This window comes from Terrapene carolina, unplaced genomic scaffold (assembly GCF_002925995.2).
Source record: "Terrapene carolina triunguis isolate 2854851 unplaced genomic scaffold, T_m_triunguis-2.0 Scaffold85, whole genome shotgun sequence".
Classification (NCBI taxonomy): domain Eukaryota; kingdom Metazoa; phylum Chordata; order Testudines; family Emydidae; genus Terrapene; species Terrapene triunguis.
The window spans coordinates 53,745,634-53,817,722 of NW_020664436.1; the positions used below are offsets into that span (position 1 = coordinate 53,745,634).

Genomic DNA, 72,089 nt, shown 5'->3' on the forward strand with positions numbered 1-72,089 from the left:
GATATTTAGGGAACTAACTGAAACTGCGTGTGACATACCTACAGCAGTGGACACCATGCAGCAATGCTCAGGTTTGGCCCACTCACCGCCCTCTCCACAGGTTTTCAATATCACATGACACACAGCCTGGTACCTTTGTGTGACCCACAGTTTGGGAATCCCTGGATTAGACAACACGTGTCAAGGATGGTCTGGGTATACCTGGTCCTGCCTCAGTGCAGGGAGATAGACTAGATGACCTGTCACAGAGTAGCTGCTCCCTGTGGATGGATTAAGCCCAGATCCCCTGGACCAGAGCAAGTGAGCCTGATACAGCCAATTAAAGAGGGCTGGGCTGCATGTGAGCCTATAAAGGGGCATTTGGGGATGGACTGAGACTGGCTGTGCTGTGGGGTGGAAAGGCCCATGCTGGAGTGGAGTCAGCTCCTGAACAAGGGGCCAGGGCTCAGGAAAGCAGCAGGAAGGGAACAGAGCTCACTAGAACTGGGAAACTGCCAGGAGCAGGAATGCTAGAGACCCCTGGAGGACTGGTCCTGAAGCCTGAGTCTAAGGAATGAGTTAAGACTGTTTTCCTGTTTGTTTGCTAACCTCCTTGTGAAAGAGTGGGCGTGGCAGTGCATGCTTTGGAGTGGGGGAGAAGACCTGCCCAGTAACATGACCTCTCAAGTTCCCTCGCAGCTCTACATTTCTATGGTTCTATGCTTTTCACGTAATTCTCAATGTGTTTTTATTGTACTAGTAGCAAAACAAGGAGGCCTAAAATACCTCTCCATTTAGAGAAGGAACTTAGAGTTCCATAGACTGAAGTCTCGTACCTTATGCATGTGCTTTGTATTTCCAAGGTCCTGAGTTCAAATTCAGTTACAGTCATATCATAACTTCATTTTATAAATCTATAATTGAACTGATGAAAAAACTGTGTTAATGATTGTGATGCACTGTACCTCAAAATAGCATCCCCAACCCCCCATATTCACCACTTGTATATGGTTATGATATATTTTGTACAAAGTAGGCCTTGTGAGGTATCATTGGAAAAGTCATAGTCTGTTGACCATTCCTGTCCTGTTGAAATGTATGTATCATCATTGTATGTATGAGATTTTGCTATATGTTTGTTACCAAAATATATTGTGAGTCTGGGAAACGCCCACAGACTAGCCCCTCAGAAATGACAAAAAAACTGCAAACACAGAAGCCTTACATGCCAAGCCTCATGTAGACAAAAGGTGTGAACAAGAATTTGCAATTCACATGAAAGACAGTTGCTGGAGCATGTTCACCAAGGAGCTGCCTAACTCCCATGACACAGCACCTGGATGAGAGTATAAAATAAGGGAAAATGACATCACCTCTTCATCTCTCCTCCCACACCTATACTGACGGCAGCAAGACCATTTGGAAGACAAAGAAGCATTTCAAGTGGGAGGAGTGGTCCTAACTGGAAAAGCTTTACAGACTGCTGTAGGTTTTGGATAGGAGAAACTTTATTACTTCAAATTTGAATTAGCTTGAAAAAGTTTAGGAATTAGACTGTGACTTTTATCTTTAATTTCTTTTTGTAACTAATTCTAAGCTCCTATGCCAATACTACTTATACATCACTTAAAAGCTATCTTTCTATAGTTAATAAATCTGTTTTATGTTTAGTCTAAGCCAATGTGATTTTGGCTGAAGTATTTGGGAAATTTACTCAGGTTACCAAGGATGCTACATGTCCATTGGCCTTTGATGGAGTGGCAAACTAATTAATGAGCTTGAACTGATCAAGAAGGTCTTGAGCAGTGTAAGATGCACATTTCTGGGGTGCAAGGCTGGGGCTGGGGCTGGAGGGGATTTTCTGGTGTCTTCCTGTATACAGTTCATAAGTGGCTGAGGAGAGTATTCATGTACTTTGCTGGATATGCCTCTGCATGATGATGGCTGAGTGAACAGAGCCTGGAGGGGTTTGCTGTTCACTAGCATAACAGTGTAGGAGACAGCCTGGGCAGGACAGTTAAAGAGGTCACAATTGTTCCACAGTCCAGATTCCACTCTGAGGAATGTCACAATCATATCTTACCACTCTTTAAAACAGTATCAGACAAATGGGATGACCTGGATAATTATGCGTCTTCTCAGCCTGACATCAATCATGGGGAAAATAATGGAATGGCTGGTACAGGACTTAATTAATAAAGAATTAAAGGAGGGTAATGCAACTAATGCCAGTCCATATGGATTTATGGAAATAGTAAACTTATTTGGTATCTTTTTTGATGAGATTACAGATTTAGTTGATAAAGATAATAGTGTTGATGTAATATATTTAGACTTCTGTAAGGCTTTTGACTTGGCACTGCATGACATTTTGATTAAGAAATTAAAATGATACAAAATCAACATAGCACACATTAATGGATTAAAAGCTGGGTAACTGACATGTCTCAAAATGTAATTATAAATAGAGAATTATCACTGAGTGGGTGTATTTCGACTGGGGTCCTACAGGAATGAGCTCTTGGCCCTATGTTGTTTAGCATTTGTTTCAGTGACCTGAAAGAAAATATAAAACCATTACTGATACATTTTGCAGGTGACAAGATTGGGGGAGTGGTAAATAAAGAAGAGGACAGGTCACTGATACAGAGCACTCTGGATCACTTGGTAACATGGACACAAGCAAACAACATGCATTTCAATATGGCCAAATGTAAAGTCATACACCTAGGAACAAAGATAAACTTACAGGTGTCATGCTGGCTGGAGTGGCTCACAATTGTGAATGCCTACCTAAGGGCAGACTGACAGAAAACAGGGGAGACACCCCAAAATGGTGGTGTGGTCTATACTTAGATTTCACCACACCTGTAACAAATGTGAACTTCTGGATCACTATCCCAATCTTACCATGGAGACACCTTAGATGCTCCAGTCTATCTTGCCACCCAGACTAACTGGATTTAGTGATAAATGGTCACTTAAACCAAAAATCACACCATATCAGGTTGCTCCCAGTCCCAAGAGACCAGTCACTTGGTATTCTGAATCTTACACCAAAGACAATGCTGATAGTCAATTCTATAATAAACTAACTAAAGGTTTATTAGCTAAGAAAAGGAAATGGGAGTTATTGAGAGGTTAAAGCAGGTAAAATATATGCACAAGTGAGTTACAGTTTGTAATTCAAAATGGTGGCAGTGATGTAATAAACTGCCAGCTTCCCAAAAGTCTTTTAAGGGTACCCAGATTGTCTCTGGGGCTCTCTGCTTTGCATCTGGTACACTTTCCTTTAAGAGTCCAAACAGTCCAGAGATGCAGGATCTTTCCTTGAATCCATAATATAACTTTTTCTGAGAGAAAACAACCTGACAGTGTCTCTACCCACATGAACTTTTCCTTTGATGATGGTGAGTGAGGAATGCACTTTGAATCTTTGACCTCCAATCATCACACCTAATGGCCACTTGCTTTGAAATTAGCACTTTTCTGTTAAAGTCCTTTATTAGCATTCCACAAGACTTCTTTGATGGGTTATTTAATTACAGAGGTATATATACTGTAAATGTTTGCTGTTGCATTATAACAGGATATAGATAAGTGAAAACAATGCAAGTAATGTCCCATTAGTTTTATGAAGTCTAAACACCAAATACCCTCTTCTACCTTCGACAATCACTTTGATCTGTACTAATACACAAGTTAATTGGCCTGAACACACTCTGCTGTGACCTGGGTCTGCCAGTGTCACAACAGGATGGGGGACTCTACCCTGGGAAGCATTGACTCTGAAAAAGACTTGGGGGTTACGGTGGATAATTAGCTGAATATGAGTTCCCAGTGCAATGCCGTGGCCAAAAGAGTTAATGTGATCTGTTGATGTATAAATAGGAGAATCTCCAGTAGGAGTAGAGAGATTATATTACCTCTATATTAGACACTAGTGTGACCGCTAGCACAATACTGAGTCCAGTTCCATTGTCCATACTTCAAGAAGGATGTTTAAAAATTGGAGAGGGTTCAGAGAAGAGCCACAAGAATGATTAAAGGATTGGAAAATATGCCTTATAGTGAGAGACTCAAGGAGCTCAATCTATTTACCTTATCAAAGAGAGTTTGAGAGGTGATTTGATCACAATCTCTAAGCACCTACATGGGGAATAGAAATTTGATAATAGAGGGATCTTCAATCTAACAGACAAAGGTATAACAATATCCAATGTCTGGAAGTTGAAGCTAGACATATTTAGACTAGAAACAAGGCACAGTTTTTAAACAGTGAGGGTAATTAACCATTGGAACAATTTACCAAGAGTTGAGCTGGATTCTTTGTCAGTGAAACTTTTAAATCAAAATTGGAAGTTTTTTCTAAAAGATATGTTCTTGTTCAAACAGGAATTAATTCAAGGAACTCCTATGACTTGTGTGGCGTATTGAAAACTGTGTTAAAATTGTGATATATCACTTTAAATTCTCAAGAGGTTTTCCAGGTCGCGCTTGCAGGCCAGTGATTCTGTAGGGAAATGTGCGATCTTGGCCTATAAGCAGTCAGTCTGCAGCCAGCCTAGAGGAAGGTAGGGTGAGTTGTGCCTCCCTATTTTAGGAAGCAATCTGCTTTGTCTCTTTCTGTTTTGGGGATCTTGTGTGCAGGGCCATAGCAACAAAGAACGTGGCCCCCTCCGAACAGTGGCCCCCTCCGAACATATGTCCGGGCGGGGCCCCTTACAATGCAGAAACTGGAATGCGGTATTTATTTTGCCACTTTTAGGGGCCCCCTTCCTTGCGGGGTCCCCTCCGGTCGGAGGGTACGGAGGGCGCTCGCCACGCCTCTGCTTGTGTGTTATGATTCTGAACGCTAAAAAATAAAGTAATGTTACATTGCAAGAGTATTTACCTAACTTCTCTGTTTGTATGCAGTGAACTTAACAGCTGGTTATTCAGGAAGTCAGACTAGATTATCATAATAGTCCAATCTGGCCTTAAAATCTATGAAATGTTATTGATCCAAAACTCTTCAGCTATTTTAAAAAAAAATAGAAATATGACAGTTTAGCCATGTCCAAATGCAGCATATCTACAGAAATAGCCATGTTAGAAGAGATGGCAATTTAAATGGTTCAGTCCAGTTAAACAAGCAGCAATTAGGATTAAAGTTGTTCCCTTTCACCTCCCCCCCAGAATCCAGAGTTTCTATGTGTGGTTTTACATGCCATAGGCAGGTGGACAAGTGATCCTCCCCACCTGTGTTTTGTTTTAACCCAATCATTTTACGTAGAAATCACATTTTCACAGAATTAAACTGTTTCCTCCCCTTAACTTGTGTTGTTTGTTCTCATGTGTGAAATGTGGTAGAGGAGATCTTAACCAACACATGTGCCATAATAAGTAGGCACCACAGCTTTTGATAATCATGGAGCTCAGGTTTACTCGAAATACCCTTACCTCTGTGAGTAAGTCAAGCCTGTGATTTTAACTTAGTATTTGAATGATACCAACTATTTTTTTTCAGATAAGAGCTTGGTGAATAGAGGCCCCTATACTGGAGCTGTCATGTGCATAGGAGATGGTCCTTATTTTAGCTCATATGGGTGCCTGGTGTGGTAGTGCAGATCACGAACATTAGAAAAGCAAGCTCTGCAGCAGCACTGCAGCATACATTGAAAATGTCTGAAATCCTTTCCTTTCAAGAAGACATGAGTCCAGCCAAATGGTGAATTTCAGATAACTCCCAACATATGCCATGTGCTGGATGTTCAGGAGATTCTATTGTTGCTCCTTTGGCTGAGAAGTAGCTGAAACGTGGGGCCTTGCAGGATGGCTTCTGTTTGTATGAGATATGGTGACACAGAGATATGTTAGCTCCTTAGTTAATTCATTAATTTGTGCATCCTGTTTCCTTGAACAATAGTAGAAATACAACAATGTGCAGACAGCTCTCTTTTAGCAGAAGCTTTGGTCAAGGTTCCTCTGTCCTGTCCCAAGAAACGATTCTCTGCGTCTGTTTCTCTCCAGGGACCCCCCCGCCCCCACAGAAATGCAGACTCTCTCTGCTGACTGCCTACATGGCAGTTTTGTCCCAGCCTCTGAAACCTCGGAAACCCCCATTAACTGTATGCTTCTCTATGGGATTTATAGTCTTGCTGGGTGGCTCTACATGTCAGCACCCTCCTTTGTCTACCGCTGTTTTTATCATGCAAAGTATAGGCTGTGGAGCTCAGGGAGCCACCCGGGCCATATAGCCCGACCACTTTTAACAGGAGCCACTCACTCCAATTTGCAGTGGCCACCCCTCTGTCATGACGGAGGGGCGGCCAGGCCAAACCTGAGGGGCGCTGTGACAAGGTGCGCCAGCTCTTAATGCCACTCTCTCAGATATGGCCCCATCATGACAGGGGGTGGCTGGGCCAAAGCTGAAGTGACTGCACATGTCACAGCTGGGGGCATGCCACAGTAACGGGGTCCTGCTCTGTGCAGCACCTGCCAGCTCCTGAAACTGCAGCGACTCCTCTCAACACTAGTGGACAGCCAGGAAGTGGGACAGACCTGTAACCCAAGGGTGAGTCTCTTCAGCAGCGAAGGGTTAGGTAAGCACCAAGGCGAGGAAGGCAGGGGCTGCTGGGAAGAGACAGTAGGGGGCTCCCTCGAGGGCTGAGGCCCCTGAGAGGGGGTGCCTGTAGGGGCTCATGAGCCGGGGGGTCAGGCTGCTGGTGGAGGGAAGACGAATGCCTCAGAGGTGGCGGAGGGTCAGGCGGGAAGGGTAGCGGTATGGCCCACCACCACCACCACCACCACTTTAAATGGTGCTCCACAGCCCCTGATGCAAAGGAATGTATCACATCCATTTACTTTAAGAAGGTCTGGGATCACCTTTGGTCCCAAGACCCCTAATAGTGGGCTGTTAACATCTCTTCTATAACTGTACATAAGACGTGCCAGTGTTGAGTCATGTCCTTTGGCCCTTGTCTGGACTAGGATTGAAGTGTAGGCAAGGCACACTGCCTTTCACATTTGCTAACCTGGCCATGCTGCAGCCTAGCTGAGACTTTAACTCAGCTTAGTGCATGTTGAAGACATGCTTAGACAGCTTAGACACTTAGCTAACCACGCACCTTCTCAACCCTAGTCTAGGAAAAGCCTTGGATTACTTTCTAAACCTAGTCATACGCTTTAAATTCCTGAGGCTGAAAGCTGCTGAGTGTGGTACTTCCTGTGAGGAGTTGACTGTCTTTAGTTGAATATGAACTCCAAACCCCATTTGTGCTACAGGATTCAATACCTCACACTAATTCCTCTCACACAGTCCTGCCTTCAGCTCTTTCTCTCACCTTGCCCTTCTTTTCTCTGTCATCTGCCATCCTTGTTTCCCCAACCTCCATGTTTCTTTTCTGTTCCCTCTCCTGTCTCCACTGTTTGTCTTCCCTTTTCTGGCTTGCCCCCTCCCACTTCCACAGGATATTATAACTGTACTTTTACAATGCAAGTGATAGGTTGAAAAAAGCTAAAGCAAATATAACAGTTATTAATTGACCATAGGCTTGGCCACAGACTCTCACCCCTTTGAAACTCAAGTGTTCTCGCTTCAGAACAGCAATCCTAGGTAAATGTTCTTGTGAAAAGTGTAAAAGAGCAAAGGGCATTCTCGTGCTCCCATTAAAGTCAAGGTGGGCTTTGTTATTGACTTCAGTGGGAGCAGGAGAAGGCGTAAAATGCCTTCACTGTAAGCCAGAAAGTCAGAAGGAGGCTATGTCTTGCTTTGAAAACATTAATCCTGCCCTGTAAAAAGGTCAAAAAAGCACTTTCTTATCTGCTTCAAGAGGCCTGTTTCAGCAAGGGCATGGAAGCCAGGAACTCCTGGGCTCTTTTGCTGACTCTGCGATTGAATCACCGTGTGACTTTGTGAAAATCTCTTTGCTTTTCTGCGCCTCAGTTTACTCGCGTATAAAATGGGGCTTAAAGGGGCTTTGGGGACTTAATTAGTTAATGCTTAAATTGAAAAGTATGATACAGTATAAATTATCCTATTAAGTAAAGCTGATCACCATCCAAGTTTTCTCTGCAATTGTAACTGGAGCCAAAATTGATAGGAGAAACATAATTAACAAAAATTACAAAGAAATCCTCATCATCCACAGACTGCTTTGAAAGGACCTAACTTGCAAAAATCACACATAATCATTCATTTCACCATCTTCTTTCTGAAGGAGAAGAAAAGTGCTATTTTTTTTTAACGAGATTCACTATGGAAATAAAGCCCACTTAGCATGAATCTTAAATCACATTGATGCAAATGTGCAGAAGAGCCTGTAATTCCTTTTTAATGAAATGCTAAGATGAATGCTATGCATTTACTTCTGTTAGACACCAATAAACCATGAGTCAATCACAGTTTGAATATGCATTTGGAGTTCCTTATATATATTTTTGCTTGACGCAGTTTGCGTATAAAATCAGTGTGTGTGTGTGTGTGTGTGTGTGTGTGTGTGTGTGTGAAAGTCCAGGGGTACCTGTGGCTGTGATTTGAGTATGAGTTACATATAAACAATGACTTTATACCATTAAAGTTTTTGCAAACTGATAGCAAATGTAAGGGAATTCTGAGTTACATTTGCCACTAACTGTAACTAGCATAATATTCCTGTCTGACAGTTTCCATTATTAGTGTTTTTCTGCATCATTTCCTTTGGGTTTTTTTTTCATGTTAACGATGTACAATATTAAAAACAAACAGCCGTCCATTGGTATCTTATTAGGTCACAGTGGGCTCAGGTCTGAGCCCTGCTGCACGAAGAGTGCACAAGATGTGTCATGTGCTGCCTTGGTCCTCTCTGTTGGTTACCTCCATTGCCAGATTCTGTGCAGGTTGGGTGAGGAGACCAACTACTGCTGAGCTGCTACTTCCCCCACCTTGCAGGTGGATGCAGAGTGGTTGGAGTTTTGGCTCCAATCCCTAGTGCACTGGAGCCAGAACTGGCACCACTTGCTTTCCACTTAAAGGAAGGGGAGAAGCACTGACCAGTTAGTAACTATGAAAGCCAGAGTCTGGTTCCTACCCTGCTCCTGGACTAGGACTGCTACATTCTGCCCCCTTTTCCAGGCTGGACTGTAAGGTTGAAATCTAGACCAGTCTATCCCGGTTACAGTGCCTGTGCTGACACTGTCATGACTCTGATCGACTCCACAAATCCTTACTGTCCAGTATGATGGATTAGAATTTAGACAGCTCTTCCCGGTACATTATAACAACTTCTAAACTATTTGCAAAGTAGTGGGTGGGGAGAAGGTGTGCCTGTGCTTCTCAGTGACTTCATCTGCCCATGTAAGATTGCTCCTTATCTATCTTGTAGCTGAACTTTTAGGCATTAACGTACACAAATATGTACAATACATAATAACTCTTAAAAATGGAGCCTTGGCAAGTGTGGGAGGAGGAAAGTCATTCCGTACAAATCATTTTTGTCTTATTGCTTTTTTCCCCAACTCTGAGAGTAATACCGCAAATACCATCCTTAAAATAGACTGATTAACCGGAGTCTGTAAATTCCATTGTTACACATCATCTTGACAAATCGGTAGTACATAAATAATATAAGCCTTCTGGAACTCAAGACATATGGATAAACAAACAGATTTACTACCAAACAAGGACTTAGAAGGTTTGTGTGTACATTATATAATGTACATTGATTTTTCTCCGTGTGTGTGTGTATATATATATATGTATATATTAGCATTTTTGTTATGTTTGCAAAACTGTATTGTTAAAACTCCCTCCCTCAAGTTTCTACACTTGGTCTTTACCCAAAGATGATGTTTTTGAAGGCCTGAGCTGTTTAGATTATGAGAATGTGAAAAACAAAATTCCTGCTTTTTGGAACAAGGATATTGCAGAAGCTTGAAACTTTAAACTTGCCATTGACATGGTCTTCAATAACCATCACTGACGTCTGGTTCCTTTTGTTTAGGGGAGAAAACACAACTTAAAATAAAGTTGTGAAGCAATTGAAATATCACTTCTGGCCCTCATGCTCGGTGGTCCTTTGCTATTCCTCTGATTCCTTTGTACCATCAATGCACAGTCAGGGAAGTTCAGTTCAAGGGGCTTACACATGCATTGGCTTACTGATGGGTCAATTTGTATGAGGTGGGTTGTGAATATCACGTTGAAAGACACACAGCAGAAACTCTTCATTTAACATCAGAAACAGAAATAAAAATTGGGTGCATAAATAAAATTGTGGATTCCATGATTTTAGTGTCACTCCATTGAAGCCACTCTGCCAACAGTTAGGAACGGGACTCTAACGGGCCAGAGCATCTGTGGAGATACAAGGGCTCCATGAGGATGATCTAGGTTTCCCATGGATTTTCTGGGGTCTGCAGGTTTTGGGGAAGGGTCCTGTGGCTCATGGTGTGGGGGACAAACCCCACCCTTAGTGGAACAATGCAGGGGAACCTCTGCAAGGGATCTTTGTGGTTGTTTCCTCTTCCAGAACTACCTGCATCTGGCCCGTGCCAGTTGACCTGGACTCGCAGGGCTCGGGCTAAGGGGTTATTTAATTGTGGTGTAGACATTGGGGCTCAGGCTGTACCCCAAGCTCTGGAACCCTCCCACCTCACAGGGTCCTAGAGCCCAGGCACCAGCATCTGCACTGCTATTAAACAGCCCTTTAGCCTGAGCTCTGCAAGCCCAAGTCAGCTGGCACGAGCCAGCCGCAGGTTTTTAATTCCAGTGTAGACATACCTTTAGTATGTTTTACTGTTTTTGTGGTTTAATGCATATCTTAATATATTACTGTTTATACCATAAAGTGCATAACGTGCCATGGCTTAGTTAATGTTACTATTGGAAGCTTGGGTGTAATCATGGCCCTATTAAAGGTCGATGGGAATACTCCCATTGATTTCAATAGGGCCAGGATTTCAACTTTTGCATTTCCTAGCATTGAGATTTTAACTGGGAAACCTCAAAGTTGCATCAATTCTATTTTTCTGCATTGAATATAAAAGCATTCCAGACCAATAACCTCCTCCTAAATGGCATCAAGCAATGAATTTCTCCTAAAAAATTATCTGTGAAAAGCAATATTACCTGGGAAGCAGTATGTACTGTGCCTTCTGGGGTATCTGCCATCTTGGCTTCTCTTTCTTGTGCTTCTCAAACAGAACCGAACATGAAGAAACTGGTTGAAAAGCAGGAAGTAAGAGGGGGAGAAGAAAAAAAGAAAAATCATGGTGTAGGGAGTTCAGAATGGCCTCTAGTGATCTGCACTGCAGTTCTGAGAGAATTTCCTCTTTAGTTTGTGGCAGTTACAGTATATAGCCTAGATAATTCCTCATGCTAGCTGAGATTTTTAAATCCTGCTGAATAGAAGCAGTTTATTTTTGGACTGTAAGCATTATCTACTTCAGCTGAAAGGAGTTAATTCAGTTTTTCTAGACAGGACCATAAGATGCTTCAATGGTTTCTATTATGAATAGGGAAAGGCCGGGAAAAAGACATTTATTTTTTCAAATCTGACACCGTGACTAAAGATTGTAAAAGCCATGAAAGTTGACAACATTTTTTTAAAAATCTCCCACTCATTTAACTCTCTTGGATCAGCTGAGAGACTCATGTATGTGGATATTCTTTCCTGGCCCATGGAGAAAATGAGATGTACGAATCAAGCATTTAACCCTGAGGAAGGGCCCACTATAATCAGGTAATGATGTCCTCTGAATTTGCATAAATCTGCAGCTAGTCTCTTTCCAGATCTGTCTTGCTGAGGTGTTTGTGCACTGTATGGTTCAGCATTGTCTCTTGAGTTTGTTTTTACTGGATCCCTGTTCAAAAATCTAATATTATCAAATATTTCACTGAGTTTGTCTGCCTTTCTCACTAGGCCCATCATGGGTGCCATGTGGCAGTTGAGATGGTTACTGGTCTTTTTAATACTTTGATCACAAGCACGCTGAATGCAAAGCTTTTGTCTTTGTAAGTTGTTTCTGTGGTAGATTGGACCATGCCGCTCAGAATACCTCCAGGGCTAGTCAGAGCTATGTCAGGTGATTTCAGTTCTTGGAGGAGTGAAAGGTGATTGTAAGTCCCTTCTGAGATGACTGTGACATCTGCTTCTGAGTCAATTTTAAAGTCAATAGCCTTTCCATGAATATTCAGTTTCATTCTCCAGGCAGGCTCTGTGTAATCACATGTGATAGATCCCAGAAACAATGGCTCTTGATTGTCTGTCTGTAATATTAGCCAACTCCCTGACTGCTTTGGTACAGAAAACAGCTGCAAAATATCCATATTTTGTGCATTTGTTATACCTCGTGCCTTTCGCTGGACACGCATCATCTCTTGGGTTATGAATTTTTCCACATCTTGTGCATTTAGGCTGAAAGGCTTTGGTATTGGCCTGGAATTTCCTCATAGTCTCATTATGGTAATGACTTTTAGCATTCTTGTCTGTTTACAGCTTCTAAGCTCATTTCACATTTTTTCCAAGTTTAGCCAGTTGCTCTAGGTTTTGCTGGTTTACTAGTTTGGACTGCTTTGTTATCTGAATAGCTGTTGGTAGGATTAAGTCTTTTTTTAAATTGCACCTGCTGTGAAAGGTTCTGTTAACCCAATAAACAGCCTGTCTCTGATATTTTCATGTTTTGCAATCCCCAAATCACAATTTTCAGCCAGTGCATACAGAGCTTTTTGAAAACAATCAACATTTTCCCCATGTTCTTGAATTCTCTGGTGAAAACATGCTCTGTCATTAACCACATTTCTCTGAGATATAAAGTATGCATCAAACATAGTCAGACCCTTTTATAGCATCTTTGTGAATGTCTTCAATAAAAAATTTAAGACATATGCTCTGCCTGATTCCCCATAGAATGAATTAAAAAGCATAACTGGATGGGTCCAGTTTCCTTGTGGAGTTTGGATGCAATGCAAAATGTTGCAAAATACTGCTTCCATTCTGTCCAGTCTGAAGGTTTGTCAAAATTGAAGTTCTCTGGATCATTGAAGAGTGGCGTGTTAATGAGATTGAGCCTACAATCTGTTGTTTTGTTCTTTCAGTTTGCAGCCTTTGTTCCTTTCCTTCTGTTTCCTTCTGACACCATATTATATACACCTTGTATATGGTAGGTTGCAGGGCTGCTATTAGCAGATGTCTGTACCAGATATGGATTGGCTTCAATGCTTCCTTCCCATCAAGGATGTGTTCACCTTAAGAAACTTTAATGTACCACCAGGAAAGGCTGTTATGAGTTTAAGATATGTTACACATGGTGCCACCTCATGGCTGAACAGTATAAACCAGTTTAGCATACCATTACACCTATTGTGGTTCTTTGAGCCCTATTGGTTTCATTTCTATTAAATTCCATCTGATTTTTTCCATAAGGGAAAACATTTTACCTTATGAAGCATTTCATTCTCTTCCTTTCCCCAGACTCTGCATGCTCTCCTGTGATTTCTCTCCTTTTCAGTACATCCTTGTTTAGATACCTGCCTCTACATCCATTTGCTATAAATTGATTTTTTGCAGAAGGATCTTCCAGGCCTCATAAGAGTAATGTAAAAGACTGAAATATGAACAAAACAATATGTGTGCCAGACTATCATAAGTGTGGTCCACAGACTGCCAGTTATGGTGCACTTTTGCTCCTTGCTGTTGAAACCATTGACTGGATAAAGTGTCAGATGAGTGCCTTCTATTTTAGGAATTGGTTTTCAATGCCATTTGGTTGATCTTTGGCCAATACATTGGGTAACAACAAGGCCCTGGAGTTAATATAGTTGCAGTACCTATCATTGATGTGGAGAGACAATTGACAGAAATGCACAGGACCTCTGAGAGCTCAGAATACAGCATGTTTTAGATAAACTGGAGATTCTGATGGGGTCAGAAGAGAACTTCAGATATTGTATCAAAACAAATCAATGAAAACATTGAAATGAAAAATAAAGGATTATTTTCCAATATCTATATCGTATAAACCAATCTTCATCCCAGTGTACAGTGCAATTCACTGAAGAGCCATTCTGCAATACCTGAAAGAGTGCTCTGATAACTATTGAGAAATGGTATATTATTCCTTTTAAAAATTATTCCTTCAAACACTATGCACAAATGAATATAGAAGATGTTTTAGAAATCCACTGCCCAGGGCACCAGCATCTATCTATCCATCCATCCACCTATCTCGCAGTACCACAATCACTACACGAAGCAACAAATGTTGAGGTTTTTAATTATTTCCATGTTCTGCCATTAAAAGGTGTCAGTTTGATTCACATCTAGTTAGTTTATTTATTCTAATATAGTTTGACTTTAGAATTCAAATGAGAAATATTTTATTTTTTCCCCTTTACAATCCTTTAAAACTGTAAAAATCTACTCCTATGATTTTTTGCATGGGATATTATCATGGTCACTGAAAATTTGCAACCCTGTAGGCTTTTTAGTTTGATAGAACACAAGAAAAAGTCACTTTTTTCCTAATTTTGTTTCATTCATATTTTCTTTTCCCCAGAGAGATGGCAAAGCGAGGACAGCCCCCGAACCTGCTTACAGACAGCCCCCGAACCTGAAGCAGATACTCACTAACAACTACACACCACACCATGGAAAAACTAACCCAGGAACCAATCCCTGTAACAAACCTCGTTGCCTACTCTGTCCCCATATCTACTCTAGCGACACCATCAGAGGATCCAACCACATCAGCCACACCACCAGGGACTCATTCACCTGCATACCTACTAATGTTATATATGCCATCATGTGCCAGCAATGTCCCTCTGCCATGTACATTGGCCAAACCAGACAGCCTCTACGTAAAAGAATAAATGGACACAAATTGGACATCAGGAATGGTAACATACAAAAGCCAGTAGGAGAACACTTCAATCTCCCTGGACATTCTATAACAGATTTAAAAGTAGCCATACTTGTACAAAAAAACTTCCAAAACAGACTTCAAAGAGAAACTGCAGAACTAAAATTCATTTGCAAATTTAACAGCATTAATTTGGGCTTGAATAGGGACTGGGAGTGGCTGTCCCACTACAAAAGCAACTTTCCCGCTCCTGGTATTGACACCTTCTCATCAATTATTGGGAGTGGACTACATCCACCCTGATTGAATTGGCCCTGTTAAGATAAGGTAAGGTAAGGTAACTCCCTTCTCTTCATGTGTCAGTATAATAATGCCTGCATATGTAATTTTCACTCCATGCATCTGAAGAAGTGGGTTTTCTACCCACGAAAGCTTATGCCCAAATAAATCTGTTAGTCTTTAAGGTGCCAGCAGACTCCTCTTTGTTTTAATGCCTATGTTGGCTGTTGGGGAGGCCAGGAAATATTTTGCGGGATGCATGAAGGGTGCTCCTGCTTTGATCTTTGGAAACGATGTTGAGGTCTGGGTTGTAGTTGCGTTGCCAGGAAGAGGAGGAGGACACTGGAACCTCAGCAGTGAAATTTCTTGTGTACACGGGATGCAGAGCTTTCTGAGCAACTGGCCCTCTGATTTGGAATTCTCCTGGAAGCAAACCGGGTGACCATGAAACTCAGTATCTTCAAAATAAAATGCAAAACCTACATTTTACTTGAACCCAACCTTCAAAGAACAAAACCACAACACTCCTAGGTGCCTTCCACACTCTAGTTCCTGGCTGACTGGAGTGGGGGGGGAATACATATGTCTTGTGTACATTTCATAATTATGTGAGATTCTCAAATATGATGGTGTTAGGTACCATATAAGAACCAAGAAATACAATAAAATTTTAGGTCTGTGACAAAATCCAAAATCAGATAAAACTGGGCTACTCTAGGGTTTTGTTTCAAAAGTTTCACAGACCTAGATCCCTAACCTCTCCAGATATCAGAAAGCTACATGTGCCTCTAGTCTTTAGTCTCCCCAGAAGTAGCCATAATATCTCTGTGCCAACCTAACAGATGGGCATGAACATAGACAGCCACAAGCCTGTGTACTGTACATGCACTAATGGAGTGTGTAAGATTCCCAGTTGGAAAGATTGAGACAGTTATCTCTGATGTGGAGTATGAGAATATGCATTGCAAATCAAGCCCTGCACTGAATTAACGTTCACAATCCAAACTTACTCCCCAAGCCTCAAAATAATAATAATGTTTCTCTTTTACCAGAGAGATGGGAAAAGTTGGAGACATTACACACAATTCTGGTTCTTAATACAAGGCCTCTGGAAATGTGTATGGCACTAGGCATGAATTTGCTGCTACCCAAAGTGAAGCCAGAGGCTCTGTAAACCAGCCAAGTAGAATAGAATTAGGTCAGCTGTCTGAGGAGTACTTCTGATGTGGAAGTTACACATTAAAAGATTAAAAGAACTTAATCGCGATTAATCGCACTGTTAAACAATAATATTTATTTAAAGATTTTGGATGTTTTCTACATTTTCAAATATATTGATTTCAATTACAACACAGAATACAAAGTGTATGTGCTGGCTGCCGCTTCCCGCAGCCCCCATTGGCCGGGAACGGCGAACCGCGGCCACTGGGAGCTGCGGGCAGCTGTGCCAATGTAAACAAACTGTCTCACAGCCCGCCAGCGGATTATCCTGACGGACCGTGTGTGGCCCATGGACTGCAGGTTGCCCACCACTGGTCTAAAGACATCTTATTGACCTTTCTGAAGGGGTTTTTATTGGCTTATCCATTTGTTTTGTTAAATGTCAAGCTTTAGAGCGGCATGATGCAATAGTTGGTTCCTTGTCTGTGTAATTGCTGATCACCTTGAAGTATCCAGAACTAATTGAAATCACAGGAGGAAAAGAGATGCTAAAATAATACTACATCCAGTGGCATTTCACATAGCAAATGCAGTGGAGTTTGCCAAGACACTTTATTAGTCACTGCAGAGTAAAAGAGGCTCTGTGAAGTAAGGTTCTTCTTCGACTTTATGCCCAAGACAGGACTGTCATGCTTGCAAACAAATGGGTTTGCCCACATTGTGAATAATGTCAATAAATGGCTCTTCTATGGCACTTTTCATCCAGGGATTTCAAAGTGTTTTATAAACAGTATATTCCTCCATTAGTTCATACAATACCCCTGTGAGATAGGTACGTTTTACTATACCCTTTTAAAGATGGGTAAACTGAGGCACTGAAAGGGGTAATGAATGACCAAGTCCCACATCAAAGCCAAGAACTGTTACTAGTGGTGGCTCTCAGACCTCTACTCTAACTTCTAGATCATGCACCTGGCATCACGCTGTGCTTGACTGTGATGTCACGGGACTGTACTTTGAAAGGAGTGGGGCAGAGGGGGCTGCAACTTTTTCTAAAAAGTATTTTTAAAAATCTAAAGCTATGTTTTGAAAAATGCATTTTGCATTTCAGTGTTGTGCACATTGAGATAGTAAATGCACATGGTGCATTTTGCAGATCTGCTCCTCAGATTTGTGCCCACATTGTTTGGTTTCTTTGACGTTATGGGGTATCAGAGCAGACACCTTGTGGACAACGGGCATCAGAAATCTCTCTGCTCTTCTGTTCTGCTGTAGCACTTCAAAGGAATAGGATGGCATGGATGAAATTTTGTAATTTCCTCCCTGAACCTTTTGCACCCCATACAAGGCCATGTCCCACCATGGGCATCCAGGAGGGAGCTGTCCTTGTTTGTAAAGGAGGAGGAGCCATATCCCTTTCCCGCCTCTGCACCAACCCATATCCCTTTGCCTGAGGGAGCTTTTGGAGGGATCAGGACTTCCAGAAGGGCAGTGAAGTTTGGCACTGCGCCTTACTCCTATGCAAGGCTGTGCCTGAATCTACCCTACAGAATAATCACTGCAAAATATTCAATATGCTGCGTTTGTCAAGTCCTCAGCTGCTGTATTGTTTTAGCTCCCCTGAAGTCAATGGAGTTATGACAATTTGTACCACCTCCCTGTACTGCACTCACCACCGCTTTATCCTCTTCTGCCACAGTCCCTCCATTTCCTTGGTCTTACTCAAGCCTCCCCTGGATGGGGTCAGAATCTCCCCAGGGAAACCAGCCTTACAGCATGAGAGACACTGACACAGCAGGGCTTTGGGCTGCTGCTGCTTCAAATTTTACAATGCACTGAAGCTTCCACCATCATGGTATTAATAAAATATAATGAGCAATGTCAGTTAACAAGGAACCTGCTGGCACAGTGGCGCTCAAGCTGAAGAAATAAATAAAAGCTTTGTGTGTCTGCCCACCCTGCAAGTACAGTCACTTTTTGGTATTATATATGGCATCTCTTTTAAAAAATAACCTACAGAGAGTTCATTTCTTTTGTAAGAGTCGGGAGCTAGATGTACTCAAAGACCTCCAATCACAGCAGTCAAACTGAGTGCTGAAAGGGATGCTGTGCTATTATTGTGTTAATTCACCTACGCTCAGCAGTGTTTTAATCACGAGATTCTTAGATCTATTGCTATTTTATTCAATGAGCAGTTGTTCTCCCACCAAACAAGCTACAATATATTTATTACTGCAGCTGTCAAGTGCTTCCTTTACCAGCGATACATACCAATGTTTCTAATGAGGGGCTACTTCTTGTAACTGGAGTCTCATTGACTGCCAGCCTAGCCATAACTGTGATGGCCAATTCAGATTTACCAACACTGAACTCACCTCTCTTGTGATTGGGAAATGTAGTGTCTAATAAGGGAAATAATTGGATCATGTTGTTAGGAGACACAAAAACTTCATGTGGATTTCCCAAATGCTGGGAAAACATTCAATAATCCCAATAATCCATTTGCACTAAGGTCATTTATACCCCTATTCAGGGTTCTCCTACATCCCTTGAATCTGCTAGTATAAAGGGGATGGTTCATCCACCTAGGAATTACAGGAGCATGGCAGAGGGAACCTGGCCAGACAGCCTCAGTGCTCCAGCTAGTCTCAGCTCCTTGACATCCACTGCAGCCAACCATGGCTATAAACTTAGATTCAGAGTGAGAAGGAAGGATGGAGACCAGTCAGGATGGTGCTTTGTCTTAAAAGTAATTCTGCTGCCAAGGACAGGAGCCAAGCATGCTGGGGGATGCGGGGGGGGGGGGGGGAGACAGGTCCAGCAGGAGAAGGGAGTCCTTCTCCTGCCCCCACCCCTGCCCTGGCAGGCCACGCAGAAATCTGTAGGGGGCACTTGACCCCGCATGCTCCCCTACACGTCACCTATGCCCTTGAGCCTCCTCTGGCCAAGGACACCAACATCATCCACCCATGAAGAGAAGAACTCTGATCCTGCAGACTGCTACACACATGCCTAACTTTATTCACATGAGTATTGCATTGAAGTCAGTGGGACTACTCATGTGGGTAAAGTTAAGCACATTCATTGGTGTTTGCAGGATCAGGACAAAGACAAAGCAGAAAAAGTGAACTGCAGAGGAGAGGAGCTGCAGAACAAACACTCTAAGAGTGCAATTTCCTCTTATTTTCAATGGGAGTTGTGCAGTACTGAATTTCTGCCACTATGTGGGGCTGTGTGCAGCTATAAATTAGAATCACTGCTGGGTTTATTCATGTGAGTCAAGATGGCAGATCTCCCACCAGTAAGGAGGCATGACTGTGTTCTTCTGTATCTTTAGACACCGAGGGGACCCAGAAAGCTGAGGTGGTTCCTTCCTTCAGAGAGCACTTTTAAGGTAAGACAGCACCCAATTTTTTTCTTTCCATGGCACTGGAAAAGAGAGTGAAGAGCACCTGCTCCGCTTTATGTGGCTTAGATCTGACTTCTCCTCTGGGTCTCTGCAGTAGGTTTCAAAGAAAGGGGCTGATGAAGGTAGGATACTTGTTTGAGTTAACCCTCATGTGTTCATGCCTCATGAAGCTTTGTGTTCCTCATTAACAGACTGCTTTTTCACACCAAATTCTAGACAAGCAGCATCTAGAAGGAGCAGATGAGATCCTTTGATTGTAGCCAAATTAGACAAAATGGAGTAATTCCACACAACACTCATAGACTCTGAGGTCAGAAGGGACCATCATGATCATCTAGTCTGACCTCCTGCACAACGCAGGCTACAGAACCTCACCCACCCACTCCTGTAATAGACCCCTAACCTCTGGCTCAGTTACTGAAGTCCTCAAATCATGATTTAAGGACTTCAAGTTACAGATATTCCCCCATTTACACTAGTTTAAACCTGCAAGTGACCCCAGGCTGCAGAGGAAGGTGAACCTCCCCCAGGTCTCTGCCAATCTGACTTTGGGGAAAATTCCTTCCCGACCCCAAGTGTGGCGATTATTTGGACTTTGAGCATGTCACACACCATCACTGTTGCTTCATTATCTAGTCAAGAAAGTCACCTTGCTGACTTGTTAGATAGGGATTTGACTGGCCGACACTGATTTAAGAGATGGCTTAGAAAGACTTCACACTACGAATTAGCTACTGTGCTCATTTCCTTCTATGTAAATTTTAAATATTTATTTTAATATTATTCTGAATATTTTCTCAATGAAAAATGCCTCTTTATTTAAATACAGTGTCTAGTGTTAATATTTTAGGTTAAGTGAATGTGAATTACTACTATGACAGGTAAATAGCAAATTGGTAGTACTGTCAATAGTTTGTTTGGAAAGGATTTGCTCAGAGGGAATAAGGAGAACTTTTCTGACTCCAGCGAAGAGAGAGATAGGAACTGTTGGTTCAAATTTCTACCATTGGCTAGCTTGTCACTTAAAAAAATTGTGACTTGTTTTTGTGGAACAAGTTTTCATTGTAAGCTACTCAGACCTATTTGTAGCTTAATGGGGAGTTTGCAGTACAGTGACACAACTGGCTTTTGTTGAATTCCTGATGTAATTTTTGTTTGTTTGTTTCATTATCTGCCAGTTATGAGGTTAGTTGACTTTGTGGGTCTTACTCTTCTGCATCCACTCCTCTCTTTTGAACATCCATTATTTTTTAAATGCCTATTTTTGATTGGGTACTTTAACATTTTTCTAATGCCCATATTGGTCTTCACTGCTGGAATACAATGTCGAACTCTGGTATCCACAATTCAAGAAGGTTGTTGATAAATTGGAGAGGGTTCAGAGATTAGCTAAAGAATAACTAAAGGGTTAGAAAACATGCCTTATACTGTAGTGATAGACTCAAAGAACTCAATCTATTTAGCTTAACAAAGAGAAGGGGTGACTTGATTAGTCTATAAGTATCTGCACAGGGAACAAATATTTGATAATGGGCTCTTCAATCTAGCAGAGAAAGATATAGCATGGTCCAATGGCTGGAAGTTGAAGCTAGACAAATTCAGACTGGAAATAAGGTGTAAATTTTCAACAGAGAGGATAATTAACCATTGCACCAATTTACCAAGGGTCATGATGGATTCTCCATCACTGGCAATTTTTAAATCAAGATTAGATGCTGTAGGAATTATTTTGGGGAAGTTCTATGGCCAGTGTTATACAGGAGGTCAGACTAGATAATCACAATGGACCCTTCTGGCCTTAGAATCTGTTAATCTATGAAGAGATGAGCCCATGTGGATCTGATTGTAAGTATGAGGCCTGAGATCATAAACAAGTCCAGGCAGGGACAATTCCCTTATTCTGTGTCTCTACCTAGCACAACGGAACCTGGATCCTTATTGGGGACTCGATACTACAGTAATTCAAATAATAAACAGCAATTTATGTAGCTGTTTTTGAGATATGTACATGTGAAAAGTGTCTTCACCATTTAAGACTTTTTAGAGATTTATTTTGCACTCAACTCAAATACACTTTGAGTTAAACATTTCTGATTTGATGTGTATATGGTAATATTCAACAAGAGACAGCTTCTCTGACTTGCTTTCAAGATGTATAAAACATTTTCTTTCTTGTCCTACTGCATTTTAACTAGTTTAATACTTGAGCTATGATTCCTTTCTTCACCTGTTTTCTGAGTGGCTATAGGATATATTAACTGATGTGGGTTTCTTTTAAAAACAAGCAGCCTGAATACTGGCTCTTCTGTTTAATAGCACTTTCTATATAATAGGCACAATAGGATCCAGGAGTAACTGTTAGTATTAGTGAAGTTACAGGGATGAATTCAGCCAATTGTGTAACATACTTCTATATTAATACTTCACTGATGGAGATCTCTTCTAGAGGATGACACGGTACAATGTTAACATATACTATTGTTGCCCAATCTTTACATTGTATATTAATTATATTGATTACTTAAAAATCCCCAGTTATCATTTGAGGGTTGACAGGTTCTTGTCCCAAGATCAGGCCCAGTATTATTTAAATAATTATATAGTTGAGAACTCCGATGTGCACAGTTGCAACACTCATACTATAAGAACTCTTCTATATTTACAAATATAGTTTATTACTACATTTAGCACAGTCATAAACACCCCAACTCAGTACGATAGACAGAGATACTACAGAATGTACATCTGCACACCCATAGACTCTCACCATCTCCTGTAGAACAACCTGAAATGTTAGCCGACTTCTTCCTCATCACCACCATCACCTTCCCTGTCATCACCAGTGGCCATCATTCTGGCACCTCCCAAGGACTACATCTCTCTCTCCCACCGCCTCTAGGCTGGGATGCCACTTTTATAATACATTATGCTGACGCCGCTATGTTCGATACATATTCAATAGGGGATTTTTTCCCTTTTCCTTTTATGTATTTCCTCACCTTACTAATGTTGGAGTGTCTTTTTCCTATAGGTTAGTATATCAATGATCTCAACTTATTATCATATACATCAATTCGTTACCATGGCCCTTTAGTGATTAGGTATCACATTTGTTATTTCTGTCCTGACTGGTTATTTCGGTTCTTTCCAAGTTGTGGTGTACCCGTTAAGTTTAAAAGGATATGAACTTAGGAAAGCCCCTATGGCAACCTGCTTTAATGCATCCTCTATGTTAAATGTTGCAGCCATATATCAACCTTATGCTTTAGCTCATCACCATCTATCTAGGTGAAAGGTCCCAAACATACGTATGATAACTTTGCCTTAGCTCAACATACAGGATGTGGCCTGCAGGTCCCTTGTGTTACAGCCAAAATATACTCTAATATAAACCTATTATAATAAAACCCATAAGAAAATAAGAAACTTATAGAAAAGATATGTAGCAAGCAAGCAGGCTAGCCTTAAATGTATCTCATGTACCTGTTATGTATGTCAGTTCATTGCCAGGACACTTCTGTGGTTGAATTATATACCTGTGGTCAGAACTCTCCCTTAAACTCTATTTTCAGCTCCCCAAATACTTGGGGTTTTCCGTTGGGCCGTTTATCTGTTTAAAGTGCATAGGCCTCAAGCCTTATGCTAACTTGCTGAAGCTAATGTCTTACAGAATACGGGCCTGTAGGTTCCTTGCAGTACTGCTCAATACAGTTTAATGCAAAGCAGCAAAATAATAAAGGCAAGCTAGCCCACTGGGCTACAGTAGCAGTGAATATAACCAAGGCAAACTAGCCCACACTATATAGTCAAAAATTAAATTGACCCAGGTATGTCACTTGGGGGTGTGAAAAATCCACACCTCTGAGTGACATAGCTAAGACAAACTAACCCCCCAGTGTAGGCCAAGCTATTGCCTCTCAGGGAGGTGGATTAACTCTGCCGATGGGAGACCCCCTCCTGTCACTGTAGTGAGTGTGTGCACTGTAGTGTTTCCAGTGTAGACAAGCCTCAGTTCTTCAGGGGTCAGAGCTCTGCTTACTCAGAGTCCCGTGCTGAGTGTTGGCTGGCACATTGTTCAGTTTCACATCAGAGATCCCATATGGCATGAGTGGGTGTGTGATTGTGACAGAAAGAAAACATGAACAATGTTAGTAATGTCACTCAGCATTGCTATATGTCGCAGAAGGGACTTGCCGAATCAGGACACTGAAAAACCACCTTCAGGTAGTAGACAATTCAGTGCTCTATTCAGCATCAGTAACTGGTAGCCAGTGAGACCCTTACAAGCAAAGGAGCATTTTCATTGACTACCAGTACTTGGAATTCATCCCAGCAAACCTCCATTTCTTTCTAAAGCTGTGACCCCACCTTCCCATCTAGTATGTATAGCCTGAGGTATGGTCCTGATTGGGTCACCATTTTGAAGCCTGTGAGTGTTGGCTGTAGCAACTACTTAAAAAAGCAAAAGCAAACAAAAACCAGGTAGATATAAAAGCTGCCTGAACTATAATCATGATGGCAAAAAGTATAAAATACAAACAAACAAAAAAAAGGTTGCAAAAACAATATCCAAAGTTCCAGGAAACCCTGGCAATTCTGCTCTGAATTGAAAGATGAGAACAAAAGAAATTGAGTGCATGCTCCTTTCTCAGTTATATTCTAATTCCCCAAGATGTTGCAGAGGTCTAACAGTGCCTGTGCCAATATCACATATGTGTATTTCAATAATAGACAGAACAAAGCTAGTTAACACCCTGGTATTTCCTCTGAATTGTCTTGCTTTTATCAGTTTAGTCAATGACTATATTGATTTTTTTTTAAACATAGGCCTTTGTATTTAATTAACTTCTGTTTTTAATGTAGTTCTACAAGTTCACCTCACTGTGTTCAGACTCCTAGACTTTAAGGTCAGAAGGGACCATCATGGTCATCTAGACTGACCTCTGCACATCACAAGCCACAGAACCTCACTCACCCACTCCTGTATTAGACACCTAACGTCTAGCTGAGTCATTGAAGTCTCAAATCATGGTTTAAAGACTTCAAGTTACACAGAATCCACCATTTACACTCGTTTAAACCTACAAGTGTTTTGATTAAACAAGTAACCTGCTCATTTTTTTTTTAATAAGGTGAAACCTGCTGCTGTTTTGGAAATTCGGTCCGTGGAATTAGGTCTGTTTAGTTTAGAAACCCATTCTCTGCATTTCACAGTCAGACACAATCAGGCGTATGAGGGTGCCAATATTTTTATAAATATCACCCCAGAAAGAAAAACAGCATAAAGTGGTTGAAGTATTTATTTTTAATAAAAATTCTGTCTGTCATCAGAGTTTTATTGCTCTGGCTATGGGCCTGAGCAAATGAGTTAATAAAATATTGGCTTTGTTTTTATATTTGTGGCCAAATTTACATGCACAATCTGTTAATAATGGAGAGCTTAGGTTTCCAATTAGACAACCAGTTTATAAAAGAAATGGACTCCACATTCTTTTACAGGCTATGTCATTGGTAATTTTGGATCAAAAACATTTTTAAAAAAAGTTGGAAAAAGAAGAGTTCAGTCTAATAAAGTTATAGACTCGACTTTTCAGAAGTGACTAGTGATTTTGGGCACCTCCATTTTTGTGTACTCAGCCTGACACGCTAACAGGAACTGATTTTTGAGAAAGTGCTGAGCACCCATCTTCTCATTAAGGTGTCTCAAGCTCAAACTCACTGGTCACTTCTAAAAACTTAGGTATAAGGCCCTGCAGCTGTGCATGTTCAGTCTCCTGATAACTTAATGAGCATAGCTGGGCTGCATCAGCTGTATTGCCTACCTGATTGACTGAGGAAGGTAGCAGGCTTGTTCTTAAACCCAGCAGCAGTTTGGTGATTGCTCCAAGCATTTGCCCACAGCTGCAATAGCTCCTGCCTTGGATCCAGCCCTGCCCCTGCCTTGACTTACTCCAGGCAAGCTGACCTTGTGTCTGGCATCAGACTCCTGCTGTAACCACTAGGCATAACTGCTCATGTCCCAGGTCTTTGACACAGATTAGAAAAAATTAGTTATTTAAATAGTTAAGTTAAAAAGATACCAGTTGAGCAAAAACCTGTCCTCTGCATGTTAACTGCAAAGGGAGTGGTGCGCATTTATTTAAGGGCAATGTTTGGCCTTTTGAAGTTTGATCTCTCTCCAACCCAAGTCCAAGCTCTAGAGTGCGAGCTCATGAATTCTAAGATTGAGGCAACTCCATAACTTGTTCCAGATATACTCCATAACTTGTATGTGCAAATGAGCGCACCCAATGTAGTTTGAGACTCAATACCTGGGCAATCTCTGCACCCAAGGTTACATTTATCCCTGATGCAACTTTATGTGGTGAAACACTGACCCCATGGAGTCAATGAAGGTTTTTCCATTGATTTCAGTTGGGCCAGGTTTTCTTCTATTGACTTCTGTGGAATTACGTAAGGGAAGAATATGACCCATAACTATCATGCCAGTAGGACTCATGTATGCATAGCCATTTATTTAGCAATTGTCACTTCCATTACACATACAGTGCTCTCCATTTGCTTATGTATTTTCATGATTGGAGAATTAGAAAAAACTATTTCCCCCTGCCTTTGTTTACTTCTGTTCTGCTAAGCCTGTACATTTCTGGCAGCATTTCTGACAGGCATGCCTCTTGTGTACAGCCCCTTACCTGCGCAGAAAGTTACTCCACTTTCTAGAAGGAGAGTTAGTAGCTTCATGGCAAGTGTCTTGTCTTTGTATGAAGTGCCAAGCACACCTTGGGAACTATAAAATAACAGGCTAGACAAATTTATAATTCTGAATCTGTTGTCATTTCCTTTACTCCTAAAATTCCCCTTTTATGGCCTTTTGAAGGAGGATTTGGGGCTGGGAAAGGGGAGGAAAGGAACATATTAAAAAAGTTCTACAAATATCCAAATATTTGGCCCCATATCTGAACCATATCTCACAAATCACTTAGCACTAGCTGAAAATACTGAACCATTTAAAAATGCAAACATTGAATGCCATCCCCAGGTACACCGTGGAAAAAACAACACAAGGGTCTGATTCTAATCACATGTCAAGTCTTCTCTGAAGCCAGTGAAGGGAATTACATTACTGGTAATGGTGTGAGTGAGAGAAGAATCAGACCCTGAATGTCTGCAATGAATTAAGCTTTTTAGACCATTTAATTTCAGCAACTTTGATCACAAGAGCTGCTCTTAGCAACAGCTGCTGAGCTTCACATTCACTGTTACCAATCAGATAGATGTCATCTTCTCTGCATACCAAAGGATGTAAACCTCATTACACCTCTACCCTGATATAACATGAATTAGGATATAACGCGGTAAAGCAGCGGCTCCAGGGGGGCGGGGCTGCGCACTCTGGCAGATGAAAGCAAGTTCGATATAACGCGGTTTCACCTATAACGCAGTAAGATTTTTTTTGGCTCCCGATGACAGCGTTATAATGGGGTAGAGGTGTACCTCCAATAATACCACCTAACATTGTTTCCATGTTCCTTTTCCATATGGTATTTCATGTGATCTGTCATTTTACTGGAAAACTGCAATGGCAATGAGACAACACAGAGGAAACAAGGAAGAGGGCTAGTACTGGCCAGTTACAGCAGAAGAGTTCACACTAGAGAGAACTTTCCCCCCAGAAATTGTTACTGAAGTGGACCCACGTGTTAATCCCATTTAACAAGATGTATGCTACACAGTGCTGGGCAGCAGGCCTGACAAAGTAAGAGTCAAAGGCATTTAGAAGATGAAACGACATACGCTGCAACTTTTAAAAGATTGTGGTATAATAATAGTACTTTGCACTTCTCGAGCTCCTTGTATCCAAGGCTTTCAAAGTCCTTTCTCACAAATGAGATGAATCAAGCCAGGGTGGTTTTGCTTTAATAAAAACTCATTATATGCTGGCTTTGCACTACCAATTATTGGAATTCATGACCTTTTGGAATATATACAGTATTTTACCAAGTTTCCCTTGCTCATTAGTATTGCTCAAACTAAAAAAGTGTTTTACTTTTCCTCTCTAAACAGAAGTAAGAATAACCTACTAATAAACTCCCTGCAATGGGAGTAGAAAAACCAGGTCTGCTGTGCCAACATATTGCAAACTGCTCATCAACAGCTGCTTGTGGTCTGCCCAGGAAGATAGGGGAGAAGAGGAATAGTTCTTTACTGTTCCAGGAATTAGAAACATTAGTGACAAGAAAAATATGGTTAAACAAGAAAATGATTAAAGACTAAAGGCCAGCCTCTGATTCAGCTTATATTGGTGTAAATCTAAAGTAACTCAAAATCAATAGAGCTACACCAGTGTAAGTAAGAACAGAATCAGGTCCCAAGATTACTTGTTTTGTCCCTATTTCCTCCCTCTAAATGGCAGGTGAAATGGCATTTGGCATACACAGCTGCATTTTCCTTTGTTTTAAAGCGTACACAGATGACTGTCTGACAAGTTCCAGTCTTTCAGTGTGGCTGTGGAAAGGCAATTTTTTAATCTTGACTGGCAAGCCCTTGGCAAACTAGCAATCAAAGGCAGCCACCATCAGTTTCAATAAAAGATTGTTGGGGGTCTGAACACAGATGGGATCATATATTTCCACTCCGTATCCAATGCCTCTATCTTCTACTTTGTCCCACAAAGCAAAGAGCTGCCAAGTAAGAACTGGCATCACTGAATTAAATAATTAGCACTTTAATAAGGACTGGTAATTGCTGAAGGTGCTGTGAGACCTCACAGACTGGCCTTTTCTCTCCCTTAGTGCAGCTGTTGGTTGGCAGGCAGCTGCTCTTCAGTGACTTGATGGCTTCTCAAATCAGTCCCGGTGATTCCACCTCAGAGAGCACTATTTCCTCTGAGTCAATACGCACCAATGCCCCAAAATGATGGGAGCACTGCCCTGGCCAGAAGTACCGCATCTGGGGCTAGTCTGCCCTGCAGGGCCAACTCACCATCTTCTCTGCTCTTGCATCTCCCTTGCTGGGAGATAAACTATGCCCATCCCTTCATTGGCACACTGGGTTGGAAGTCTGACTCCTTACACCTTTCCCCTTGTCGTGCACATGTGCAGGGGATGCATAATTTACCCAAATAATGTTTTGCTCTGAATTTTATCTGTCAATAGCCTGCCAGCCAACTCCAGCAACAAGGAACTCAGACATCTGTCCACGCTCTATCTGGAAAAGACTCTCTGCACAGTGAATTCAAAAACCATTGCCTATCATGCAAGGAAATGAGCTAATACTAGGCACCAGGCCATTGTGATCAGCAGGGTACTGCCAATGGTGCCAAGCCCTCAATTATTTCCTCCCTGATAGGCAGCAGAAAAACAGAAAAGTGTTCAAAAGTTCCATACAGCTGGAGCCAGCAGCTGTGTATTCCCCTTACATCTTGTAACATCGCTGTGATGGAGGGGGTTGTTTTTTGGGGACGTGGGACTTGGCAAGCCCAGGGTTCAGACTCCTGAGATGCCTGAGAGAAGCCAATGTAACAAAGATTAAGTTGGTGAAAACTTGATAACCTTGATTTTTTTAATAAGCTAATATTCTGACATTAGCTAGATGAAAATTGTATTTTGAAATGTAATGATTGACAAAGTTGGCCACAGCAGTTTGGTTTTAATAGCTTTGGCGTCGGGTCGGGGTGCCGGTGGCATGGTCCAACCTCAAGATAAGAAAAAATAAAATGTCGATTGCATTTAGAACCTGCTCTGTGTGCCTGGCTGTTTTAGCAAACATGGCCAAGTTGCTCTTGACTTAGAAATATAGCTACTAAACACACACACCAAAGAGCTTTTCATCGTGCTTTATCTGTGCATCCCCATTCCATTCCAACCTGTTGTACTATTTAACAATGACACCATAACTCTATATAGTATGGAGTCCTGTTGAGCTTCAGTTTTATGGTAAATTTGCATACACTTTGGAGACCTTTGTAGTTCCTCATAACACAATGTGCAGTTAGTTATGGATGGAGTCCATCTATCCAAATTTCACACACTCAGATGACTGTATGTTACCAGCTGCATTAGACCCAATCCATTGCCATGCTAAACAGTCTGGTCAGAACCTTATGAGTCAGTAGCTACATCTACCTCCTCTCTGGACTTATTACTGTCCAAGTGGATCCTGCAAGGTCTTTTGATTCCAGAGATATCATTCAGCGGTTCTTTGTCAGACTAGTTGCTGAATCCATTCAGTCTTGTTAGTGTCTCCACTTCTATGAAAGAACATTGCCAAATTTAACTTTGAATTCCGTATCTCCATGTGTGAGCTGGAGGGGTCTTCCTGGGACTCATGTGAGTCCCAGGAACAGAATGGCTTTTGGAGCTCATAAAGGAGGATTTTTTTTTAAATAGAAACAAAGACTCTAGCTCTCTTTTGCTGTGAAAATATCTTTAAAATGTTAACCAATCTAAAATGATGCAACTGATTGCTAGGACTGAAAGGAATATGTAGCTGGGATCCACTTCTAAAGAAGGAGGCTGAGGAGTCCAACAGATCTTTCTGACAGATACATTTGATGTAGAATTCTGTTTGGAGTCTTTCCCAAAGAATTCTCACTAGCAACCTCCAGATTCCTAAGGGTGACCCTCCTGTACGTAGTGGTGCATAACTGTGGGCAGAAGTTAATTACATTTCAATGGGAGGTGGCAAACAATTGTCTCACAACCCCCATCCGAAAATTCTACGGCCAGCTCTGCTTGTATAAAACGTTCAGCTGTCCTGAGCAAGCCACTGCTGCTGCAATGATGACAGCTGCAAGGGGAATTTCCTTCTTGAGTTCCCCACCAGTCTCTCTAGGTGTGTATGGGGACTGGGGGGATGCACCACTTAGCCCCTATAAATCACCTCTTGCTACCCCATTTTACTCAGGGAATATTGTATTTATCACAGACTGATGTGGGTAACTTTTGTGGGAGCCCTTAATTAAAATGTTGGTGACACATCATTGTATTTGCCTTAGAGGTTGATGATGTCCATCTATTAATATTTTTTCATATACAGCCAATCAAACATACAATCAATACTCTGGGGCTAGCAGCCGAACTGACCTTTGATACTGTGTTATTGTTATAGAGCACTGTAAATTTACACAGCACTTTACAATCATAAATACACAATCTCTGTCCCAAAGAAGGTCATAACAGTTCAAAATGGTGTGTGGTGATAAAGTAGCTTATAAGGAAGACGTTGAATTGAGGCTGATAAAATATTCATTGGTGATTAGAGAATTAACCACAAGTACAGAAGACAGGCGGCTTAATTCATCCTGAAGTCACAAAAGATCCGCTAATGCCACTATCTCTGTGTCGCTTAGATTAAAAGAAATCCAGTGTGTGAAATGGTGACATTGCTAGTATTCCAGCCACAGTACATTCTACCTCAGGAGTACTACAGATCAGTTACTACCCTAAATATACACACATGCAGTGTAGGTCCCATCCTACCTAGAGTAAAATCTGGGTGCGCATGCAAAACACTATGTACTAGCATAGGCGCTGGAGCCGGGATGATGGGGTGCTGCCGCACTCCCTGGCTTAAAGTAGTAATAACAACCCAAATACCCATTTCAGCACCACCACTATAAAAATTGTTCCAGCACCCCTGTGTACTAGGGCAGTGAGGTAGAAGGAGGCATATTCAGTGAGGCCTATATTTAGAGCATAGCAACCTGGCGTGGGACCCAGTCAGTTCCACCAGCCCAAGTTCTTCTGTTCCAGTTGTCTCTGCTTGTTAGGACTCATGAGCATCCCTCACAGTTGTACTTTCTCCCACCCCCAACCTCACATCATGTATACTTAAGGCCCTGCTTGAATCGCGGGATGATCTTCAAATAATTGCAGCTGAGTCGCAGACAAGACATGAAAAATCACAGAAAAGTAATAATGGAACTTTATTAATTGCGGTAATTTGGAAAAGCCAGAGTAGACCTATTTGTTTAAGAAAAAATTGCTGGAACAATATAAACACTCAAGTATTATGTTATGCCTGCTAATTTTTTGATAACCAGACATTTTGCTGTAACTATATTACATTCATTAAAAAAAAAAAGTGACCAGTACAATATATAAAATGCAGAAGACTAAAAGTCTTAACACAAGTACTGTAGAAATAGTCCAGCCACTTTAATCTTTTACATTTCACAGGCATTGAATGTTAGTGCAGTACTAATTGCATACTCAAAATGTATGCAACATTGCAGACTGTGCAAAGTAAGCTAATTAAAAGGAAAATTGCAGTGGAAACCTAATATTGTGGGATCTGCAATTGCCACATTATCACGAATGAAGCGGGGCCTTATGTATACTAGATTTTTGAGGAATCTTGAGGCTCTGTGCAACCAGAGGAGCATGTGGCTCTGGAAATGAAACTGATAGACATGCATTAAAAGAATGTGTGTAACAGATGAATCTCTGACAGCAGATCTGCCAAGTCAAGCCATTTTTAATCAAACTGGCGGAATATTCACCTGCTATTTCATTTAACCACAGTTTCTACAGTCCCACTTGGGACAGCAGTTTAGTTGCCAATGTTAATCTGGTGCGGCCAGTGGCATCTTTTATTTGTGTTTTCATGCTTGGAAAGCACCATAGAATTCAGGGCTCTGTTTTTTCCCATTAAGAGTCAGATTGTCCTTGGGCTTTATGGATATGTGGGATGGGAGAGGGCTCAAGCAGCCTTCCCTTCCTATCCCTTCCATGCTCCTGTCAAGAACCAGGGATAATCATTTCAGTATCTGTGTTCAGGGGACACTGCAGAGACTTTTCCTTCCATACCTCTTCAAGGGCCCAAATCCCAAGAAAGGTTGGGGAGCAGGTGGGGCCAGGATCCTACAACACCCCTCACTGGTTCATAGAGCAGGCCAGATGTACTGAAGGGAAATAAAGCCAACATCCTGCTAAAGGATGTGATCCTCTATTGCGTTGCCACATGTGCCCCTGGGAATTCTGGGGATTGTGCACAGCTCCTCCAAGCTGGTGAGACTCTGTGCCACTCCCTGCTCTTAGCAGTGCTGGAATGATAGACTCTAAAAGTAAACTCCTGTCATGGGGCAAAGGGAAGTAGACTGGAATATGTTTAATGTCATTGCCTGTGGAATAATCCAGTTAAAACATGGTTTGGAATGCTGGAAACGGACTTGCTTGTTTATTCGTTGTGTTCTTTCCAGCACTGAGTTCTGAAAGTCCTGATCTCAGGCCCCTTTCATCGTCCCACTGGAGCCTGAATTCTGTGTGCCAGGGTTATTTTTATCATTTCGTCTCCCAGCAATGTGCATTTTGGGGGGGAATATTCAACAATTTGTAGTCTGCAATTACCTACAAATTGCCACCAGATTGTTGATTATAGAAAATAAGCGCTGAAATGATTGTGCAGGAGCAGCTCCAAAGTCTCCAAAATATGAGGTTCATGTATGTATTTCATAGCCTGCCTCCAGCAGTTGTTGCATTTTTTTTTTCCAGTTTAATGCACAACATTAGTCACTTGGAATCAAAATCACCTTGTGTGTAGGAGGGTCTGAGGGAACTGAGAATATGCGTAACACATACATGCCTGAGTCCTATATTTAAAATATAATACTCAGGAAAAGGTTGGGCTGCAAGACAAGGCCAGCTAAATGGGGAAGCACCTAGCCCAGGGGTTCTCAAACTGGGAGTTGGGATCCCTCAGGGGGTCACGAGGGTATTACATGGGGGGTTGCGAGCGGTCAGTCGTCACCCCAAACCCTGCTTTGCCTCCAGTATTTATAATGGTGTTAAATATATAAAAAAGAGTTCTTAATTTATAAGGGGGGTCGCACTCAGAGGTTTGCCATGTAAAAGGGGTCACCAGTACAAAAGTTTGAGAACTACTGACCTAGCCTATCAGGGTATGGCATCATAGCAGAGTTGGGCTGGGCTCTGACTCAGATGTTGCCCTTGAAACCAAACCTCTCATCAGAGCCTGGCTAGGGATTTGAGTTGGAGCCTGGGTTCCTGTTTTACTTGGTCTGGTCAACCATCTAGACTGCAGTGAGGTCGCAGAGTAAATCACTCATGCTAGCACAGAGGTTCTGGCACAATTTGTACAGTGGGGTTGCTGAGAGCCAACCAACCTGTAAACCCTGCATATGATGGAAACCATTTCAAGCCAGGGGGTGTGGTAACACCTCAGCCCCCCTAGTTCCAGCACTTATGTGCTAGCAATCCCCTAATGCCTTCCCACAGTTCTGCCCCAGGAGGCACTATGACAGCTCACACAGATGCAGAATAATGTCAGACTGACCTGGAACATTTTGATTCGACTGACCGAAATGTCTCTATTTAGAACAACCCACCCACCCCAAACACAGTATGTCAGTTCAGTCTGATCAACAGAAAATTGAAAAAAATTCAGAGAAATCAAAAAATTTTCATGAAAGTTTTTTTTATTTTGCAGAACCACATTTTCCATGAAAAAAATGTTGATGGAAAATTCCTGATCAGCTCTTGATGCCTTACAGAAGCCTAGATACTTCTAGGATCCCTAGCAATCATTTTATTATCTAGATTCTATAAGGCCTGCAAAAGATCCACCTGGTACTGATATTGGGCTGTCCCTTGCATTTTCAGGATGAGATCTTCAGCTGGTGTAAATCAGTGTTTAATATTGACTTCAGTGGAGCTACACCAGTCAAAGGTCTGCCCTTTGATTTCCCTTTTCTGCTCCTTGTTTACAAGTCCCCTAGTCTTCAGCAAGATTCAATGTGTGTCTTGTACCTTTTCATTGCTTTTTGCAGCTGTATAGGCTGTTATAAGAATAATTTGTACTCGTATAGCATTTTTCCTCCAAAGCCTCAGCAGTACTTTTTAAAATTGATGGCCATTAAAGCACTTTTCTTGACAGATTGTTGCAAGATTATCAGGTAGTCCTAAAGCAGTTTGGTTGGCATGATAGGGAAACTGATGATTTCGCTGGTGTGAGTCCAAATGTCTGTCATTTAAAGGAGGTTTTTTTTTTTCTACAAGGCCAAAGGAGAGGAGAAAAAGATAAATATTGGCCAGTGTGTTACTGTTTCGTTGCTGAGTGCAATGGAATTTATAATATTTTATTATAAATTAAAGCAAGTGTGACAGATGAGGAAGTTGGTTAGCCTTTTGCCCTGTGTCCTACCATTATCAGCTAGTGAGCTGTTTAAATTCCACATTCCGTGTTAGTCCAGAAGCTAGAGAAGTTGTATAAGATAAGTCAGTAACACTATAGCAATGAACTTTGAAATGTAGTTATCTACCATAAATTGAAATGAGATATTTTTCCGTGCTGGATACCAGCTAAGAATGGTTCCGTTGAAATGTTCACGACTCAAGCTATCAAAGTTGAATATTTAATTAATTACACAATTTCTTTTGGCAGGGAAAGTTTATTGCTTGAGGTGTACATCTTTGTTATCAGAATGCACAATACAATATTGCTGCATTCTTATTCCAGCATATATTAAAGAAAACTCAGAGCATCTGGCCCTCTGGGAGAAAAGGACTGGAAAGATAAGTTTCTGGTAGAATACATATGTCTCATTGGCTTCATTTATCTGGAACACACTTCCACCTGACACTAGACAGTAGCTACAGAAGAAATAATGTAATTAAAGATAAGCATCAGAGAATGGATTTGTTTAATTCAGTGTTCTTGCACTTGCAAAAGAAGTTGCAGTGTTGTTGTTTTTTTCTTCTCACCATTTAATTTAACGGTGCAATAAATTAGCAGTGATTACATTCCATTCATGTGCTTCAACAGATACATAGCAAGGTCACACTGCATCATGTTGCACGCACAGCAGAGTGAAGGTGATCTTTAGAGCTGGACTGCTTCTCTACCATGTGCACATCATCATTTAGGTGCTCTTGAAAAAAGGTTCTAACTGACGTGTGTGTGCTTCTGCAGGAAAGGACACAGGGCAGTGGCAGTATTGCTAAACGCAACTGACGGTGTCTTCCATCACAGCGCACTATCACTTCTCCTGGTCTTCCTAAATTCCTTTCCACCCCAACCCATCTAAAGAGCAAAATGTTCAAAAATAACATGTAAAGCAGGGGCATAAAATTCCCTGCCCATGTGACGTTGTTTGGCTCTCATGATTTATTCCGATTCTGCAGAATGCGAACTTTCTTTTCCCCCTTTCCCTGTTTTAATAAAAGGTATTTTTCTTCACAGCTATAAGGGCTAGAATCTTTCAGATGTGAACCAGTATAGCACTGTGCTAGACATCCTGAAACAAGGGCTCTGAGAAGTGTGAACTTTCTGATTTACCTCAGTAGCTGTTAATGCTAATGAGTGTTATTTAAAGAAGCACATTTTCAATTAACTTGGTGCATGGCTTTTAAAGTGCCTGCATCATCTTTCTCCCATGGAGTGATGCTGAATGTAAAGGCACCTTTACTAACTGCCAGCTTTTTTACTATGTAAAAGTCATATTCTACCCACTGACTTCAGCGAGCACCAGATCCAGTCCTTTTTGCATAACTCCTATTGATGACAGTGGGAAGTCTATTATGGAATTGTGTGTGGTCCTAGTGTAACCCCGACAGACCCCAGTCGTCATCAGCTGGGATCAAATCTGGGACCTCTGGAGCTTAATGCAGCCTCTCTACTGCATGAGGTAAAAGCCAAGACCGTAGCTTGCTCATCAATCTCCGGCTGGTCTAGCTGCCACTAGATGGGGACAGAGTGCCGCACCAAGCAGGCATGGGTTACACTAGCTCTTTAGCTCTGACCCAAAAGCCCATAACTAAAAATGTTTTCCAGCCATCTCCACAGGATGGCTTTGACACCCCTCTTCTAAAGCATAGCCTGATAGTGAAGAGTTTTTAAATCTCCAAGTATGTATTTATACTCAATCTCTTGTCCTGTGTCTGCTTGGGTTTTTTTTTTTTTAAACCCTATTATTGTTAGTAAAACTTGCAATGCTACTTAGTAATAGATGCTCCAGGATTAAAATGGAAGATTACTGTACATTCTGAACTTCTGGAAATTTTGAGGGTTATGTTTTTATTGCATTGACTACCTCATTAAGGTAGACATGCAGTTTTTCACAGATCTGTGTTCTACAGGAGAGGCCAAACCCATTCCCTCCTTCCTTATTTGTAGTGGCTTTACAATCTGGCTGGACCTTTGTTTAGTTACTGGATGATTCCAATATCATCTGTTCACAAAAAGTTTCATTCAAGGAAAAGATGTTTCCACTTCTGCTTTGTTTTATTCTCTGTGGGCCTGATCCAAAGAACCACTGACATCAGTGGAAAGACTCCCATTGTCTTCTGTGGGCTTTGTATCCAGCCCTCTTTGAGAGGTGACAGTAAGCAAATAAACGGTACGTAACTAGATTGCATTCCTGTCCCCAACCCTTGTCTTCATACCTTGTAACCTCTTTGGAGCAGGGACTTTGTCCTTTTGTGTTAATGCTGTGGGGCCTGGCCCAGATAGGGGCCTGTGGCCATTATCACAATAGAAATAAGCAAAATATAGAAACCTGGGAGGTGAACATGTTGTCACTGCCATATGATCAAGTTTTGATGTCTCTGCCCTTTCTTCAAAAGTGAGTCAAGGATCTTCACATAGTTAGATGAGGAAAATATTTTTTAAGTTGACTTTTCTGGTACTTAAATGTTCTGTGACAGTACACCTTTGAGGAGGCAGGATTCGTGTCTGAAACCTGTCCTAGGGGCACAGTTCCTCCCCCAAGGGGTAAAAGTCAGAGGTCAAATGTTTTGAAGTAAGGGTCATACACAAAACATTTTTGTACTTTATATTAGGTAATTCACTATTGCCCCTGACACTTCCTAATGCCTGAATTCTCTCTCATGGATACAGAACTGAACTGTAACTGACAAGATACATTACCTTTCTTCTTGTCTCTGTCACTATTTTGATTTACTCTCTTCTATCCTACCTAGCCTGTTGTCAATGTCCTCCTCCTTTGCTCTCCTTGTCACTCACTCTTAACTCACCTCCAACAATTGCCCTTCTCCTCAAAGTGCTTCTAGTGTCAATAGTAGTAGAGGTTCTAATGCTAGTTGGATTATTAATGACAGACATTAGATCTTGGAAGTCTACTAACGTTAGACAGATACCAGTAGTGCTTGTCACATCTAATACTAGTAACAAAACCAAGTACTGGAACTAGGAATCCTCAGTGAGATTATATGCCATGCTGGGGGATAAAATGATGTCATGGCAGAAAGGGATTGTTTATCCAGTCTGAAAGCCCATGGTCAGAAATGAACCCAGAAGTTGGGATATAAACACACAAACCAGACAGGTTGGTGTTTGAGATGTAAGCCTGGATTCATGCTCCATCATTGCTCTGACATAGTGTACTTCATGCAAAATGCAAGAATGAAAACAAAAAAGACAAATGGTCAACAGCGCATTGGGGTTAAGTATGATGGCAAGCAATGTGGATGAAACTGTCCAAGAATGGTTTGTTGGGTGAAACTATGACCTGCAGGTAGTATCATCTGGAGTTATCTGATATGTATGTTGAGTGCCATTTGTGCAAATTAGGCCAGTTTAGAGAATGCAATAGTCTAATATGTACAGCTAGAACTCCATAAGCATTTTCATTCATTAATCAGTTGTGCAACTGTAAGAGTGACTTAATGTGAATGTTTCTTCATAGTGAAGTTTTCGTGCAGTTTTCAGGCACTGGGAGAAAAACCATTCCCTCCACTGTTAGCTTTGGGCTTCATGTAAAACTAGTGGTATTGCCTATGAGAGGAGCAGGTATATATTTTGGTGCAAATAAGTTACATATTTAGAAATCAGAATTCTACCAAATATTTAGCTTTGTCAATTATCAAAATGTCTGAGTGCATTACTTATGTGGAGATCTTTAATATTTCATATTATTAAGGTCATAGCTCAAATCTGTGGCCTACTTGCAAATCTAGGGGAAATTACTATTTAAATGATTGAAAATATTTTCAATTCCTGAATAGTTGGTAAGGAGTTCAACAAATGGTTCACTATAATCCCATCACACACACACGTAACCAGTGGTAGTACATAATAGATGATAAATGCTGGGCCTCTGATTTCTTTCACTAAATATTGTTGTGGTTTTTCCAGTTCAGTGGCATTTTTTTTCAAAAATACGATGCTTAAAGACCAAATTCTGCCCTCAGTTACACCCATGCAACTCCATTCACTTCCATTGTGTAAAAGAATATAGCCCTAAAAGAATTGCTATATTGCTGCCTTTGCGCTATTTGAAACATACAGTCAGAGTGGCTGGAAAGAAGGCCTAAGAGCAAGCCCTAATGAGGGACAGGAGCTGTTCATTGTAAAAGGGCCCCTAAGCTTTTGCAGTAAAAGTTCCCTAAGCTTCTGTTTCAGCCTCTGGACATGCTCACAGATACTTCCCTCTAAGCATCCTGTTGCCTATCTCCTGCCTAAGACCCAGAGCAGTTCACAAACGGGGAAGTTGGATGCTCAGCTGCCTAACTTGTGTGTGGGGCCTGATCCAGTAGTACGGGCTCCACCAGGGGGTTGCAGTGCGAGGCGGGGACTCTGGGCTGGGGCACAGGGTTGGGATGCGTGAAGGGGGTGAGGGCTCCAGCTGGTGGTGAGGCTGTGGATGAGGGGGTTGGGGTGCAGGAGGGGGCTTCAGGCTGTGCCAGCGGTTTAGTGTGTGGGGGAGATGCAGGGTCCCAGCAGTGATTACCACCGCTCCCAGAAAGCAGCTGCCGGGTCCCTGCAGCCCCTAGACGCATGGGCAGTCAGTGAGGTTCCACATGCTGCCCTCACATCTGCAGGTGCCACCCCTGCAACTCCCATTGGTTGCAGTTCTTGGCCAATGGGAGCTGCTTAGCCGGCACCCAGGGTGCGGACAGCATGCAGAGCCTCCCTGACCACCCATTAGTCTAGGGGCTATAAGGACATGACGGCCGCTTCTGGGAGCATTGCAGAGCTGGGGCAGGCTGGGAGCCTGCCTTAGCCCTGGGCCCCCGCTGCATTGCTGACCGGACTTTTAACCCGGTTAGCGTTGCCAACCAGAGCTGCCAGGGTCCCTTTTCGACTGAGCATTCTGGTCGAAAACCTGATGCCTGGCAATCCTAGTGCCATGAACACTGGGCTATGGGGTATTCTGATGTAGGGCTCCCTCAATTTCTCCTGTGGAAGTTGTTCCACTTTAAATAATTCAGTAACTAATTGAATAACTAAATATTAATTAGGCCAGTGATAGCTAGAATGACTGTATAGTCCAGGGGTTAGGGCACTCACCTGAGCATCAGCAGATCCCTGTTTAAATCCCTTCTCCTCATCAGGTGGAGAGTGGAGTTGAACAGAGGGTGCCCCACATCCCAGGTGAATACACTAACCACTAAGCTAAAGGTTATAAGGGAGCTCCTTCTCTTCCTGACCTCCCCTCCCCCGCTGTTTTATGTAAACTTGCCTGTGGGCCCGATCTGGTAGGCAGCCTTTGAGCACACATAGCGGATTGGGCCCCACATGCAAGTTGGGCAGCTGAACACCTATCTTCCCCTGGTTTGTGAATTTCTAGCAAAGAGAGGCTTCTCCCTGCAGCCCAGACTTGAGTGTTGAACACCAAGAGAGAGGGTGGGGTTTAGGACACAACCCTCTCATTGGCTAGTTTAGACGGTTTCCTACTCAGCGTGCTGGCTTTGTAGATGCATTCATTTTATTGAGAGTCAAGGTGCCTAACTCCGCCTTCGCAGATCGTATTCCTGTGATTTAGTAGGCGTCTAAAAGTTAGGGCTCTGGGCTTCAGAGCTTGTTTTCATTACAGTATACCTCAAGTGTTGCCGCTAGCCAGAGTGCTGTTCACACACACAAATCCCTAGCTTCAGTTAAGTGGTGCTTCAGTCTCTGAACTAGCTGGCCCATTGCCTGTGTGTGTGTAAGCTTGAAAGCTGCTGATGCAGACGCTAATAATAAAGAGGGGGCACAGCTATATTGCACTGCTAATCCGAGCACTCTGTGTAGCTCAAGGGTTGTTTTGAAATGTGGTCACTCTCACTTGAGCTAGGCTAACTTAAGAGAAGTTAACAGTGTAGATAACTGGAGCTAACACTGCAGTGAAGACCAGCTCTCAGACTGGGCATGCTACCAAAAATAAGTTTAGCTACACTTGCTTGCAAGAGGCACTCTCTGCTTCCCAACCAGGGGCCCCTTGTAAAAACAGTTTCTGCAGTCTGTTAGAATGATGCCTGTGTGTGCTGCACCTGGTTCTAAACAGAAGCGAACAGATTATACTTCCAGACCAGGAGAAGCCAAGGAAAACCCTTCTTCCACAAATGGCTCTGAGCTACTGTGGGTGAGGTTTTCATTTCAGTTGGATTCTTGCATTGGCAACAGCAAGGATCCTGTCACAGTGAACTGTTTTAATTGATTTGTTTGTAACGTAAAGATGTTAGCAAGGCAGAAATAATCTGAACATTCTTTTGGCTAATTAGATCAGCCAGAACACTTTTCAGATCTGACCCAATTGGTCTAATCCTGCTGTGATGCTAGACAAATGAAACCTCTGAAGTCAACTGGAAAAAATAGCAGCCACATCCTCTTTGCCTACACTCCCACTGTCTAACAGCACCCCTTGGATGCTCCTGTTTGCTCCTGTTGCTGGATTCCTCCTGGCAGTCCTCTTTGCTTGCCAAGAAAATAGAATTGTGTTGCCTGCTGGATATATTTGTCTATGGCATGTCTGTCTTCTGTTTCTGGTATTCTGCATGGCTTTCTGAGGCATAAAACTACTTACTAGGGAGACTAGACACTCACAGAGACTTGATTCTAATAATGGGGCCCCTTCTGTCAGGTTCTGAGTGCCTCTGGCCTCCTCTGCTTCTTTTGGTTTCACTAAGAGTTGGGATAAGTACCTTGTGGAATTGTCCCAATTAAATGCACATTTTTCCGATGTGTTTGATCAAAACTGTATGTTCAAGATTACAGTTGGAAATGTAACCATTCAGCAGTCAGGAATTTAAAATGTGTGGTGCCCATAACAACCACAAACGCTCTTCCTTTATGCATATGTACTGTTTTATTTTGTATTGCTGCAAATGCTGTTAGATTTATGCCATAATGTAAATGTTGGGCAGTCAGTGTTGAAATTCCCAGATCTGTAACGTGCTATAGAAATCCAGAAGATTCTCCTTTTTTAAATACTTATTATTTATGAAAATGTTTCACACTGCTGTGGAAACCTATTGTACTTGTAGTATTTCCTTCTATTCCTTGAAGCAATTGTTGGATACAATGGCATTGCTATGTATTCAGAGATCTGAATGTTACATGTATTAAGTGTTCTCATTAAATGTATTGATGAAATGTTCATGAAACTGTTACGCCTACAGGATTGTTGTTCATAGTTTCTCTCTATTTCAAGGATATATATATCCTATTATGGAGGTAGGGGAATATCCTGAATGAGTAAATAAAACAAAGGTAGATACTTTTTTAGGATCCTTGTCTCTGCAGCCAAATGTATTTCAGCACTATTGTTGCAAAAATGAATGCCTGCTACAGAAGAAGTGTCAGATATCCAGATGAGGGACTGTCCCAGAGTTGAGGCAGTACGCTGACTGACTGTTTTGGGTTATAGGCAGTATGTGGTATTATAAAAGGTATACCAATTTTTTTTTTAACCAGTTTATCCTACTTGGCCTGTCTTTCTTCAGATAGGACACTTCTTTCTTGTTTATCTTCCCACACCCTCAGATACATAGGGCATCCACCAGTTTTCCACCATTTATTTCAATCTTGTGCTGATCTGTTCAGGTTTCTGAGTGTCATGTTGAGGGATCTGGCTTCTTTCTCTAATGCTCTGTGTAATGTTTTTCTAGGTCACCCTCTTTTTCTCCTTTCCCGTGGAAGTCGTGTTGGTCGTCCATCATTGTCCATCATTGTTTTGTATCATATTTTGATGCTTTAGATTGGTTTGCTCTATGTAGAATTTCTGATGTTGCAAGAAACTTTCCAATGGACTCTGAAGATCTTCTACAGACATTTACTTTGGAATAAGTTGATCTTCTTATCAATTCCTATTGTAGATTTCCATGACTCTGCTCCATAAAGAAGGACAGACATGATGCTGGTGTTAAAAATTCATATTTTTGTAAGTTGGTGGCAGTCAAGCTACTTTTCCAAATCTTTTCATGGTTATGAAAATAGTTAGCTGCTTTTGATATTTGTTGCTTTGTTGTCACTATCATTACATGCCTCACTCCCTAGATAGGTAAAATGACTTACTATTCTTGAGTTTCTTTGTCCACTGTAGTGGTTATGTTTGGGACACTGATAGCCATATATTTTGTCTTCCCCTTGTTGATGAACAAACCAACTTATTTTAGCAGTCAAAAGCTGGATCTTTTCACCACTAAGCAATGTGTTGAACCAAGCAGGTTACTATCCTCTGCAAAAACAGGGTAATCCTATTGTGCTTTATCGTTTGCCATAAAATTCCTTGGTTGCCTTCTGTGGTTACTTTCGTCATGACATAGTCAATGACCAGTGCAAACAATAGTGGAGTTTATAATATACTCTTGCCTTACTCCAGTTGTCACTGCAAACCATTGGCTGATGTTGTCACCATCTCTGACTGCACAGTTGCCATTATTGTATAGCGTAGACCCTTGATAATTTTAATTATTTTTGCTGGTTTTCCATAATATATCATGATTCTCCAAAGACTGTCTCTGTGTATACATGTCAAAAGCCTTTTGGAAATCTAAAATCTGTCACAAGAGGTGCTTGCCACTCCACTCTATAATATATCTGAGAACAACTGTATGGTCTGCATGGGATTCAATAATCTAAAACTTGCCTTATTCTCTCAAAGTTGACAGCCTGTTTGTTTCACGATACATTCCAGGATGATGATGCACATGATTTTCCCAGGCACTGAAAGTAATGCAATTCCTTTCCAGTTATTGCAGTTGATAAGCTCACCCTTTTTTGGCAATTTTACTATAAGGACTCTTTTTCACTGTGTCTTTTTTTTTTCTTTATCCTGTCAAAAAACACAAGGAAAGTCTGGAGGGCTATTTTATCGTTTGCTTTAAGCATTTTGCCAGTAACGTTATCTCCAGCCACTTGGCCATATTTTAGTTTACTGTTGGCTTTTTTCCTTTGTAATCGCTCCTAAATCATATTCTAGTGGTAGGTCTTCTTCATATATTTCTAGTAGTTCACTTGGGCTTGGTCTATTTAAAACAGCCTGAAAATGTCCTGCCCGTCCTTTCCTTTCCTTCTGTACTAAATCTTTCCATTTTCATCTTTAATAGAGCCTTCAGTAGTGCTAAAGTTTCCTTTTAGCCATTTGATTATCTTATACAGGATTGCAAGGTCACCTTTTTGGCTAACATCTTCAGCCTCTTGACATTTTCTATCAATATGTCCTTTTATCTCCCCTAGCACTCCTTTTTCCTCATTGCCTAGAGCTCTGTATTCTTCTTGCCACTTGCTTATCTCTTCACATGTCTTAGCATTCATGAATTTTTGCTTTACACTTCTCATTTCCACTGCTGCCCAAGTAGCATCGCTATTCTATTCTTCCCTTTTTAGATTTTGTTATTAGAACTGTCTTTGCACTTTCTAGATAGCACTCGCTGATGTTTTCCCACAGAGTATCCATGTCCTGGTTTACTTATGTTAACTCCATTAGAACACCAAATCTGTTTTTCAGTTCAAGCTGAAAAGTGCTTTTGGTGTTCATGCGTGGTCTTCTTTTAATCTTCTTCATCCTCTTTAACTTGATCTTCAATTTAGTGATACAAAGGTTATGGTCCCTGCCGACATCTGCTCCCCTGTACCCATGTATGCCAATGAGCTGCAAAACTTCCTTGAAATGCAAAAATATCTACAGTATCCGTTTTTTTTGTAATACATCTGGGGAGTTTGTTGTCACTTTATGGATTTCTTTGAGGAAATGTTGTTCACACAGCAAATTTCTACTAATCAATCACCATTTTGGGTCATGTTCAAACTCCTGCTGCACTTGCCCATAACTTTATCCAACCATCATTGTTTTACTTCCTACCTTTGTGTTTAAATTACTCATAGTCACCATATCCAGTTTTGGGATCTTGGTTAATACATCCGGTAACAAATCATAAAAAGCATATTTTTCCTCATGTGGCTTTTTATTGGTTGGTGCATAGCATTGTGTGACTCTTAGTTTGAAGACTCTAGTCTGAAAGCAAATTCTAATAATTTTTTCACTGACTTATTCCCACTCAGTCAGTGCCAGTTCTGCTTCATTTGACATTAGGATTGCTCTGCCAGATTCATGTTTACCATCCACATTCCTGGAGTAGATGGCCTGATTTGTTTCTCTAAAGTATAGTTTATTCGAACTTGTTCATCTGCATTCACTGATTCCAAGGACATCAAGAAGGCATATATCCATTTCTTTAAATACTCAAGCAGTTTTAATAGCTTCGTAGATTGTTCTCTCAATCCAAAATCTGATGATTATTGATCTGACTTTGAGCAAAATTTTCAGGACATGGGCTTTCTTTATAGATTTGACCAATGCTTGTCATATTCTTCATATGAAGTTGATCTCTTGTTTGAAACTGCAGCATACCCGTATGGCTTGTGGTGTTTGTTGTCTGTTTTTCTATGGTGGGGTTACCACATTCTTAGGTCCATGGCTCTTTATTCATCATTCAGAACTATCCACATGTGGACGCTTCCCCGTTTGCCACCCAGTGAACACACTTGGTAGCTTCGGATGCCAAAAGCAGATAGAGCAATACAGGTTTTTAATGGTTCAATTTCTTTCCTATTATTGGTAGGAAGCCATGACTACCTACCTCACCCCATAACCCTAGGCTGCAGAGTGGGGCTGGAGCACATAGAGGAGCCATTGGTACAATCCTAATGAATGGCACAGAGTGCTCACCATCTGTTTGCCCTGGAGAACTCTGGAGAGATGATGCCTTCTGAAGTACAGTCTCCTCAGGTGGTTCCCCAGGGCAGGATGGCCCCCCTACCCAGGGCTGTGTGTAAATCACATATGCTAGCTCTAATTTGTTTGGCTAAGAAGTCACATTCTTTTTACATAGAGTTTTCCATCCATTTACTCAAGAAATGTGAAACCCACCATGGCTAAATAAGCATTGCTCTACTGCAGGGGTGGGGAAAAAATCCACAGAAAAAATCAATCATGGGCCACACACAAGTAAAAAAGCAACTTAGTTTAGTTTTGCTTTGTTTTTTAGAGAGAAAGAAATATAAAATGTTCAACTCACCCGCTCAGCTGGGCATGTAGGCTTGGGATTTCCCCCCGGCAGCGGGGCGAGTTGGCGCTCACAGCTCTGGCCCCTCGGGGGTGGGGAGAGGAGAGGTGCCAAAACTTGCTGCGGGCCAGATGAAATTAAGCAATGGGCCGGATCCGGCCCGCAGTCCATAGGTTCCCCACCCCTGCTCTACAGGTTCACTGAACCTATCTTCCTATAGATACAACTAGCTCTTACTCCATTATGGTTTGAGAAGGGCAACCACTGACTATATTACAAACACACAGCCAGACTTACTGTACCATTTAATCTTTCTTTTAATGAGGATTTTTTTCTTCTATACTGTTCACAAAACATGCACTGCACTTTCCATGGCAACTACCACATCATTAGACACAGATACCATCCCACGCAACAGTGTTTACTACAAGTAAGAATGTTTCCAAGAAAATTCCTTTCTGTAGCTGAGAGCCAGCAGAAAGGTGCTTGCCAATGAACACACTTCTCACCTTGTCATGTTTGTCCCTCAACCCACAGATGGAATTCCTGGAGAATGGGAAAGGTCTCAGAGGACTGGCGAAGGGCAAACATGTATGGTACCTGTCTTTAAAAAGGGGGACAAAGAGGAGTTGGGGAATTATAAACTAATTAGCCTAACTTGGATACCTGGAAAGGTACTGGAGGAAATTATTATGCAACAAATGTGTAAGCACGTAGCAGATAGCAGGAGTAATGGAATAGCCATCATGGATTTGTCACAAACAAATCATGCACAACCAACCTAATTTCCTTCTTTGATAGGGTCACTGGCCTAGTGGATGAGGGGGAAGCAGTAGACATGATATACCTTGATTTTACAATGCTTCTGATACAGTCCCACATTCTCATAAGCAAACTAGGGAAATGTGGTCTAGATGAAATTACTATATGGTGGGTACCCACAACTGGTTGAAAGACCATACTCAAAGAATAATTATCAATGGTTTGCTGTCAAACTGGCAGGGCATATCTAATGGGGTACCACAGGAGTCTCTCCTGGGTCCGGTACTATTCAATATTTTCTTTAATGACTTAGATAATGGAGTGGAGAGAGTGATTATAAAACTTGTGGATGATGCCAAGCTGGGAGGGGTTGTACGCAGGACAGGATCAGAATTAAAAACAACATTGACAAATTGAAGAATTGGTCTGAATTCAGCAAGAAGAAATTCAGTAAAGGCAAGTGCAAAGTATTTAACTTAGGAAGGAAAAATTAAATGCACAACTACAAAATAGGGAATAACTGACTAGGCAGTGTAATGCTCAAAAAGAGCTGTGGGGTATAGTGGATCACAGATTGAATGAGTCAACAATGCAATGCAGTTGCAAAAAAAAGAAATAAACCCCAGAATGATATTAGCAGAAGTATTGTATATAAGGCACGGGAGATAAGGTCCCACTCAACTTGGCACTGGTCAAGCCTCAGTTGGAGTACTGTGTCCAGTTCTGGATGCCACAGTTTAAGAAAGATGTAGACAAATTGGAGAGTCCAGAGGAGAGCAACCAGTATGATAAAAGGTTTAGAAAACCTGACCTGTGAGGAAAGGTTAAAAATACTGGACATGTTTAGTCTTGAGAAAAGAGGACTGAGGGAGGACCTGATAAGTTTTCAAATATCGTAAGGCAGAGGTCCCCAAACTGTGAGGTGTGCCCCCCTGGGGGGCATGAAGGAATGTTTGGAGGAGCATGGGGGGGCCTGAGCCAGCTCTGATAGGGGGTGGGGAGGGAGTGCCACCCACCCCTCCCCACCCCCAGCTCTGCTTCAGTCTCACCACCAGCCACGACCACACACCTGGCCCCGCCCACAGCCTTGGCATGGCTCCACACCCGGCCAAAGGCCCAGCTGCTGGCCCGCGCTGTGGCTCCGTTCCTGGCCCAGGGCCAAGGGTGGAGCGAATCTAGGACCGGCTGTCGGCACCCACCGCAGCCCGGATGTGACACTGCTCCTGCCCCCACCCCCAGGCTCTGCCCCTGGCTGCAGCTCTGGCCCCAGGCCCACTCCTGGCCCCAGACCCACCCTTAGCTACGGCCCTAGCCTCGGTCCCCTTATTCTGTCCACCCCCTGCTCCTGGCCCTGGCTCTGGGGGGCATGGACAGGGGCAAGTTGAGCGTGCGACCCTCAAAAGTTTGGGGACTACTGTCCTTAAGGGCTGTTCTAAAGAGGACCATGATCAATGGTTCTCCATGTCCACGGAAGGTATGACAAGAAGTAATGGATTTACAGCAGATTAAGGGAGATTTAGGTTAGATATTAGGAAAAACTTTCTACTGTAAGTGTAACCCACATACCTCCTGGGTGTGGTGGTCTGTCCCATCTAGTGGCAGTGAGACCACTCAGAGAGCGAGAGAGAGAGAGAAAATGAGTATGCTCTACAGCCTTAGCTAACAGCCAGTTGGCTTTTAGCTCATGCTGTAGAGGCTCATGCACTAAGCTCCAGAGGTCCCCGGTTCGATCCCCGCGACTGGGGTCTGTCGGCCTTACATAAGTGTAGTTAAGCTCTGGAATAGGCTTCCAAGGGATCCCTGTCATTGGAGGTTTTTAAAAACAGGTTGGACAAACACCTGTCAGAGATGATCTAGGTTTACTTGGTCTTGTCTCAGCACTGGAGGGCTGGACTTGATAACTTCTCAAGGTCCCTTCCAGCCCTACATTTCTATGATTCTATACTCTTCCTTCAACACTTGATCCACTTAACAACAACATATAACACTTGATCACTGAACACCACAACTACTGTCAAAGAGCAGAGCACTATATTGGAACTCACTCATATTTGGCTCAGTCAGTTACAGTAGAAGTGCTCAGCTGGGCAGTTCATTCCATCTCCAGAAGAACATAACAAACTAGCCTGAAAGGGGTAATTGGTTTTAAAGAGTCCCGCTTCTTTCTGTTCCTGAGGAAAGAGCAGTGCTTAATTTGTAATGAAAGAGGTGCTAGTGCTCAAGCAATTTTTATATATATATATCTCTCTGATGCGGCAAGCCCAGAGGTGCCGGGACTAGGAACTGCCAAGCCTAGAGGTGCCAGGGCAGAGCACTGGGAAAGAGAATTGGATCAGTTGAAAAATCTACTTAATATAATATAAAAGTGCCTAAGTGACTTTCACTGAGATTTGTGCTCCTAAGTCATACAGGTGCATTTGAAAAACCCAGCCTAAATTAGTAGTAAAAGCTGTAGGACACATTCTACCCTTGATTTTTTGTGCAGAATGCCTGCTAACATGAATGCCTTTTGGGTGAGATGCATAACTACAGCCACCTCAATCAGGAGCTAAAATTATGAAGTGGGATGCCTTTTTCTGTCTACTGCACCTTTACATTTAAAAAAACAACCCCAAAACCCAGTGCCCATGTGCAGTGACAGCAGCCAGTTTGTTCAGTGTTGCTTTTCCCTGTTCAGAGAGACCCCTATTGTGCTCTCTGTTGTGCAGCCTTGACTTTTGTTCTTATTGTTTTTCTTACATTAGGATGTTGTTGGATGTTGCTAAGGGTCGTGTGTTAATCCAGGTAACATGGCCAAATTCTAGCACTGCCTCTTGTTTGCCTACAGTTTCAGGCAGATCCAGTATTCACTTCCTAAACCAACTGTATACTGTTCATCAATTGCTGTGTTCAACCCCAGAGGTAGCATGCATTACAGATGTGGCCAGAATTCTCCCTCTGTGCCCGTACACCATGCAAGGGTGTCGAAACTTAATATTTATGAAGTGCTTTGAGACCCATGGATGAAGGTGCTAGAGAAAGCACAAGTATTTATTATAATCGGTATTCATACACACATCTTCTGGACTTGAGGGCTGCTATAACGCATCTAAAATAATGAGTTTGCTTTATGAGAAATCACCAACTCATAAGGTCACGGAGGTGAAAAATGACTCCTGAATATATTCACTCTGAATATTATAAACTCTACTGATCCAGGCAAACACACTGCAGAGAGTTTTATTTGCGTCATAAATGAGTACTCAACTTGCTCAAGTAGCTATAACAAATGTTGGTTGCTGTTTGCAGAATGAATGTAGCAGTATGCCCCAAGAACAGTGATCTTCCACTCTCCTTCATCTCTAGTTTTCCATGAAATATCTGTCTGGTGGCTTCTCCTGTGAGATAAGGCTCTGAGCTCTGCTGACACTGCTGTCATTCTCCCTCTTGCTATTTGCAGTGGCACTGGCAGAGTGGCACTCATCACCTCTTGAAAAGACGCAGTGTTCACTGATTTCTCAATTCATTGAGCTCCTTGACCCTCTTCTTTCTGACACATGTGAAGTGGTCCTGGGAACATGACAGAGACAGAATCACTCTGTTAGTTTAAATAAGAATGCAGTATAAATAATCCAGGCTGTAGCTCTAGTACTCTGGGACAAAGGCAAGCTATAGTCCTGGTTCTCCACTGTTAGATGGGGTTTAGAGTTGCTGCTGTGGGAGTGGAATCAGCAGATCTTAATAGGTAGCATGTGTAACGTTTAAAGCATAATACAAGAGATTTCAAATGCTAGAGGATCTTAAAGGAACTGGAAAGAAGCAGAAGAACCTGCTGCTTAGAAATAACAATGTGATCGTTTTAAGACTCTTCTGGAGATAGGAAATTTAGGCCATTTAAGGCACAGCCCTAAATGGCGATGGCGTTGCATTGCTCCAATGGGAGCATCAGGGGGGATTGTGCCCTTGCACACTCTGCACTCCCCTGCTGTGTGTGCCAGGAGAGTGGGGCCATAGTTTCTGTCACGCTGGTTCTGTGTGGCTTGTTCCTCCTGGAGCACGAGCATGGAACAGTCCCTTAATGGTGGAAAGTCCAGAATGCAATTGTGGCTGGCCCTTGAAAAGGTCCCTTTCACTTCAATGGGAGTTGTACTCACGTAACTGAAGGCAGAACTGAGACAGGAACACAGGTACACAGGGGAGAATGATAAAGTAGCTAAGGGCATGCAGCAGAGCTGACTGCTTTTGTCTGCATGGATTTTAAACATGGGAGACCTAAGTAAGTAGCTCTTTTTTCTGTCCTATACTACTGTCATCATAGGGCTTCATAGAAGGTAAAGGCCAACCAAGGGGTGTGAGACATTTACTACCAGGTTGTGACTAAATAGAAAGGAACTGTATTGCCAACCAACAGATTCACAAGGGTCGGTGTAGAGTGTAAGGATGTTCTCTAACAGTGTTTCTTAAATTATAGGGCTTGCCTGCTTGGGGAGGCAGTGATCTGTTCAAGGGAAGGGGAGGTGTGACTCATCTATTGACCAATCAAGAAAACAATTACTTTTTCCTTGAGATTCACCAATATAGCCATCAGTTGGAGACTGAATGTCCTACAAGGTTCGTGCCCTGTCTGCATGTTTAAAATAAGTTGCCAATGTTTTTTAAGTTTTGAGCTTTTTAACCTTTTTTTTTTTTTTTTTTTTTTTAAGTATTTACATCAGGGTTGGCTATGAATGTGACTCTTACTGTACTTTCAGAGTAGATTTTGTCAGAGTTGTAACAAATGCACGGATCTTTTTCTTTCTGTATAACAATTCCTAGAGTGCATTATTCATCTTGAGAAACTGGGGATTTTCAGTGATGGAATATTTATATCTCAGCACTAGATAGTATAATCAGGCCAACCATACCAACATAATATTCTTCCTTTCCCCACCTGTATTGGGGTGGTTGTTACAAAGATGTGACACACACACACAAATGCAGATCAAAAGAGATCTGTTTCCTGGCTTCAGCCACATGACTTGGGCCAGAGCTACTATCACATGACATGGGTCAAGGTTACAAAAAAATTATCTACCCATGTTACATGGCAGATGACAATAGTCACTAACTTGAGTGACTACTGTAACTGTGGTGATGTGAAACTGATTTTTTTTCTGTGTTATATAGTTGAATTAAAAATGCTCCACCGGACATATGCTTATTGGCCCCAGTGCCTGCTTGTGAGCTGGCAAAAGAAGAGACTTAACAATTGTTTTTGATTCTGTGTCTTCCTGTATTGACTGCTAACACGTATCTTGTACTGCACGTATACAAAAAACGTAGGGGGAAAAATCAATAGAAAACAAACCTTTCATGGATAAACACTGAGAGCAGGGAAGCAGGCAGCAATGAAAATCAAATCAACAGAGCTTCAAAATGCTGGCAAACCTACAGCAAAGTAGGAAAAGGCAATAGACAACTCATCCCCTCTCTCCTTAATAGCAGGTTTAACTTTCCTCCACACCAAACTCCTGGAGTTTTGTTTAAAATGTAACTTAAATCCTAATCTGTCCGCTGGCATCTGAGAGGCATTTAAAGTCACTTCATGGTCTCTGTGAGTTATAAAAAGGACTAGATAATTATTTTAAATACTTGGAAGGTCATTGAGATGCCAGCCATTATAAAGTTGCTAACTGTTACCACATGGTGAGATGCCAGTTATTTGCTCTTACGTGTAGAGAACTATACATATAGAGAGCAATATGTCAATGAATCTAAATGTATTTGGTACGTTGGAATATAGTGACAGTTGTTATGCATATCTCCACTGCCATTCCCTCAAGTTTTCTAATTGGTATGCTCTTCTTTTTTCTTCTCTTTTTAGTTGATGTCTTCCATGCTTCTGAGGGGGACACGCTTGTGATGTCACCCAATTTTTAATTTGCTACGTGCTCAAGGTATGGTGGCCGTGTTGGTCAATTAGCTTGTACTAGAAGTCGGGGGGGAGGGAGACTTTATCATTTAATACTTATTTGGAGACACTATGGCCCAGTGGATAGCGCACTGGACTGGATCTCAGGAGATCTGGGTTCTATACCTGACTGCCACTGGCCTGCTGGGAGAGCTTGAGCAAGTCACCTGTAAAATAAGCATAATGATGCTGACCTCCTTTGTGAAGAGCTATGTGGTATTTTAATTAAACCGTTAATTTTTCTAAATGCAGTGAACGTGACACCTTTTTCTTTAGATGTACATTCACTGATAAAAGCAACTAGTGCTTTAGAGCCAGACAACAGTAATGGAGAAATAGCGAGTGACTGGATTGAAAGTGAGTCTTTGAATGAAAAGATGCAATGAAGTGAGAGCCATTACTGGGGTTTTCAGGCAACTAAATATGTACATATATTTCCCCATTTCAATAAGCGCACGCTAATAGATCTTCAGTTATTATGTGAACATGCATTCAATATTCTTGAAGTCTGTCATGTTACATTTTGTGTGTATGATGCCTTCCGATGAAGGTATCCTAAGACAACCACTAAGGGTCACATAGTGACTACAGGATCTGAGGAGTTCCCTTGTGTGTAATTAACCCTATGTTCTTCCATAGAATAACAAAATGCATTTCTACAACCTCCTTTACAAAATGGTTTCTGGGCACTGCACTAAGTAGCTCAAGGGTTCCCAATTTGTTTATAGTATGGGACACCCCTTAGTACTGATATTGCAAATGGGAGTGAAGGCATCTAGAAGACAATCACATACCATCCTTGTAATGCACTGCTGTAATTGTTACACTTGGGAGAGTAGTATTTATGTATTTTTAGCTGTTTTCAGTGCAGTTAAGTAGATTTTCCTTTTGGGGGAAAATTAATCACATCCTCTCTTTTCTCATCAGTTCTATTTCTCTCAGCCAGAACTGAGGAGAACTGGCACCATGTGACCAACCAGCTCTTTAAAAATGACCTGTGGTCCCTTGACCACAGTTAGGAACTGTGGCAGTAACTTAATAAAGGAATTTTTGTCAATTTAGTTTAATCCCAAAATTTTGGTTTTGACACAGCGAGTTTTAAAAAGAGCTAATATAAATACTTCCTCGATTTTTAACAAAAAATCAAAAAGAAAACAGGTTTTATTTTAATCATTCCCCTGTCGTACTCTGAACTCCTAAATACCATTGTTCTCAACATTAGTGGATTTATAGTTTCATCGGCCAAGCTGTGTGAAATGTACAAAAAACAATATAAATGTTGAAAAGTAAATTAAATTTTCAAAATTTTCAATTTTAATTGTCTAAGATGGTGTTAATTCTCTTAATACACAATATGATTTTTATTTTTACTATCTCTTGAAAAAATATTAATATTACATTGGAAACACAAGAGAAACATAATGGACCCTGTAGACATATCTTTGATTAATGCTGCTTTCAGGGTTCTAGCAACAGCTCTGCTCCTATATCCATATAAAGAAAACAAGATAACTGGACTTGTATTTAAGATAAGCATATTCTTGTCCCAATCCTGCAAAGACTTACAAACCAAATCAGTGGGACTACTCGCAGTGCATAAAGTTAATCATGTGCATAAGTCTTCATAGGATCAGAACCTGTCAGTTAATTAGCCAAGACTTAGCTGTGCCAGGAAGCTAAGTAACAAGTTAAATCACCAGGATATGAAATGGATAAAGATGGCCAGCAGGACAGGTAAAGCTGTGGCCATGGAGAGAGAGGTTCAATGAAATAAATAACATTTGCAGCATGACCGCATCAGATGGTAAAGTAAAAGGTTTAGGGGGGAGGTAAGAAGGGGGTATACTTAGAGCTATTGGTCTCCAGGGTCAAATGGAAAAGAACAGCAGCAAATACTCAATACTCACAGTGATGGGCACATAAAAGTAGATGGATGAAACCGTGATCATGGATGATTTATTTTACCCTGACCGAGTGGAGTAATAACTGCAAATGAGCAAAAAAAAAAAGTGTATGTTTCTGTAGGAGATCAGGCAGAGCAGTTTCTCTATTAAACTACCAAGAGCAGTATTTGTTTTGAATGGAATCTGACTCAGAAGGCAGAAAAACCTGTTCTCTGCAGACCAAAGATTTGTAAAGGAGTGCACAATAAATCGGAGACACTTCCCTACTCCAGAAAACATATTGTGGGAAAGGAGGAGGCACAGTAGGGCCCCACCAAACATGCCATTGCATGGGTGCATTCCAAATCAATATGCTCTTTTTTGCTCGAGCCAGAGATGGAAGGGATTTCTCCAAGAAGCAGGCAAGAGCTCTAAAAATACAGAGCACGCATCTATTAGGGGAACTGTACTAAATGTATTCTGAAGGTTAGAACTGCGAATTTACAATAAAAACCAAAGCCAATTGAAAAACAATCCAATTGTGTCATTATATACTGTATCCTAATGAACTTGTGTTCCACCTCTCCTGGCTGGAATTAGAACAGCTCAGCTATAGCTCATAGGTCTTATATTGCCAACAGATAACTGAATCTCGTTTAGCTCAGTTAACAGGGGTCTGCTTTTGGAGCAGGGTGGTCATAGTTCGTCCATCTGAAAGTCTAGAAGGCCAAGGAATGCTGTAGAGTGACCCCTATAAAGTCTTAGGTGGCTACATTTGTTAGCATATATGGCAGATTTTTTTTTAGAGCGTATTGCACTAATGAATGCCCTGTTGAGATAAATTGGTATTAATGCCATGTAATGAATGGTGAAACTGAGGCAGAGAGGCTAAATGACTTGCTCAGAGTAATGCAGTTCCAGTGCCAGGCAGAACTCCATTTCAGCTTCTCAGTCCTATGTTAAACAAAGTACTTTAATAAGAACATTTTTCTTTAAAAAGTAACAGAGGGTCCTGTGGCACCTTTAAGACTAACAGAAGTATTGGGAGCATAAGCTTTCGTGGGTAAGAACCTCACTTCTTCAGATGCAAGTAATGGAAATCTCCAGAGGCAGGTATAAATCAGTATGGAGATAACGAGGTTCCTGCCTCTGGAGATTTCCATTACTTGCATCTGAAGAAGTGAGGTTCTTACCCACGAAAGCTTATGCTCCCAATACTTCTGTTAGTCTTAAAGGTGCCACAGGACCCTCTGTTACTTTTTACAGATTCAGACTAACACGGCTACCCCTCTGATATTTTTCTTTAAATGTCACTCAGGAGAATTAATGTAAAATAGCCGTCATGCCCCAGAGCCATACTAAGGGATTTTGTAAAATAGAATCTGTCAAAAGGAAATGCACCTTTCTTGAAAAGCGGGGAGGAAAAAGCAAAAATCAATAAAGAATGAAATAAACTATTTAAACAGTTAGTTAGCCTCTGGTATTACAAATGAGGCCAGAGTCTAATTGTTTACATTTAAAATTAGATTCACCAGGTTAGGAGACAGTAAGCATACAGATTTAAAACTCAGGTTTGTTTCTCAAAGGTTAGGAGCTCTTCAAATACATGAAGCCTCCTGACCAGATAAACCTGTGTAGGCTTTTGGGGTTTTGTTTTTAATTGATTTTTTGTTTGTTTTTGAACAGCGCTATTGCAAGGAAAGAGATGTGACAAAAAAGTCAGGGGGTGAACAAGTTTGAAAGAAACAAAAATCGTCTGCCTCAGACTTTCAGCAAAACGAACTGAAGTGAAGCCGCCATTCTAGGAGTTTTGAGAAACTCTTGATGTTTATTTCCATTGTTTTTCATTTTTGCCTCTTCTGCCCTTCGTACATCCTGGTGGGACTGAAAGTGGAGGGTTTCTGTGTGAGGCGGTTTACAGTATTTCCAACCCATATGTTAAAGCTGTTCTCATTAGAGTTCCAGCCTGGTTTTGCAAGCCCAAGAGGTTCTGACACTTAAATAAATTTCAGTTTTAAAATTGTACTGTTGGTTCTTTATCTTATACAAACTGCCCAGAGTTACTCTTCGTTCGTGGTAGTTGTGATGTCTGTATCTATGAAACTAGTATGGAGCTTCTTGTTTTCTGTGTACTATACCTTTATATCTTAAGCATTCTCCCTATGTTCAGATTTCAGCCATTTTTGTTCTTGGAACTCAGAACAGACTGTTGGAGGAGAAATGCACTGCATGCCCTCTCATGGAGACTCCACATTTCTTCTTTTAATATTGCTCTGTGTGTATAAAAGCAAATGATAGCAGCACATATTAAGATTGCGTTCTGTTGACACACTGACATATTGAAGTCAGTGGAGTTATGATAATTTACACGGTTGAGGTTCTGCCCCATAGTGCTGCAACATCGAATTTTGAAATAAAAGGCTAGCATGGGTTTGTAGACCTGCCACTCTTGCCTCCATTAAGACCCAGTGCCATGAAGGGTTCTTTGCATTATGGGTCTGATCCTGCACCATTGAAATCAATGGGAGCTTTGCAATTGACTATAATGGGTGCAGGATCAACCCCTGTGGATGAATTCCATCCCTTGTATATAAAGTTTACAGAATTCCTGAATGATTAGTCCATAAATCATTCCTTATGAGGCATTAATAACGTACAGACAGAAGACGTGGAATCTGATTATCTCTTGAGAATCTAATATTAATGAAGCTCAATGTTTCTTCTGAATTAGCAATACTACAGTAATACCATAATTAAGTTTGAGATCTTTGCAACTAACACATCAAGCTTAAACAGGAATGAACATATTTGTTGCCTGAAAAATGGAATAGAATCCAGATGGCACAAAATGATCTAAACAGATAGGAAATTATAGGCAGCTTTTCTTTTTGAGAGCTAGGAAAAAATCCCATATGACAGAATGCTAACTTTGCACAATAATTCCGTAAATGTATAGAAGGTCTTTCCTTTTGCTTAAGTCCTACATCTTACTTTTTGGCTTTTATTTCTCATCCTTTCCAAACTGTATATATCAAAAATGATAAAGCCTCTGAAATCAAAATCCCTCTACAACTTGGGGGATCTGTCTATGTACAACTAAAAAAATTCTGTAAAAAGTGACAGAGTCCTGTGGTACCTTATAGACTAACAGACGTATTGGAGCATAAGCTTTCGTGGTTGAATACCCACTTCGTCAGACGCATGGGTATTCACCCACAAAAGCTTATGCTTCGATACGTCTGTTAGTGTATAAGGTGCCACAGGACTCTTTGTTGCTTTTTACAGGTCCAGACTAACACGGCTACCCCTCTGATACTTAAAAAATTCTGGTTGGTTTTATGAAATTGTTGAATCATTGAATGCCTCAATATATGGTGAGTCAACCATGGGTTAACAGGTTCCCTGATATGTATTGCACCTCTCCCTCCCTACCACTATCCCTTTCCAGTTTGGAAGAAGCTGCAGAGCAAATGAAGGAAGTTCTTCACCTTAATGACTGGGCTCTGGTTGAACAATGGGTATGCCAAGGAGGGTAGTGAGCTGGGAAAACCAGTTCTACCCACGTGGATTGAAGGAAGCTGGTGGCTGAAGAGTGGAAAACACACACACACACACACACACGCGCGCGCGTAAACAAAGCAGCCAGGTGATAGTGCTCACCTTTAAAGACTCAGAGGGATTCAAACAAAGGAAGCTTGGGCAGGAGAGAGGGACCGAGGGGCATGCTTTTATAGTAGAGGGATTATTTTTAACTGTGGACCAGCTGAAGGAGGAAGCTGGCTGGAGGGAGAGAGACTCCATGATTTGGAGAAGAAGCCATATGCAAGAGTGAGGATCCTGGATTCTGTAAGGGACTCTGGGGTAGGACCAAAAATACTCAAAAGGAGTGAGGCAACTGAGGCAGGGAGATCAGTATAGGTGTGCTGTTTTGTCTAGATCTGTATATTTCTTATACTGTATAGAGTAAAGAGTGATTGGTTTTGGACCTTTTGCAAAGTCTGTGTGTTATGTGCTTCAACTCTCACATGTCCCTGGACAGGTAAACTGTAACCAAGAGTCCCTGCAAGGGGGGAGCTCTGGGAAAGTGTCTTGTTCAAGCTACCAGGGAGTCTGCAGGGATCAATGCTGGTCTTGGGAGCCAAGGGCAACTGGACAGGGAGGTCCCATTTCTGGAAAGGGGTAACAGAAAGAAAGCCAGTGTTCAGGAAGTGTGCCAGAGAGGCCAAGCAAAGGGACAGTTATTCAGCTTAAGGCATAGATGTCTAGTGTAGTGGGACCCAAAATAGCAGCCTGTTGAGTGTCCAGCAAAGGGAGCTTCACCAGGGCTGTGATTAGAGCTTTGGGAGAACTTCTCTGTTCCTTTGCATAATATATTATTTTGGGAGAGTGAAGCTCATTCTCATTGGTTTTTGCAGAGATTTATGGCCCAACTTAGAATAAATGGTACAGAGCACACAATGCCCTACACCACACATTCAAAATGTACCTTAACAGTAACTGAGGTTGTGTGTCTGTAACTTCTCACAATGCAAATTTATCTCTACAGGGTCACTGTCTTTAAACATAATTTTGAGAAAGGATCTGGTTGAAACATCTCTTGAAGTATGGTGACATACCAATCCCACAATGTGGCATTGCTTATCTCTGAAACCTCTTACAGAAACACAGCAAAAAGTCCTTCAGCTTCTGTGACGTCATGCCAATCACACCATGGGCAATGCAATGTTCTATCCCACTTCTCTGGGGAGCAAAAACCCTATCCTAAGTATAGTTATGACCCCCAAAATGGAAAAGTGCCAAAGAATCCAGGAGGTCTGCTAGGGACTTTGCTATTGCTGTTCAGATACTAGGGTGCTGGGCAGCAATATAATACCCTTAGATATAGATATTATAAGTCTTTAAGTTAACTTCAGTGGGAGTGGTATCTGACTCTAGATGAAACTGTTACTATACACAGTTCCTGCAGTTATTCATATGGAATCATAACAATATCTGCTGTCTCTCTCACTGACTTCTCCTTCCTCAAAGCGTTGTCAATTCTTCAATATGAATTGCTTCCAAAGATTTCATGGCAGTGAACTGTAGGCAAGAACTGATTACTAAATCATTACAGCTTCCCCCGCCACGGAGGAAATACCACCTCATATTTGATCTGGATAATGGGTATTATGGAAACATGCAGGATGTTCCTTTAGAGATCTGGATGTTTCAGAAGTGTTCTGACAGCTGTTCAGAAGCTTTTCTTTGGGCAGAGAGATAAGCACAGTACCTCTTAATTGCGTAGTAATTACTGGAAATGCCGAAAGACATTGTTATGAAAAACCCACCAACCGTTTGCTTTTGCATCTGAGCAGCATGGATACTGGCAGTGCAAGATGAGAAGCTGTATTTATTATGCAAAATGGGAATTTTTTCCACGTCAAGATGATTACGTTGATGACTGCAGGAGGTGAGTGCCTTGCGCTGGAGCGTGTAATGTTCATCACAGTATCTTCATGCAGATTTTCTGCATGAAAGGGAAAAAGAAGGGAGCTAAATTGGTTGTTTTACCCTTAAAGGTCTGAACCAATATTTACTGAAATCAGTGGAAAGACTCCCATTGATTTCAGTGGGCATTGGATCAGGACTTAAATCCCTTCACCACAGCTTGCACTGCCATTTGTCCACCACCCCTACGCATTGGGTGAGCTATTATTAGAGCTGCCTAGAGTGAGCAATTGAATGAAAATGGCAGTACACCTTCCTGGTGAACCTTAGTTCTGGTGTTGGGCACAAAAGCCATTTGGGGTAGTAGGTGTGATAGAGGCAGTAGGGAACATCAGGGTCCTCTGGAGTCTTCTCCTTATTCTTTTTTCCATTCCAAAAAGAGTGAAAGAATCCCTTCAGTGGAGTGGCACTTGCCCGTGCTATGAGGCCCTTTGTATCTACTGAACATTTGTAGACACGCTTCCAATTTGAGGAAGAAATAGCAAGCAGGTTACTGCTATAAGAAATTAATTTCCTCTGTCTTCAAGTGCAAATACTTAATTCTGAACTGAGCCAAGCAATGGGGCGGGGAATAATTCCTTCTACCAGTGGTGAGAGAGACCTTGCTGGAGCATGAAAATCCCTCCAGGATATGAAAGGATGAGCTGTGCTTCTTATCACCTCCAGTAGGTTTTACTGAATTTATGCACTCCATAATTAGATTGATACCGATAATCTGATTGCAGCTTGGTAGGTCAGTGCTTTTCCAGTAAATGATAAAATATATAACAGCAGCATTTCAAAGCCTATGGGCTAAATGTAATATAATCAGCTTCTTTCAAAGAGCAGCTGAATTTAAAGCTTAAGCAGTTGAGTATTTTTAAAACAAAAATTTAGATCCTGTTCCTGAATAATGGAGATTGTGAGTTTTACCCATTCCCTCAGTTCTGAAGTATTAACATAGATAAGCTGAATATAGTGCAGTCATGTATTTGAAAGGAACACAAACCAGTTTATTTTCTCTCCACTTGTCTTAATTCCTGCATAATGGAATATCAGAGTTGTGTATCTCTTTCATACATATGTTGTCATATCCCTGTCTGTGGCAATGCTCACGCCATCCCAAAATTAGAATGAAAAATTAAAGTTCTTTGGGCTTTAATTATTTTTGCTATTGAACCTCCAGGTCTGTTTTGAGGTAATAGAACAATAAGAACTTTCCTTTAAAAAGATCTCTCCTGAGATAATAGAGGAAGCCTAATCTCTTGCCGCCATGAATCTATCGTAGTCTAGATGTTTTGCCCAATGCACTCTGCTGGATCGTCAGTCTGACTGAAATGCCTTTGGCATAAAAGGATGGGAGGGTGGGAGAGAGAAGGTGACTATATGCAAGGGTGTAGACAACCTTTTCTTTTCTTTTTTTTTTTTTATTGGGGGCTATAGCTGGTGAGTATCACATTAATGAGTAGTATTGCACCATGACTAAAATTGTCTACTTCCAAGTTTCTCTTCCAAACCCAGTGTTTCTTTATTCATGCAATCCTTACATTTCTGGTGGTGCTCAAGATCCCAGTTGTCCAGGACCATGTTCTACTATTTTTGTTGCTGCCTGTTCGAGGAAATGGTTTGGCCCAGGGTGCAACTTTGAGCATCCTTATGGCTCTTACAGTTTGCCCTTGAGTGCCTGTGTCCCCATGGGGCTTTTTCAGCTGCAGGGTTTTCAGAGTACAGTGGAACAAGTAGTGGCTAATGTGTAACAGTGAAGCTATTAACAGTTTATTGAGGAGAAAGATTTGTTGAGTGGTTATAGCCGAGGAACGAGAGTTGGGGTGAAATCTGGCTCTAATGAAGTCAATGGCAAAACATTCATTAATTTCAGTGGAGCCAGAATTTCACCCTTGGTTTCTATTCCTGATGCTGCCACTGATTTGCTGGGTTATCTCTCTGGCAAGTGAACCACTTACACTCAACGCCTCATCTTATCTGCGAATAGTGGAACAAACCCAGGGCCACTTAGATGGTTGTCACACATGGTTGTCACAATGCTTCTCGTCATGGCCTCTTGGAACTTCACTGTAGCTGGGTGACTAAAAACTAAGATCTTCCTCCTCCAGAAGTCCTGGCTTCTGCCACTTGAGCTAAAGGAGCATTTCTGTGACACAGCTGAACTGTTCTGATCCCATCCAGCAATAAAACAATACTACCCAGTGCACCACAATACTTGATCCACCTTTGTTAAAGCACTTTGAGATCTTTGGGCAAAAGTTGTCACCAAATGCGAAGGATTGTTACACACTGTGTATCCTCCTATACTGAGCTTTGGGTCTGCTCTTCAGGTCTGAGTTAGATTCATAGATTCTAGGACTGGAAGGGACCTCGAGAGGTCATCGAGTCCAGTCCCCTGCCCGCATGGCAGGACCAAATACTGTCTAGACCATCCCTGATAAACATTTATCTAACCTACTCTTAAATATCTCCAGAGATGGAGATTCCACAACCTCCCTAGGCAATTTACTCCAGTGTTTAACCACCCTGACAGGAAATTTTTCCTAATGTCCAACCTAGACCTCCCTTGCTGCAGTTTAAGCCCATTGCTTCTTGTTCTATCCTTAGAGGCTAAGGTGAACAAGTTTTCTCCTTCCTCCTTATGACACCCTTTTAGATACCTGAAAACTGCTATCATGTCCCCTCTCAGTCTTCTCTTTTCCAAACTAAACAAACCCAATTCTTTCAGCCTTCCTTCATAGGTCATGTTCTCAAGACCTTTAATCATTCTTGTTGCTCTTCTCTGGACCCTCTCCAATTTCTCCACATCTTTCTTGAAATGCGGTGCCCAGAACTGGACACAATACTCCAGCTGAGGCCTAACCAGCGCAGAGTAGAGTGGAAAAATGACTTCTCGTGTCTTGCTCACAACACACCTATTAATACATCCCAGAATCATGTTTGCTTTTTTAGTACCAAACAAAAATATATACGGACTACAAAATCATCCCATAAGCATTTTGCAGGACTTCTGCTTCCCCCAATATATTGTGTGATGAATTGTAATCAGAGTGGAACACATGGGAGAAGTTTAGTTTCAGGTAATTTGCTTATTCAAATAGCCTTCAGTTTGTTACGTGTAGTACAGATGGTCATGTGGTGGATTGTCTTTTCCCTCTCTGCATGACTGAAACTTTTTAACAGGCAAATAGTGAAACTTAAACCTCAGATAAGTTCCCAGTGCTAATCAAATGTCAAGACACTTGAACACTTTTAATAGCAACAGTCAGATGAATATTCATTAATGATGATTTGACTCTATGAATAGCAGCAACTATAATTTGAGTAATTTATTTGCTAATATATTCACAAACCTATCTTTTCATTATCTGATAAGCTTTACCCCCTGAGACTCAAGATGAGATTTTCAAAAGCACTCATCATTGGCCTAACTCTAACTCCCATTGGCTTCAATGGGTGCACAGTTAAGCCAATACTGAGTGCTTTCAAAACCCCACCCTTGATGTGTTTTACTTTGCCTAAGAGGTGAATTTAGTTCAGTGGAACAGTGATGAAATGTTCAGTTTTAAAACTGTGGGAGATGATCCTAAAGCAGCCTGATTTAATATAAAAGGTTAATTTTCTTTCATATGATGCTTGCAGCCCTGCCTAAAGTGGATTACCTCATATTTATTGAAACCTGATGCAAGTTAAGTGTAAACCATAATACTATAAATCTTTTACAGAAAGCAAGTGACTAGCTTTCCTAACACATTCAAGAGTCTACCTGTATTTCTGCTCTCTCACTACTTAAATGGGAGGAAGCTGAGCCCAGAGGACTGATCGTTGAGAGGTCCTTTGTCTGGAACTTGTTTCCCATGCCCTTGATCTGCCAGAGTCCAGAATTTTGATCTTTTATTTTTCTCTTTATTAAAGCAGTTGAGGAGGGGAAAGGCTAATATAGATATATTTATGGAAGACCTTTTGTGTTAGGTAGTGGCTTCAATACCTGCCCAAAGCACAAGCTGGACATCCACAGTTACATATTACAAATTAGAAGAATTATATTTTGTATAATGCCTAGCACAATGGCATCTGTGGTCTCTAGGTGCCAACCAGAAGGTGTGGTTCTATGGCATTGTGTTATGCAGGTCAGACTAAACGATCATAATGATTCCTTCTGGCTTTAAAATCGATGAATCTGTAATACGAATAATAATGAAATAAAAATATTTGCATTGGTGCTAGCCCAGCCAAGGACTGACTATCCTCCTCTCCCTTCCCCTTCTCCCTTTAGTAACTGTCTAAGGGTACCATTTAATAAAGGGAATATTTTGTGCACTGAATACTCATTTTTTCCTATGGTTTGAGAAATTTCTTTCCTTTACAAAGCCTGAAAGTGTCAATAACATTTCAAATATCAGTTGGATCAATTTTGAAGTTTCTATGTTATGGGGACGCTAGGGTGCAATGCCATGGAGTGCATAGTCAGGACTGTGCTGTGTTGGCTTGGCTAGCATTTTTATTTTGAAACTAATCTTGCAAAAACAAGTGAAAACAAAGAATACAGAAAGTCAATAATGAAAAACAGATGGACACAAATAATAACATGGTACAATGTGGCTTATGGTTGCTGATTCTAAAACAGACTCTGCAAGGCAACTTCTATAAAATACAAGTAAATCTGCTTTCAAAAATGTGGGAACTGGGAAAGAAAAATCATGCAATTAAGAGATGAAGGAAGATCACACAGTGTGATCAAATGTGAGCCCCTGTATGTTTTCTAGTTTTGTCACATATTCCATGAATGTAATTTTGTGATCAATCATTGTTATAGGAAGTCACAGATTTCCATCTCCTCTGTGGCTTTGTCTGGAATAGAAAAATGAGGTATGCTGAGAAAATGTTAGTCTGTGTCTACGCTAGGTGCTAACTGATATTATAAAACTATATTAGTTAATACACATTAGCTACCATGTTTTCTAAACACCTCGTTTTCCACATTCTAGATAGGGCCTGTCTGACTCTCCAATATTATTAGGTAACATTAATTCATCAACACACAAGTGAAGCGATATATTCTTGATAGTAACTGACAAGCTCTCTTCTCAGTACTGGTCTAAACTAGATCTCTCTGGTGTTCTGAGTGCGTCTACTTTAGGTCTTGGGCCTGTTGCCTTTCTGTGCTTAGACCAGAAGCCAGGTATACTGCTCCAGGCATACCAATTGCTTATCACCCTGTAAGTCCAGCTAAGTTTTGGGCACCTGCATTTCCACCACTGGGGAGCCTGTGACAATAGACTTCTTAAAACAAAACAAAGTATTTTTATTTAGCAGTTGGAACAAAGCATTAAATATCTAATCTTACACTTCACTGCAAGCTAAGATAGAAAGACTTTCCTTTGAAGTTACAGGAACAGAACCAGCCTACATTCTCCTAGCCAACCCAGATCCTCCTGCCTCTAGGTCTCTCAGGGCCTGTCTACACAGCAACTAGACACCCCTGGCTGGCCCATGCCAGCTGAGTCAGGCTTGTGGGGCTTGGGCTGTGGGGCTGTTTTATTGCTGTGTAGATTACAGGCTCAGGCTGGAGCCTGGGTCTGAGACCTTCAATCTAGTTCTCTCAGTCTAACATGTCCGGTTCATACTGGTTTTGTTGCTACCCAAGAACGGGCTAGAGCCATTATAGTTATTCACTCTGTCATTGTCTCTTAAGGACTATTAAGAGTAGGTGATTAGATATTCCTTTTTTTGTATCCATAAATGTTGGCGTCCTGATTTATCTTCACTAGGGATGATTGAGCTGGGCATATGCCAGTTGGACTACTCTCAGATTAGGCCAAGTCTGTATGGCAGATTTTTGCCAGTATAACTGTCTCGGTCAGCAGTGTGATAAGATGCGCTTTGTGACCAATATAGCCATGCTGGCAGAAGGCCCCAATGAAGACTTAGTTATTAGGGCTGTCAAGTGATTAAAAAAAATGAATCGTGATTAATTGCGCTGTTAAACAACAATAGAATACCATTTATTTTAAATATTTTTGGATGTTTACATTTTCAAATATATTAATTTCAATTACAACCCAGAATACAAAGTGTACAGTGCTCACTTTATATTTATTTTTATTACAAATATTTGCACTGTAAAAAACAAAAAAAATGTATTTTTCAATTCACCTCATACAAGTACTGTAATGCAATCTCTTTATCATGAAAGTTGAACTTACAAATGTATAATTTATGTACAAAAAATCTGCATTCAAAAATAAAACAACGTAAAACTTTAGAGCCTACAAGTCCACTCAGTTCTACTTCTTGGTCAGCCAATCGCTAAGACAAACAAGTTTGTTTACATTTGCATGAGATAATGCTGCCCGCTTCTTGTTCACAATGTCACCTGAAAGTGAGAACGGGCGTTTGCATGGCACTGTTGTAGCTGGCATTGCAAGATATTTACGTGCCAGATGCGCTAAAGATTCATATGTCCCTTCACGCTTCAACCACCATTCCAGAGCATATGCTTCCATGCTGATGATGCTAATTAAAAAAATAATGCGTCAATTAAATTTGTGACTTTACTCCTTGGGGGAGAATTGTATGTCTCCTGCTCTGTTTTACCCACATTCTGCATATATTTCATGTTTTAGCAGTCTCGGATGATGACCCAGCACACGTTCGTTTTAAGAACACTTTCACAGCAGATTTGACAAAACACAAAGAAGGTACCGATGTGAGATTTCTAAAAATAGCTACAGCACTCGACCCAAGGTTTAAGAATCCGAAGTGCCGTCCAAAATCTGAGAGGGATGAAGTGTGGAGCATGCTTTTGGAAGTCTTAAAAGAGCAACACTCTGATGCAGAAACTACAGAACCCAAACCACCAAAAAAGAAAATCAACCTTCTGCTGGTGGCATCTGACTCATATGATGAAAATGAACATGTGTTAGTCTGCACTACTTTGAATCGTTATCAAGCAGAAGCCATCATCAGCATGGAAGCATGTCCTCTGGAATGGTGGTTGAAGCATGAAGGGACATATGAATCTTTAGCGCATCTGGCACGTAAATACCTTGCAACGCCAGCTACAAAAGTGCCATGCAAACGCCTGTTCTCACTTTCAGGTGAAGCAGGCAGCAGTATCTCCTGTCAATGTAAACAAATTTGTTTGTTTTAGCGATTGGCAGAATAAGAAGTAGGACTGAGTAGACTTGTAGGCTCTAAAGTTTTACACTGTTTTGTTTTTGAGTGCAGTTATGTAACCAAAAAAAAATCTGCATTTGTAAGTTACACTTTCACGATAAAAAGATTGCACTACGGTACTTGTATGAGGTGAATTGAAAAATACTATTTGTTTTGTTTATAATTTTTACAGTACATATATTTGTAATAAAAATAATATAAAGTGAGTACTGTGCACTTTGTATTCTGTGTTGTAATTGAAATCAATATTGAAAATGTAGAAAAACATCCAGAAATATTTAATAAATTTCAATTGATATTCTATTGTTCTAAGTGTGATTAATCACAATGAATTTTGGTAATCGTGATTATTTTTTTGGAGTTAATCGTGTGAGTTAACAGTGATTAATTGACAGCCCTATTAGTTATACTTGCAAAACGCTGCTTTTAATGGTATAGCTTGTTTCACTTTTGCCAGCACAGATTATTCCAGCTCTCCCGAGTGAATCTCTTTACTTGTATAAGCTGCACCAATACTAGCAGTGCTTTTGCCAGTAGAGTATACTGGTACAGCTATACTGGCAAAGTGTTCGTAGTGTAGACACGGCTTTATTTTGATCTTCCCCCCCTCACTTCCTCACTGTCTCTTAGGAAACCACCTTCCTTAGCTCCTTCATTTATTCGTATGCTGGTTTGGCTGCGCTCTATGACTTTCCTTCACTAATAACCATTTTGCTAAAAGTGTTTGCGTTCTAGTGCTGAGCTGTGGCACAATTTATTTTAAAGTACGGTATGTTCTAACAATGGAGGAAGTTTGTTAATTTCTCAAATCTTCAGGTTTGCCTGGCCATTCTGGCAGCCTTTGTTGTGGGCCTGTCCTAGTAGCTTACACAGATATGCTGCTCACCTCCATTAGCTATAAAAAGAATGAGCATTTTATTACTCCTGAGCCATCATTTTTGAGTTATACATTTTCCTTTATTTTATGGCATGCAGTAATGTAACTAGCAACTCGATGTCACTGTGATTAAATTAAGTTATATATAACTATCAGTTTAGGGATAGGAGCTTTCTCTGAGATTTGTTTTCTCTCCCGCACAGCGTTACGTTTTGTGTTGCTCCACTGTTGGCGTAATACACTACTGTGACGAACTGGGACTGTTCTTACTGTGGTCTTGGAATGCTGACAGGGGAGTGTGGCTAGGATAGTCTGTAATGGGGGGATGGGAGACTGACCTACGGAGAATACCTGAGCATGTAACATGAGAACCCAGGAGGGGGCTGGGGCCAGGTGACACCTTTGCCCGGGAAACTGAACAAAGGCTGTGGGAGGGGTCGCTGAAGGCAGAGTCTGGGAAGCTGGCTGGTGAGGTGGCTGGGAGGCAGGGAGGGCTCTGACCTCCGGAGGGGGGCTGGGGTGCCCGAGGACCCCAAGATGGACCTAACTGAGGGGTATCCTGTTGTCTGTGCCTGCAAGACCTGTCTTGGACTGTATTCCCGTCATCTAAATAAACCTTCTGCTTTACTGGCTGGCTGAGAGTCATGGTGAATCACAGGACGCCGGGGGTGCAGGGCCCTGAGTCCCCCCATACTCCGTGACAACTACAACTCATGAAATTGTTCAGACTGAATTGCTATAGCTTCTTATGTGCAGCCAAAGATTTTTTTCTACCTTACCCACTTGAATTGCTAGACGCTTACTTCCACTGAACTTCTGTAACAGTGTGTTGTACTTGTAAGAAGCTTTAAGCCTGGCTTTGTTGCTTTCTCCGCAGAGCATCTGATGGAGCTTGTAGATTCAATTGTAGGTCATTGTCTCCTGCCTTAGCCTTTTTTTCCCCTGCAGTATTTTCTTCATTGTTTCACTTCAGTGCTTTTTGATAGAGTGGTGCTTCACAACAATGCAATCACTTAGCTTTTCTGCTAAAATGTGTGACTAGCAGACTAGTGCTTCTGAGACACAAACACACTATTTCACTGTGTAGGTGTGGGTCATGCTATTATCTCCCATCGTTTCAGTATTTCTTATCTTTGTTACACTGAACATTTTGGCTCATTCTTTTAAGCTGTGCTTAAACTGGCTGCTGTGTTTCAATTTAACTAATGGCTCCTGGCATGCCTCCTTTCCTCATTTTGTTTTCTTGTTTCCCTCTGGTTACGTCTGGCAGTTCATGACCATGAGCATTTACAGAAGGTTCTTCTAACACCTATAATGACCTTGTGGAATATTCTTATGCTTCAATGCCAAAGTTCTCCTCCTGGCTTAAAGTTCTTTTTATTCAGTGCTGCTACTATCCTTAATTCAAACTGAATCTTGCTCCCAAAGTAGAAATCATGGAGCCTTCCTTGCCCCCAAACTTTCTTTTCCCTCCCATATCTGAAGGGAGAATTTGCTTTTTCCCTAAATGTGCTTCTGCTGGAATCCTTGTGCATTATTCCTTTGACAGTTGCAATTCTCCATTTTATGATTGATCCTAAGCCTTCATTACCCTAGTGGGAGCAAAATATAATTAAACTATTTTCCTTCTGAGAGTGGAATCTTGTAGGGTCTGATTGTGCAAGGTGTGGAGTACTCTGGTCCCATCCCACCAAATAGGATAATTTGTGCTTAACTTTAAGCATATGCTTAAACTCTTTGCTGAATAGGGGACCAGCGTGCTCAGCTCCTTGCAGGATCAAGCCTATATTCCCTTACTTCCCTATTTTCTTATCCATTTCTTAATCCAGTTTGAAATTTGTCTTGCTGGTTTTCCAACAATCAAGTCACTCAGTCCAACATCTAATATAGACAGTACCTCTTCCCCTAACCACTTATTCAGCTTCTCTATTCTCAGCTTTCTTGGTCTCCCTTGCCATGATTATCCACACTTGGTACCATGGCTAGGCTTCACTTATTCCACTCCATCCGCCTCCTGTCTCCATTTCCTTTCTTTAAATCGCAGTTTAAAATCTGTCTTGTCTCTTTGATACTCTCTGAAGACCATTTTCTGCTGCTCTGTAGGGAGGAAGCTAAGTAAACTATTGTGCGGATATGAGCCTGGTTATGAGATAGTACATTGCTTTTAATTTATATCTATTGCTAATCCATACTGTGGTGATGGCGGGCAGCATAAATCTCTCTTTCCCTGCATATTCACTTCAGATTTCAATTTTGTTTGAACTTTACAAGGACTGATGTAAGCATAGTTATCCACATCCAGAAAATGGAACTTGTATCCTCCAGTAAGATGTGTCATATCCACCTCTTACTGTAATATTTTTTTTGCTAATTGCTGCAGTACTCCATTAGCTATTACTTGGGAATGGCATGGCAGGTATATCACTCTTTGTTTTCCAGTGAATTGTTCTAATTGTTGCTTGCGCATGAATGTGTTTTATTTCTCAGCCCAGCAGTCTCTCAGGGCTGGTTTTCATTCAAGACAAATGTTCTCATCAAAGACATAAGGAGAATATAAATGAGGAGATGAGTACACACTAAGAACTTTGCTGTTCGGAAATTGTATTGATCAAAGGAATGATGAAGTAAACTACATTTATGCATTAATGCATAATCACTTCCAGAGCTTGATGTGTCACCTTTTCCTGCAAGAACCATATGACTTCTTGTTGCTTTTCCCACACGGTCAATAACTTTGCATAAAACATTAGTTACTCAAATCAAGGAATCCAGACAATTTCTATTGAACAACATATTCTGGGACTAGGCAGTTACTTTTAAGGCACATTAAAACCTTTACCAGCTAAAGAACTGCTTTGTCATTCCGTGGAATTTTAGAGAGGCATATATAATACAATTCAAATACTAAAACATATAATGAACTTGCCCATTAACTTTATTTAGAGTATTTTTCACAAAGCTAAAGCATACCTTACCTTAACTGGCTGCCAATTAATCACATAACTTATCTGGTTATTTGGTTGGCTCTAGGAGAGTACATACAACCCCCCTGCCCTCCATGAACTCTCCTATGGCATTGCTTGGGGAGGAAGATCAGAGCCTTCTCTGTCCAGTTACCTGATCTTTTTTGTGAGGCCAGTGACTGCTTGCCTTCTCCATCAGGAGAGTTCACTAGAGAACTGCACTGAGTAATGTTTCAGATACTCAGATTGGGGCTAAATCAAAAGAATAGCTCATTAACATTGTACAAAAAGAGACCGTTAATAGAGGTTTTAAAAAAGTTTGTACGAACGCAGTAAAAGCCCAGGTTAGAAATAGGAGAAAACAAAGTTTGATAAATTCACTGAGTGCCTTTGTTTACCAGTCCACAGGCTCCCATCAGCCTTCACTGCAGTCACTGGAGCGCTTTCAGTGGGAAATGGGTTAGGCCCACAGAGAGCATATTTCATTGACTCATCCAGTGTTTTCAGATTTAATGTTAGCTTTTAGATTTACATTTAATTGCATTAATACACTGTTTCATATTGGGGTAGAGAATAGAAATGATTTTTAAAATTATTTTTTTCTCTTTAAAAATAAACCTATTTTAAAATTGACACCCCAAAAGGTCTAAACTTACTATAATCATACTATTAAAATTATTTAAAATTAAATAATATTTAAGCAATTCATCTTTGCAGCTGAAGTTTTAAAGAAAGTCAAACCACTGAATTAGTGGAAAGTCACTGGCTGAGCACCTGGAACCAGAGTTTGCTGAAATGCTAAACTAGTCTTTGAAAGCAGTAGCCTCTTCTGCAGGTGCCCTGAGAATGTTTACTTCATTTTAGTTTATTCACTTTTTAATTTCAATTACTAATTAATTCAAAGTTGAGAAACCAATTGGGAGTTTAAAAAGTACTAATGCCATTTTTTCTTTTCCAATCTATGAATAAAAATTGAGGTGTGAGAGGACAAGATATACTAGTTCTAAAATCTTGAAGGACACAGTGACCAGAAACAGTCACTTCAAACCACTAACTCCGGATATACTTTCTTTGTTTAATAAATCAGTGAGTTTTAAATATATGTGTTTCATTAAACTTTTTTCTTA

At 41.3% G+C, this 72,089-nt stretch overlaps 1 long non-coding RNA gene across 1 annotated transcript; it reads left to right on the top strand.

Moving 5' to 3' along the window:
• Positions 1-19,578: 19,578 nt before the first annotated feature.
• Positions 19,579-52,786, top strand: LOC112112354. Its single transcript, XR_002908588.1, has 3 exons — positions 19,579-19,636; positions 51,110-51,249; positions 52,502-52,786. It is a non-coding gene; the product is annotated as an uncharacterized LOC112112354 (long non-coding RNA).
• Positions 52,787-72,089: the final 19,303 nt, after the last annotated feature.